The sequence below is a fragment of the Carcharhinus amblyrhynchos genome, chromosome 3, assembly GCF_965287045.1.
Source record: "Carcharhinus amblyrhynchos chromosome 3, sCarAmb.v2.hapA, whole genome shotgun sequence".
NCBI lineage: Eukaryota > Metazoa > Chordata > Chondrichthyes > Carcharhiniformes > Carcharhinidae > Carcharhinus > Carcharhinus amblyrhynchos.
Window position 1 is genome coordinate 136,377,897 of NC_137326.1, and position 72,089 is coordinate 136,449,985.

General features: G+C 47.6%; 2 protein-coding genes across 2 annotated transcripts; both read left to right on the forward strand.

Moving 5' to 3' along the window:
• The first annotated feature begins 3,837 nt into the window (after positions 1-3,837).
• Positions 3,838-33,874, forward strand: tnfsf10 (TNF superfamily member 10). The gene is made up of 5 exons (XM_080186084.1): positions 3,838-4,000; positions 28,924-29,100; positions 29,543-29,588; positions 31,776-31,895; positions 32,793-33,874. The coding sequence occupies exons 1-5, from the start codon at positions 3,875-3,877 to the stop codon at positions 33,233-33,235; spliced, it is 912 nt and encodes a 303-aa protein (XP_080042210.1). The 5' UTR covers positions 3,838-3,874; the 3' UTR covers positions 33,236-33,874.
• Positions 33,875-48,476: 14,602 nt separating this feature from the next.
• LOC145341165 (growth hormone secretagogue receptor type 1-like) lies at positions 48,477-68,150 on the forward strand. The gene is made up of 2 exons (XM_080186083.1): positions 48,477-49,257; positions 67,846-68,150. Exons 1-2 carry the CDS (start codon positions 48,477-48,479, stop codon positions 68,148-68,150), a joined length of 1,086 nt encoding a protein of 361 aa, XP_080042209.1.
• Positions 68,151-72,089: the final 3,939 nt, after the last annotated feature.

The window sequence follows — 72,089 nt, forward strand, 5'->3', positions numbered from 1 at the left end:
AGACTATTAATCGAGAAACTCAGCTAATGTTCTGGGGACCAGGGTTCGAATCCCACCACGGCAGATGGCGGAATTTGAATTCAATTAAAAATATATATGTAATTAAGAATTTACTGATGACCATGAAACCATTGTCGATTGTCAAAAAAATCCTTCTGGTTCACTAATGTCCTTTAGGGAAGGAAATCTGTCGTCCTACATGTGTCTCCAGAGCCACGGCAATGAGGTTGACTCTCACCTGCTCTTGGGCAACGAGGGATGGGCAATAAATGCTGGCCAGCCAGCGATGCCCATCTCCCACAAATGAATAAAAAATATAGAACATAGAACATTACAGCGCAGAACAAGCCCTTCGGCCCACGATGTTGCGCCGACCAGTTAAAAAAAAACAATGACCCACTAACCTAAACCAATCCCTTTTCGTCCATAAACCTGTCCACAGACCTCTTAAACGCCCCCAAACTAGGCGCATTTACAACTGCAGCAGGCAGGGCATTCCAATCCCTCACCACCCTCTGGGTAAAGAACCTACCCCTGACATCTGTCCTATAACTACCTCCCCTTAGTTTAAAGCCATGCCCCCTCGTGCTAGATTTTTCCATCAGAGGAAAAAGGCTATCACTATCCACCCTATCTAAACCTCTAATCATCTTATATGTTTCAATAAGATCCCCTCTTAGCCGCCTTCTTTCCAGCGAAAACAACCCCAAATCCCTCAGCCTCTCCTCATAGGATCTCCCCTCCATACCAGGCAACATCCTGGTAAACCTCCTCTGCACCCTCTCCAAAGCCTCCACATCCTTCCTGTAATGTGGGGACCAGAACTGCACACAATACTCCAAGTGCGGCCGCACCAGAGTTGTGAACAGTTGCAACATAACGCTACGACTCCTAAATTCAATCCCCCTACCAATAAACGCCAAGACACTGTATGCCTTCTTGATGCAAACTGCAATTTCTGCTGACAGTCTCTTTTTTTTAATGTTAACCTGTCTTTTCCAAAAGTCGTTGGGAATGTACTTGAGATTCCTTTGAATTGAAATTCTCTATCCTCATGACTGATTCCAAAGCATATCAGAGATAGGAGATGGAGCTTGGGAGAGAAGAGGGAGAGAGAGAGAGAGAGAGGGGCGAAGGGTCATCCAGACTTGAAATGTTGGCTCTATTCTCTCCCAACGGATGCTGTCAGACTTGCTGAGATTTTCCAGCATTTTCCGTTCTTGTCGTGTGGAAGAGTGATGGTGTTACAAATTCAGGCTTCTGGACTGCTGTTAGCTGCTTGGGCATAAAAATAAAAAGACATTCCCCATCAGGAATCCAAAACAGAAAAATGTTGGAAAATCTCAGCACGTCTGACAGCATCTGTGGGGAGAAAGAATAGAGCCAACGTTTCGAATCCAGGTGACCCTTCGTCAGAGCTCTTTTTACATCGGAGGGAGGGGACAGGAAATGGAAAGCAGTGAAGGTGGACAGGGTAAAAGAGAGAAATTCTGTGGGAGAGAAGAGCAGTGCTTTCTCAGGGAAGGCATTCCTGGAAGAGAAGTGACAGTGAGTTAAACACAAACATAAAAGCAAAACACTGCGGGAATATGAAAGTAAAACAGAAAATGCCAGAAAATCTCTGACAAAGGAAAATGATTGAGATCAGTATTCTCAGTCCCAGGACCTCACTGCAGGAGTCCCTCAGGGGAGTGTCTAAGCCCAGCCAACTCCAGCCTGCTTTAACAATGACCTTCCTTGGAGATGTTCACTGATGATTCCACAATGTTCGACACCAGTCGCGACTCCTCAAATACTGCAGCAGATCATGCCCAATGCAGCAAGACCTGGGCAATATCCAAGTTTAGGCTGACAAATGGCATTTGTGCCATGCAAGTGCCTGGCATCTCCAAAAGTGAGGCTCTAACCATCACCACTTGATGTTCAATGGCATTACCCTTGCTGAATTCCTCACTGTCAACATCCTGGGGTTACCGTTGACCAGGAACTGAACTGGTGACAGAAGCAGGTCAGAGGTTTGGAATTCTGTAGTGGTATAACTCACCTCCTGACCCTCTCAAAGCCTGTTCACCATCTACAAGGACACAAGTCAGGAGTGTAATGGAATATTCTCCACTTGCCTGGGTGGGTGCAGTTCCAACAACACTCAAGAAGCTCGACACCGTCCAGGACAAAGCAGTCACTTGATTGGTACCTGATAGAACCATAGAAAGGTTACGGTGAAGAAAGAGGCCATTCAGCCCATCACATCTGTGTCAGCTAATAAAGAGAAAAGAAACCAGTCATTCATTTTAATTTCACTTTCCAGCACCTGATCTGTAGTCTTGCAGGTTACAACACATCAGATATAGATTCAGGTATCTATAGCATGAGTTAACTGTTTTAGACTCAACCAAGAACCTAGGCCATGAATACCAGATATCCAGCACCCTCTGGGTGAAAACATTTTTCCTCATGTCACCCCAAATTTTATATCTTAAACCTATGTGGCACGGTGGCACAGTGGTTAGCACGGCTGCCTCATAGTACCAGGGGTCTGGGTTCAATTCCTAGCTTGGGTCACTGTCTGTGTAGAGTTTGCATGTTCTCCCCATGTCTGCGTGGGCTTCCTCCATGTGCTCTGGTGTCCTCCCACAGTCTGAAAGACATGCTGGTTAGGAGCATTGGCCATGCTGATTTTCTCCCTCAGTGTACCTGAACAGGCGCTGCAGTGCGGCGACCAGGAGATTTTCACAGTAACTTCATTGCAGTGTAAATGTAAGCCTACTTGTTACACTAATAAATAAGCTTTAACTTTAAAAAATTGACCCCTCAGCAAGAGGAAACAACTCTTTTCTGTCTAGGCCCATGACAGTTCTGTTCAGCTCAACCCTTAGCCTGCACTATGCTGAGGGAAACAATCCTAGCCCCGTCCAATCTCTCCTCCTAGCTGCAATTTTCAAACCCTGGCGACAACCACCAGCTATTAATCATCCACCCCCTTCACCACTGGCACACAGAGGCAGCAGCTTGCACCATCTACAAGATGCACTGTAGCAAAGCTCCTTGGACAGCACCTTCTAGACCCAGGGCCTGCACCTAGAAGGGCAAGAGCGACAGATACCTGGGAACGCCACCGCCCGGAGGTTCCCCTCCAAGCCACTCGCCACCCTGACTTGAGAGTGTGTCAGCCGTTCCTTCACTGTCACTGGGTCAAAATCCTGGAACTCGTGCCCCAACAGCGCAGCGGGTGTGCCTACTGCACACGGACTGCAACGGGTTCAGGAAGGCTGAGCTCACCGCAACCTTCTCAAGGGGCAATTAGGGATGAGCAGAGACACCCACATCTCATAAACAAACATAAAAAGGCAAAAGGCTGGAAGAAATGAGCCAGATAGAGAGGACTGGGGGAACAAAACAAAGAGGCGTTCGAACTGGAGGTGTTGGAGAGACTGAATAAAATAGCTGGGTCTTAAACTCCAATGCGGTAACTTTCCTGGTACTCTTGGGGTCCAGATGCCAGGGTGTTGAATTCATTTGTATGATTTCCTACATGTTGGGGTGGGGAATTGTGGAGATACGGGCGTTGGACTGGGGTAAGAAGTATCACAACAGCAGCTTAAAGTCCAACAGATTTATTTGATCCCAGAACACTGAGATAAACAACCGGCCAGCTCCAGCGAAACTGAAAAGGAGGCTTAACTTCTTCCTCGGGAATAGAAACTGACAGTTCAAATCAAAAGGGGACTTTTTTTGCAGTTCGCTGTAACTCCTCCTTTTCGGGCGTTGAACAAAACCGCCTGCCCCCTGAACTGAAGGGAAAAGAAACACATTTCCAGTTGCGGGAGTACACACACACACACACAAACACAGAGAGAGGGAGAGTGACCCAGGGATGGGGAGCAGCGCTAGCAACTGGGTGACAGCCCAGAGACTGGCTGTCATTCTGGCCTCCGTTCTCTTGCTGCAGTGTGTGGGCATGACCCTGACGTTCCTGTACTTCACCAGCGAGTTGAAACAGGTAGGAATCTAGGCTTGCTGTACATTCCTGCCCCTGGGGCAGGGGGGTAATACAGCCGGGGGGTGGGTGGGGGGAAGGGGGGAGCGAAGGTGGTGGCGATGGGGGAGAGTGCAACATTTAACCTGCATCTCATTAATTACCCGGACGCGGTGAAATTGCTGCGTGTCTGATGCAGTTTGCAAATGCAGAAAAGAAGGCTTTGCAAAAGCGTGTGGGTTGAGAACGGGATGGTCATCTCACTGTTGTTGAGAGGAAGGTAGGAAGGGCGCAGGTCATTGCACCGCTGGCAGTTTCAGCACTTCTGTTGTCCCGGGATTGAGGGGTTAATTGAAAAAAGAAAGACACGCACAAAGTTGTTGACTCTGCTTCTCAGCTCCCCCTGATGTCTAAAACAAAACACAAGCCTATCACCACAATCTGGAAATAACACTGGAGATTGAAAAGTGGCCAAGTATTTTTGAACCCAAACACAGGAAGGGGCTTTTTCCTTTCTTAAGAAAACCAATTTTGCTTCACTTGAGTAAGTTTTCTAAGAAAAGACAAAGCAGATTTATTCTCAGGAGTCTGAAGACAGTCTGCTCAGTACCCCTGGGGACACAGCACCTTGGTCTTTTGTTTTGGAAAGGACTGTGTGGGTTTTACCTGCAGTCACAGACTCCTGCCTCTCCCTGTTGGATTAAGTTTTGTTTGGAGTGCTTTAAGGAGCTTGACCTGTGCCAGGTCGTCGAGTGTTGTTTATCACTGTTAACATGCCTGTACTGTTACAGCAACCAGGGTGCAGACTTCAATAGCTGTTGATGCCAGATGGAGAACTGCCAGTCGCGCCTTTCAACTACCTTGGCCTGGTTCAGGAGCAAGGAAGCGTCTAAACCAGCCAATCTGCGCACAGTAAGATCCCAGAAGCCGCAATTGTAATAATGGCTAAATAATGCTCTGTTTTTGTGAGGTTGCGCGAAGGATCAACAGTGGCTATCATGGAACGTAGAACACTACAGCACAAACAGGCCCTTCGGCACACAAGTTGCGCCGATCATATCCATACCTACCAAGCCATAGAACTATCTGTAACTCTCAATCCCATTAAATCCCATGTACTCATCCAGAAGTCTCTTAAAAGACCCCAATGAGTTCGCCTCGACCACCACCGACGGCAGCCGATTCCACTCACTCACCACCCTCTGAGTGAAAAACTTACCCCTGACATCTCCTTTGTACCTGCTCCCCAGCACCTTAAACCTGTGTCCTCTCGTAGTGACCATTTCAGCCCTGGGAAATAGCCTCCAAGAATCCACCCTGTTTATTCCTCTCAACATTTTATAAACCTCTGTCAGGTCACCTCTCAACCTTCGTCTCTCCAGGGAGAAGGGACCGAGCTCCCTCAACCTATCTTCATAAGGCATGCCTCCCAATCCAGGCAACACCCTTGTAAATCTCCTCTGCACCCTCTCAATAGCTTCCACATCCTTCCTCTGTAGTGAGGCGACCAGCACTATCATCTCCGAGGGTATTCTGAAGACAAGCGTCAACAGCATAAAGAGGGTATGGCAATCCGAACGTCCCACCCACTGTCTGCCTCACCCTGTGACAGAGGCTGTAGGTCATACATTGGACTCCTCAGTCACCTGAGAACTCATTTTCAGTGTGGAAGAAAGTTACCCTCAATTCAGAGGGACTGCCTAAGGTAACGAGGGAATTGTTGGCCAGGACACTGGGGAAGAACTCCTGAGTTCTCTTCCAAACCATTGGCATCTTTCATGTCCTCCCACGCAGGCAGACAGGGGCCTCATCTCATCTGAAGTCTGGCATCTCTGACAGTGCGGTACCCTTTCAGTGTCAAGCCCTGGAATGGGACTTGAGCCCAGAATCTTGTCACTCCGAGGTGGGAGTGCTGCTTAATGTGTGACCTGGTCGCTTTCTGATTGCAAGGTCTTGCTGTCTGCATATTGGCTGCTGTAATTTTCTTGCAATATAACGGTGACTTACACTTCAAACATTGGCTGTGCAGGAATGTCATGAGGTTGCAGGTTAATTTCTTGTTCACCTTGTCACAATATAAGCACCAGGTTGAAGCAGACGTTGTAACCTCCTGGCTCCTTAACCTGTTTAATATTTGTTCTGTGCTGGTTTGATCTGATTAATGGGTCTGAGCATGGAAATAACAAAGGATGTATTATGCTGATCACTGCAGGGGGTCAGTTGAAGAATACCTCTCTATTTCCTTTACAATTCCCTCTCCAAGCCTCTCCACCTCAGTTTTCATTGCCTGCTACAATGGTATAAACAGCTGAAAAGTGAAGGAGGAAAAGCTTGAATTCTGGTCAATTTATTCTAATGACAACAAGGAAAAGTAGTGAATTATTTTGCATCCTGCTCCCATTTTATTTGACTGAAGGTCAGAGATGCTTCCCTGGACACTGAATTCAGCTGGGGGCTGTCCCAAGTTTGATTGGAATCCCTACAGTGCAGAAGGAGGCCATTCAGCCCATCAAGACTGCACCAAACACAATCCCACCCAAGCCCTATCCCCACAACCCCATGCATTTACCCTGCTAGTCCCCCTGACACTAAGGGGCAATTTAGCCTGGCCAGCCCACCTAACCTGCACATCTTTGGACTGTGGGAGGAAACTGGAGCACCCGGAGGAAACCCACGCAGACACGGGGAGAAAGTGCAAACTCCACACAGACAGTAATCTAAGTCGGGAATTGAACCCGGGTCCCTGGCGCTATAAGGCAGCAGTGCCATCATGCTGCCCCAGTTGTGATCCCCATCGCTTGGGGTAGAATTTTCTGGATAGTGTTGCTGTGGTCAAGTCCAGGAGAAATGAAAACCACAAGGGCTTTAAAAATGTGTATATTTTTATTTTCATTGTCTATAAACGTTTTTTAAAATGTCAGATTTGAGCAAAGGGTACTTTGACATAGACATCAATCGTTCCGTTGAATAACAAGGCCTGTCCACTGCCCAATTAAGAAGTCTCACAACATCCAGGTTAAAGCCCAACAGGTTTATTTGGAATCACGAGCTTTCGGAGCGCTGCCCCTTCATCGAGTTCCCAATTGGCCAGAATAGGTGGGGCGCTGCCATGATTGATATGTCAAGTGACCAATGGTAAGAGTCAAGGACGGGGTCGCCTGGTGAGAGTTCCAGGACTGCGCTCAACTAAAGTTGGCAACAGTAACTGAACTCGGAGAGGAATATTGGCAAGGATTCCCACTCTGGACTGTTGCTGGGCCCTCCTTATCCTCAGGGTGTCCGTGTGTGAATCAGATTAAGGACAGGATTGGTGTTCGGTCAGTTTACACCCCTGCTGTTGACGTGCTTTACACTCACTGCCATATTGGGCAGTTGGGTGAGTTAGTGGAAGCTGGTCTGGAAATGTATGGGAAAAGTGAAAAAGTGATAGTCTCGGTGAAGGGACCAGGGATGGGAATCTTGGCCGACCTTAGCTCTTAGACGCAGACTCATCGAGATGATTCATACAGCATCTATCTGTCTGCACCACTAAATGTGGGAGGAAAATGAGGAAGAAACAGAACTGATTTAAGGTAAGAGGCTGGAGATTTCGAGGAGATTTAAGGAGAATTGTTTTCACCCGGAGGGTGCTGGGAGTCTGGAACTCGCTGTCTGAAAGGGCGGTGGAGACAGGAACCCTTACAATAATGAAGAACTGTTTATATGAGCAATTGAAAGGTCACGGTATACAAGGCTACAGACCAAATACTGGAAAATGGGATTAAAATAGATCGGTGCTTGATGACCAGCACAGACACAATGGGCCGAAGACCCCCTTCTCGTGCTGTAAAACTCTGACCTCCACCTCCACACCAAGTCACATGCCAGACTGATTGCAATGGGGGGGGGTGCTATTTGCTTTTAATTCTATTCCTAAGCCCCTGCTTCTCTCTTTTAATCGCCTGTACAATGGTATAAACAGCAGAAAAGTGAGGGAAAAAGACTTGAATTCTGGCCAATTGACTCAGACCAGAAGAGAGAGCAGTGAAGTAGGCCCACCCCCATTTCAATTTGACTGAAGGTCAGGAACACTCCCCGACTGTTTACTCAATCAGGAAACGAGCCGTTCCAAGCAGGATGATGTGTATTTTGGGTGGGAGTTTGCAGATGCTGGCGTTCCCAGCTGTATCTGCTGCCCCTGTCCTTCCCAATGGTCGCAATAACCACATGTCTTTTACAGGTGGGCGGTGCGTGAGTTCGGGACGTCTCATCTACAGTGATCGCTTTTGTTCCCATTTCTTCCATATCTTAGAGTCATAGAGATAGACAGCACGGAAACAGGCCCTTCGGCCCAACACGTCCCTGCCGACCAGGTTTCCTAAACTGAACGAGCCCCATTTGCCTGCGTTTGGCCCAGATCCCTCGAACCATTTCCCATCCACGTACCTGTCCTAATGTATTTTAAATATTGTAATGGTTCCCGCCTCTACCACCTCCTCTGGCAGCTCATCCCATACACGCATCACCCTCTGTGTGGAAAAGTTGCCCCTCGGGTCCCTTTTAAATCTTTCCCCTCTCACCTTCAATCTGTGCCCTCTAGTTTTTGGACTCCCCTACCCTGGGGAAACGTCCTTGGCTGTTCACCTTATTTGGGACCCCTCGTGATTTTATAAACCCCTGTAAGGTCACCCCCTCATCCTCGTATGCTCCAGGAGTAAAAAGTTCCAGCCCACCCAGCCTCTCCTTATAACTTTTTCACATCTTCCTCTTATTTAGCTGTACACTTGACATCTGCAGGGAATGGTGGGTGGGTGGTGCTGAGTTGGGCATTCACGTTGGGAGAGAAAAGTAACGTTGGGATTGCTCAGAATGAGCGAAACCAGTTGCCAGGGTACTCAAAAGAAAGATTGGCTTCAGGAAGTAGAACACTGACTTCGTGTTGGCCTGTGCGTCTGTCCCAGGTCCCTGACTAGGAGTGCGAGCCCCTATTTAACGTTGGACAAATTATTGACCAATAACAACTTGCTGTTATATAGCGCCTTTTAACGTGGTAATGTGGGCTGAACTTAAAATAACCACCTTGCAGATACGGGGAGAACGTGCAAACTCCTAACAGGACGTGACCCGAGGCTGGAATCGAACCCGGGTCCCTGGCATTGTGAGGCAGCAGTGCTAACCACTGTGCCAGCCCAAAACAGACACTGCTGCCATGCTTTCATGGAACTTGGCAGCACCCCCCCCCCCCGTTGGGGTATTGAACCCTGGTCTCCTGCATGGTAGGCAGGATACTAACCACTATGCTGACGAGGCAAATTTATTGCAAGAGGAATGGAATATCAAAGTAGGGTTGTTTTGCTACAAGGTATAATTGCCTTAGATGCAATTCAGAGAGGGTTCACTGGACTCATTGCCAGGATGAGGGATTTATCTCATGAGGAAAAGTTGAACAGGGGTTGGGTGTCCACTCTTTGGAGTTTAGTGGAACGATAGGAGATCTTGCTAAGTGTACGGGATCCTGAGGGGACTTGATAGGTTGGACACCTAGAGCTTGGCTGGGATTCTCCGGTCCCATCCATTCCCGCCTCACTGCCACCTAGAACGGAGAATTTGGCATTCCGGCCAAAACTCCATTCACCGTCAGTGGTGCTGGAGAATCCCAGCCGCGAGCAAGGATGGACGGAGATTTCCGGTGAAAGTTTCCTCTTGTGGGGGAACGTAATTCGAAACTGGAAGACAGAAAAGGGAATAATTTTTTTTGCTCCCAGGTCACTGGTGCGTGGAATTCTTCTCCCCGGACAGTAGTGAATGTTGGGTAACTGAACTTATTTCAAGCAGAGTTAGAGAGATTTTTAAGATTAACGCAAAATACTGCGGATGCTGGAATCTGGAACAAAAACAGAAAAACGCTGGAAAATCTCAGCAGGTCTGACAGTGGCTGTGAAGAGAGAATACGGCCAACGGTTCGAGTCCGGGTGACCCTTCATCAGACCCTGCATAAGAGAGATTTTTGTTAGACAAGTTGAGGGAGTGGGGTGGGTGGGGGGCAGGGGCGGTCAAGGGTTTGTGGAGAAAAGTGGGACTGAGGAAATAGCCAGATTATTGAATGGTGGAACAGGTTTGCGAGTGGGCGAGGACCTGGCAGATGGAATACAATGTTGGCAAGTGGGAGGTTATCCCTTTGGTAGGAATAATAGTAGGACAGACTTCTACTTACAAGGCGAAAAGCTGCAGCAGGCGACGGTGCAGAGGGACCTGGGGGTCCTTGTGCACGAGTCGCAAAAACCCAGCTTGCAGGTGCAGCAGGTGATCAAGAAGGCGAATGGGATGCTGGCCTTCATAGCGAGGGAGATTGAATATAAAAGCAAGGAGGTCTTGCTGCAACTGTACAGGGCACTGGTGAGGCCGCAGCTGGAGTACTGTGTGCAGTTTTGGTCGCCGCACCTGCGCAAGGATATTTTGGCCTTGGAGGGAGTGCAGAGGAGGTTCACTAGGCTGATACCGGAGTTGAGGGGGTTGAGCTATGAGGAGAGGCTGAATAGACTGGGCTTGTACTCGTTGGAGTTTAGAAGGATGAGGGGGGATCTTATTGAGACGTATAAGATGATGAAAGGGATGGATAGGGTAGAGATGGAGAGGTTCTTCCCTCTCAGAAAGGACAGCAGGACTAGAGTGCACAGCCTCAAGATAAGAGGGGGGCAGTTTAGAATGGAGTTGAGGAGGAACTTCTTCACTCAAAGGGTGGTGAATCTCTGGAATTCTCTGCCCGTTGAAGTGGTGGAGGCTACCTCGCTAAATATATTTAAGACGCGGGTTGATGGGTTTTTGGTAGGCAAGGGGATTAGGGGTTATGGGGAGAAAGTGGGAAAGTGGAACTGAGCCACTTCAGATCAGCCATGATCTTATTGAATGGCGGGGCAGGCTCGAAGGGCTAGATGGCCGACTCCTGCTCCTATTTCTTATGTTCTTATATTCTACTCCTGATCCTTTGTTGCTGTGCACATTGTTCTATATGCTCAGGAAGACCACTAAAGCTCCACCCTCCATCCATGAACAGACTGCCTATTTGTTCATGTGGGAATGTTGACCCTAATATTTGAATGGATTGAAGCAAATTTGACTGTTGTGTAAACTCCCATTCGACAATCAGAATCCTGGAGTTTCTAAAGTAGTTTGCTCAGAATAGCTGAAAGCAGTTCACGCTACAACACGTTTGGAGTTCAGTCACTTTTATTTCTATAACCCCAGGGAAACGTGGCAGCCAATTTGTTCAAACAAGTTTGTGCAGACAGGCGGCATGGTGGTGCAGCGGTTAGCACATCTGTCTCACAGCTCCAAGAACCTGGGTTCAATCCAGGCTTGGGTCACTGCCTGTGTGGAGTTTGCACATTCTCCCCATGTCTGTGTGGGTTGCCTCCAGGTGCTCTGGTTTCCTCCCACAGTCTAAAGATGTGTGGGTTAGATTGATTGGCTAAATTGACTCTTAGTGTCCTGGGATGCGTAGGTTAGAGGGGTTGGGGGGGGGGTTAAACATGTGGGTTATGGGGATAGTACCTGGGTGGGATTGTGGTCAATGCAGACTCAATGGGTCGAATGGCCTCCTTCTGCACTGTGGGGATTCTATGATTCTATGAAGCTGCCCAAACCAGCAGCACAATAAATGACCAGATAATCTGGATGTTAGTGATGTTGCTGAGGGATTAAGGTTGACCAGGACAGTGGAGACTCTGTTGATGCTCAGATTGGGACCTTTCTCATGGGAGACTGGGCCTTGGTTTAATGTCTCACCTGAAAGAGAGGAGGAATGTCGACCTGAATTTTGTGTTCCAGTCTCTGGAGTGGGACTTGATTTTGTTTTGATTTGGTTTGATTTGATTTATTATTGTCACACTTATTGACATAGTGTGAAAAGTATGGTTTCTTACACGCTATACAGACAAAACATACCGTTCACAGAGAAGCAAATGAGAGAGTGCAGATGTAGTGTTACAACCATAGCTAGGGTGTAGCGAAAGATCAACTTAATGCGAGGTAGGTCCATTCAAATGTCTGACAGCAGCAGGGAAGAAGCTGTTCTTGAGTCAGTTGGTATGTGACCTCAGACTTTTGTATCTTTGTCCCGAAGGAAGAAGGTGGAAGAGAGAATGTCCGGGGTGCGTGGGGTCCTTAATTATGCTGGCTGCTTTGCCGAAGCAGCGGGAAGTGTAGACAGAGTCAATGGTTGGGAGGCTGGTTTGTGTGATGGATTGGGCTACATTCACGGCTTTTCGTACTTCCTTGTGGTCTTGGGCAGAGCAGGAGCCCAAACTAAGCTGTGACACAACCAGAAAGAATGATTTCTATGATGGATCTGTAAGAGTTGGTGAAAACTTGGTGTGAACCCATGAATTAGTAAGAGAGGTAAGAATGTGACCAGTTGAGGCTGGCAGAGAGGTTGGTTTTTATGCCGTCTTCCAGAGCTCTGCACCTGCCCCACGAAAGGTTTTCTCAACTGACTGCAGAGGGCAACAGTTTGAGACCCTTCACGCCCAACAGAGCTGAAGGGGCAGCAGAGGCCATTCCTGTCGCTCCTCTGCTTGTACTCTCAGCTAATGCCAGAGGAAGGCAAGCTACACCCCCTGGAACTGAGAGGATTGTCACTCCTACAAAGCCTCTCATTGTCAACCCTCCTCTCTGACGGCAGAGGGGATGGGAAACAGAACTGCCTCAGCCTGTCCCTGCCAACTTAGCCCGGAATTGTATTACTCAGAACAGCCCATCAGTACCACACCTACTCCCCAAGATCGGTGTGTCAGCCTCTCTGACAGCTTTCCTTCTGTCAAAGGGGATTTCAGAATCGCCTTGTCATTCAGAGAGCCATCCAACTCTTGCTCACTGTACAAATGACACACAACTCATTACACTCTCTATTGTACAGATAAACTTGAACTGACTCCCTCTGGAGACCGGAATCATTGGTGATGAATAGACTGAAGAAGTGGCTTATTGATTGAAGCTATTCTTTATTTTCAGCATCACAATAGGAAGAATTTTCCTGTCCGTATCACTTACGCGTTCTTACAGCTTATGGTTTCAACCCTGGAATCATAAATTAGAGCCAGTGACTTAGTGGCACAAAGGAAAAGCCTGTCCCAAAACTCGATATGTTTGTGGCTGATCACGACCTCAAGTTTGAGCAGCAGGTGGGAAATCGGGATTACACAGCAGAACCACAAGTATCTGCAAGATGCAATGGAGCAACTCACAAAGGCTCCTTCTACAGAACCTCCTCAACCTTATGGGCAGCACGGTGGCACAGTGGTTAGCACTGCTGCCTCACAGCACTAGGGACCCGGGTTCAATTCCCGGCTTGGGTGACTGTGTGGAGTTTGCACGTTCTCCCCGTGTCTGCGTGGGTTTCCTCCGGGTTGCTCCGATTTCTCCCGCAGTCCAAAGATGTACGGGTTAGGGTGGATTGGCCGTGCTAAAAATTGCCCCTTAGTGTTCAGAGGTGTGTAGGTTAGAGGTTTAGTGGGGTAAATTCATGGGGCTACGGGGATAAGATTAAAAAGGTGGGTGGCCCAAATGGCCTCCTTCTGCACTGTAGCGATTCTGTGATCTTTGATTAAACAATGCGTTTCTTACACAAAGAGTAGTGGAAACTGTTCAGGCTGAGCATCGACTGAAAATTTCAGAAGTGAAAGGTTTCTGTGGGAGAAGGGTATGAAGGAGGATAAATGGAGTTGAGATACAGATCAGCCATGATCTAATTGAATTGTGATGCAGGCTCAAGGGGCTAAATGGCCTCCTTCTAACCCCACCCCCCCACCTCTCCCAAATGAAGGATGCAGGATCTGAACCTTGACAGCAGCTCGACTTGAGGACAGCGGCGTGAGGCTGCCCTCACCCAGATGTTGATGCACAGCTGCAAAACTTGCACCGCTGCCACATGGGCTTTGATGACTCATGGCTTCAGAGAAGTGGAGTTGCAGACTGATCCTCATGGGAAAAGACAGATGTGTTATTGCGACATTGCTAGACAGTGCAGAGGGTGGGTGGGGGGGATGGCAGGTCCTGTGTGGGTGAGCGAGCTTGTCTGAACGGGAGGCAGCTGGGACAACTTGTCTCCTTTCGAGGGGGAGGGTTGGAACCGACCCACGCGCGTGGTTGAATTGCAGAAGCCTGGATTGAGTGTGCCGGGTTAGACTGCCTTCCATTCCCAGAGTGAGACAGTGACAGGACCTGGGCAGTGTCATGGTTAGGGTATGGTGAGATCAACCTGGATCGATATCCTTGAGCCTGACTTCAAATCCCAGCAGGAATACTGGAGGGGGTGCAGTTTTAGTTGAATTATTTCAGTAAATCTGGAATTAAATACCTGTATCAGTAGTGGTGACCAGGAACAATTATAAAAACCCATCCAAATCACTCTAGGGAAGGAAATCTGCCATTCACCTAGCCTGGCCTATATGTAACTCCAGGTGGCCTAGCAATCCGCTTACGCTGCCTCACCATCGTCGCTTCTGGGAATCAGGAAGCCCAAAAATCCAGTCTGACCCTCCCAGTGCAGTGCCGATGGAGTGCTGCACTGTTGGAGGCGCCACCTTTAAACAGTGGGCCCCTGCCTGGGTGTTTCTAAATGACCTTGTGGTGACCATTTGAATAAGAGCAAGGGAGTGACCTACTCACCCTTCCCACCCCCGCCCACGACCCACACCAATATTTTATCACTCAACCAACATCACAGATTACCTGCATACAAACATACCACTAAAGAGCAGGAGGCCTTACAGCCCGTCGAACCTGCTATTTCGTTTAATAAGATCATGGCTGATCTAATGGTAACTTCAAATGTACAGCTCGCCTTCCCCAATAACCTTTCACCGCTCCCCCCTTACCAAGAACCTGTTCACCTCTGCCTTAAAAATATTCAAAGGCTCTACTTCCACTGCCTCTTTGAGAACAGAGTCCCAAAGACCCCCTTAAGTGGAAAGGAATTGCCTCATCTCTGATTTAAATGGGTGACACCTTTTTAAACAGTGACCACCGAGTTCTAGATTCTCCCGCAAGAGGAAACATCCTCTCCACATCCACCCTGTCAACACCCCTCAGGATCTTATATGTTTCAATAAATCATCTCTTACTCATCTAAACTCCAGTGGATACAGACTTGGCCTGTCCAGCCTTTCCCCATAAGACAGCCCACCCATTCCCAGTAATTAATCTGGCAATCCTTCTCTGGACTACTTCCAACACATTTACGTCGTTCCTTAGATAAGGAGACCAATCCTGTACACAGTACTCCAGATGTGGTCTCACTGTGCCCTATATAACTGAAGCTTTTGTATTCAATTCCCCTCTCTATAAACAGTACCATTCTCTGAGCTTTCCTCATCACTCGCTGTACCTGCATACTAACCTTTTGTAATTCATGGATTTGGACATTCAGATCCCTCTGCATCTCAGAACTCTGCAACCTCTCTTTTATTCTTTCTGCCAGATTGGATATTTCATATTTTTACACATTATACTCCATTTGCCAGCTCTGTGCCCACTCACTTTACCTGTCTGTGCCTCTTTGTAGCCTCCTTATATCCTCTTTACAACTTACTTTCCCACCTATCTTTGTGTAATCAGCTAATTCGGCAACCATCCCTTCATCCAAGTAATTGCACAAAGTTGAAATCCCAGAATTGATCCCTGTGGCACGCCACACTTTACAACCTGTCAACCAGAAAAATACCTATTTATGCCTACTCTCTGCTTCCTGTTAGCCAACCAATCTTCTAACCATGCCAATGTGTTACCCCTACACCGTGAGCTTTTATTTTGTGCAATAGCCTTTGATGTGGCACTTTAATGCCTTCTGGGAATCTGAGTACATTACATCTACTGATTCCCCTTTATCCATAGCCTGATTACTTTGAGCTTATCCAAGAGCCCTGCTAGAACGTCTTTAACAATAGCTTCTAGTGTTTTCCTGGACGACAGATGCTGAGCACACTGGCCTGTAGTTCCCAGCTTTCAGTCTCCTTTCCGCTTATTGCTGTTGGGATCTTGCTGTGTCAAAATTCCTAAGCATTTCTTACTTTTACAACAGTATCATTTCTAAAATGCCGTCATTGGCAGCCAGGTGCTTTGGGATGTCGTGAGGTTGTGACAGGTGCTTTACGAATGCAAGTCTTCATTGCCTCTCCTCACATTCCCTCCACCCGCCCCCCCCCCCCCCCACCCACCCCCCACCTCCCCCTCCCCCGTAAGCACCCAGGCACATCTCAATATGGGAAAACAATATTGAAAAAACACCTTGGGGGAAAAAGAATGTGCTCCTGGTTTCAGATATACCTTTGAGAGTTGGGTTGTAGTTTGTGTGCCAAGGTGTTAAAGAAAAGCAGCCTTACAAATCTGGCCATTTGTTCCAACGATCATTGTTTGGAACGTTGTGAGAAAGCTCTGTCTGCTCACCGTTGTTTGAAGAGATGAGGTTGTCCTGCTAATTGAGTCTGACTGTTTGGATTGCCCAGAGAGTTGGAGGTCTTTGTGGAGCTGACACTTATTACCAAAGATGTAAGCCAGGCATAAAGGCTTTGTGTTCGTCCTCAGATCCCCTGAGCTGGTGAACTGTCAACGTGTTTATTGGGTTTTTAGGTGTGGAGGGATGGGCTCTGATGTCCGCGAGAGAGGCTGGGTGGACTGGGAACGGGATTGGGTTACATGGTCCCTCGAGCCTGCCCAGTCTTTCAACAAAGAACTTCCTCGTCAACTCCACATTCCAACCCTAGCCTCGTGAGCTGTGCCTTCGCTCTGTCACTCAGGATGGGGAGATGCCGGCGTTGGACGGGGGAGGGCACAGTAAGAAGTCTCACAACACCAGAATAAAGTCCAACAGGTTTATTTGGTATGGTGAGTTTTTACCTGACGAAGGGGCAGCATTCCAAAAACTCGTGATTCCAAATAACCCTGTTGGACTTTAACCTGGCGTTGTGAGGCTTCTTAGTTAGTCGCTCAGTGTAGCAGGAGCGGCGCTGATAGGAGGGTTAATGAACCAAAAATACTTGAAAAGAAAGCCTTGCATTTCTGTAGCGCCTTTCATGGTCTCAGACCTTCCCAAAGGGCATTACAGCCAATGAAGTGCTTTTTGAAATGTAGTTACTGCAGTAACGTCAGAAACAGAGCAGCCAATTTGTGCACAGTAAGCTCCCACAAGCTGCCATTGTGATAACGAGCAGATAATTAATTTTAGTGATGTTGATTGAGGGATAAATATTGGCCATGAGACCAGGGAGAGCACTCCCGTCTTTTTCAAAACAGTGCCATGGAATATTTTTATACTCACTCGAGAGGGTTAATAAGACCTCAGTTTAGAACAAAGAACAGTACAGCACAGGAAACAGGCCCTTCGGCCCTCTAAGCCTGCGCCGCTCATGAGCCCAACTAGACCATTCGCTTATATCCCTCTATTCCCAGTCTGTTCATGTGGCTACCTAGATAAGTCTTAAACAATCCCAGCGTGTCCGCCTCTACCACCTTGCTTGGCAGTACATTCCAAGCCCCCACCACCCTCTGTGTAAAATACGCCCCCCTGACATCTGTGTTGAACCTTGCCCCCCCTCACCTTGAACTTGTGACCCCTTGTGTTCGTCACCTCCGACCTGGGAAAAGGCTTCCCGCTGTTCACCCTATCCACACCCTTCATAACTTTATACGCCCTCATCCGAGAAACAGTGCCTCTGGCAGTATTGCCCTGTAGCGATAGCCGTGTTTCCTATGTTCAGGCTTTGGAGTGGGACCCAGAGTAACGTGAGTCAAAGGTGAGACTTATACTAACTGTGCCACCGTCAACAAACCCAGCAAGCTGGGCTTCGATGGGAAAGTTGATGGGTGGATGGGTTTTCTAACCTTTAACCTGTCTCTCCCCAAGAAAGTACTTGGCAGTTGATATTCAATCTATTTTGGCCGTGTTATGACCACACCTTCCTCAGCCATCAAGTCCTGGGGTGGAACTCGAACCTGGAGTTTCTAGTTCAGAGGCAGAGATGTTAACCCACTGCACCACAAGACCCCCCATAGCTGGAGCTTTGTTGCAGGGCTGATATTTTGAGGTTGGGTCTAAAGGGTCCAATAACCATGATTGTAGGGAGAGCACAGAAGCTGTCCTCAGGGTCCTGACCAAAACTAGTCCCTCAATCCACATCCGATCGTGGGATTTAGAATCACTGAACCTCTACACTGCAGAAGGAGGATATTTGGTCCATCGAGCCTACACTGACAACAATCCCACCCAGGCCCTCAGCCCGTAAGCCAACGTATTTATCCTGCTAACCCCTCTGACACAAAGGGACAATTTACCTTAGTCAGTCAACCTAACCCGCACATCTTAGGAGGAAACCAGAGCACCCGGAGGAAACCCACGCAGACACGGGAGAACGTACAAACTCCACATAGGCAAATCATCCAATCGAACCCGGGTCCCTGGCACTGGGAGGCAGCAGTCCTAACCACTCTGCCACCGCGCCGCCCCTTATGCTGCTGTTTGTGGAATCCTACTGTGCACTAAGAGGCTGCCACGTTACATCATTGGCTGTAAATTCGAGAGTTCCTTTGGTGAAAGGTGCTGTACAAAAACACAAGACTTTTTTTTTGTTTGCTTTATTCCAATCCAATCAAGTCAAATTAAAGCCAATTCAGAGTCCCAACGAGTTGGGACATTCCCGATCCAAGCTGACGAGACAGGGCTCTCACCTCCCGTCTCGGGCTTGACCTACATGGTCCAAGCTGACTGGAGTAGGTGTACCTCCTCCTCCAAGGCTTGATCTCATTTGCCAAAAGGCCGAGATGCCGCTTTACAAAATTGCTTCAAATGAAGCTGAAATGTAACCTAATAACTTCAACCAAGCACAGCATGTCGATACTACACTTGATCTTAGCCAAAAGGCTGAGTGTAAAAACAAGACTTTCTTTGCACGAGTGATGACCCATCATAGTATACCCCAGCTAACTGGCAGCAAGCTGGCACAGATGGTTAATGGGGAAGTATTCACATTATACCAATGATGATAAGCAGAAACAGGGTGACCTCGCTTAGCCAGTTTCCTGATTGGAATTACGACGCTGGATGCAGAGGAAGATGAAGCAGACATCCACAGGGGAAAATATCAGCTTGTTACAAGGTTCAGTGAGTTCAGTAACTAAGCCCGAGCTTGCAGTGGTTTATATTCACTGTCAACAATAGCTCAGCACCACAGAGCAAAGTCAAGTCCAGACAGATGAGTTCAGCTCTCACTCATCAGCAACAACCTCCACTGTCACTGCAGGCTCTGCAGAGACCCGTATGAGATCGGATTTGCATCCAAGAGGCATTGCCAACTTGGTGAAGAGCCATCTGTGGTTATTTTGACAAAAACAAACACTGATGGATGTTGCTGAGGTTCGAAGGAGGAGGGAGGCTCTTGAGAAAACAGAACTGCTCTTGATCGTAACCACAGGTCCCTGCTTGTCCCCCCTGGGGAAGCTTGGGGCTGATTAACAGGGGCATTCGAGGAAATCAAAGACTCTGGGCTGAATTTTCCTGGAATTGGCACAGGCTGTGATACCAGGCAGGGGTAGTCTCAGGCTTCGAAACAAGAATAGTGAGAGGTGGGTATCACAATGTATTGCTTGTGGGACGGTCTCCAATTCACCCGCCCCGCTGCCAGTTTAGCCTCCTGAGGATCAGGCCGCCATTTTTAATGGACGCCCCACCTCAAAAGGTTTCACCCTGGATCCTACCCCCTTTCAGCACTGTCGGGTCAGCGTCCCAGCCATCGACTCTGTCTACACTTCCCGCTGCCTTGGCAAAGCATAATTAAGGATCCAGTGCACCCCGGACATTCTCTCTTCCAACTTTTTCCAACAGGAACAAGATACTAAAGTCCGAGGTCACGTACCAAACGACTCAAGAGCAGCTTCTCTCTGCTGCTGTCAGATTTTTGAATGGACGAACCTCGCATTAAGTTGATCTTTCTCTACACCCTAGCTACAACTGTAACGCTACATTCTGCCCTCTCTTCTTTCCTTCTCTATGAATGGTATGCTTTGTCTGTATGGTGTGCAAGAAACAATGCTTTTCACTGTATACCAATACGTGTGACAATAATGAATCAGATCTACTCAAATCACAGCAAGACCCTTCCACCCCAGAATGCGGCACTCACCTGAGCTCCCCCAGGAGGCCTGCTCGCCAGGTCCCTGCCTTGGGAGACCAATCCGGTTCCACACCAGTCTTCCGTCATGCTGACGTGGATGATTTGTCCTGACAGGAACAGGGAGTGGGGGTAGATTCAGCCAGAGGCAATGATAATAAGGCAATTTATTCAAATAATGTTCCTGACATGGAACATTGGGAAATGTACCCTGTTACTGAGATGTCTGAGAGTCCAAAGATGTGTGGGTTAGGTTGATGGGATGTGCTAAATTAACTCTTCTTGTGCCAAAAGGTTCGAGGGATTAGCAGGGTAACTAAGCAGGGATAGGGCCTGTTTGGGATTGTTGCCAGTGCAGACTCGATGGGCTGAATGGCACTGTAGTGTTTCTACGATTCTATAATTCTGTGACAGGGGTTGAAGGGGACAATCACGTCACACGCTCACACTGATGTGAGACGGGATTTGGCTGTTGTCAGGTGACTTTTCCGTTCCCATCACTGAACTTACCCCAGGCGATCGGGAGCGGAACCTGCCGACCCAGGGGCCGGATCTTCCAGTTCCGCCAAAGGTGATCGCCATGGCTGGTTTCCCAGTCCCGTAGGCATCGGCAGGACCGGGAAATCATCCCAGTGGCCAATGGCGAGCCCCCTCTGCTGTCGGGGAACACAACCAGGGGGTGTGAGAGGAGATGGAGGAGCATCAAGAGTGAACCAGGTCCCTTGGGTGTTTAGTTAAAGACTAAATGAAGTCTTTATTTCATCGGAATGAAAGATGGGAATGAAGAGTGTTTGTGTGACAATCAGGAATCATCCAATTCAGTAACAAAGATATCAGGGACCAATGACGAGTGTGTGGGGGGGGGGGGGTGGGGGTGCAATTGGAGGCAGCGATCATGTGACAAGACCTTCTAGAATGTTCCCATTCAAAGTGGCAAGTCACATTGGGTCCATGGTCCTGTATTGATGAGAGTTATAATTGCCACATTCCTGAATTCAGAACCGTTGAATTCCTACAGGGCAGAAGGTGGCCATTTGGCCCATCAAGTCTGCACCAACTCCCCAGGCACACCCCCTCGGCTGAATTCCCCTAACCCCACCCATTTATCATGGCCAGTCCCACTAACTTACACAGCTTGGGACACTAAGGGTCAATTTACCATGGCCAATCCACCCAACCTGCAGAGTTTTGAAGTGTAGGAGGAAACTGGAGCACCCAGCTGATCTTGATCAATTGGGCCAGTGGGCTGACGAATGGCAGATGGAGTTTAATTTAGACAAATGCGAGGTGATGCATTTTGGAAGGTTGAACCAGGGCAGGACTTACTCAGTTAATGGTAGGGCGTTGGGGAGAGTTACAGAACAAAGAGATCCAGGGGTACAGGTTCATAACTCCTTGAAAGTGGAGTCACAGGTGGACAGAGTGGTGAAGAAGGCACTCGGCATGCTTGGTTTCATCGGTCAGAACATTAAATACAGGAGTTGGAATGTCTTGTTGAAGTTGTACAGGACATTGGTAAGGCCACACTTGGAATACTGTGTGCAATTTGGGTCATCCTATTATAAAAAGGATATTATTAAACTAGAAAGAGTGCAGAAAAAATTTACTAGGGTGCTACTGGGAATTGATGGATTGAGTTATAAAGAGAGGCTGGATAGACTGGGACTTTTTTCTCTGGAGCGTAGGAGGCTGAGGGGTGATCTTATAGAGGTCTATAAAATAATGAGGGACACAGATCAGCTAGATAATCAATATCTTTTCCCAAAGGTAGGGGAGTCTAAAACTATATGTTTAATGTGAGAGGGAAGAGATACAAAAGGGTCCAGAGCAGCAATTTTTTCATACAGAGGGTGGTGAGAGTCTGGAACAAGCTGCCAGAGGCAGTAGTAGAGACGGGTACAATTTTGTCTTTTAAAAAGCATTTAGATACTTACATGGGTACGATGGGTATAGACGGATAGGGGCCAAATGCGAACAATTGGGATTAGCTTAGGGGTTTTGAAAAAGAAAGGGCGGCATGGACAAGTTGGGCTGAAGGGCCTGTTTCCATGCTGTAAACCTCTCTGACTCTGTTACTTACCCGGAGGAAACCCACACAGACACGGGAAAGCATGCAGACTCCACACAGAGAGTGACCCAAGGCCGGAATTGAACCCTGATCCCTGGCACAGTGAGGCAGTAGTGCTAACCACTGTGCCACTTTGCTGCTGGAATTATTTTCCTTCCCACATATTTGGGTGAGTGCACGAAGTGTTAATGCGAACACAATACCAGCAGCTGTGGTGGTGTCAGATGGAATCGCATCAGGGCTTGTTATTGTTCAGTGTTTGACTGCTTGTTGCAGCTCTCCCATTGATGGCGGATTTCGACACGGGGTTTTATTCTAGAAACTACCAGCTGCTGTTGTGAATTTGCCATTGAGTTTTGATGACAAATTCAAAGCTTCCTTTCTTTGGTGCTTCCTCAGCCGGGGAAAGCCTATTTTACCCCTGTCACGTGGCCACAGGATTTGTCAATGTAGGATTGAAGGGCCAAATGGCCTCCTTCGGCACTGTAGGGGTTGTCTGATTCAATGCTTTGGTGAATGGGCCTTTGGTTATCCTGTGGCCTCGGGCTCTGTCATTGCCCACACAATCGGGATGAATTGGGGGTCAGGCTTTGTGACGTGGCTAACAATGGTGGCGAGGACCTCCTTGTCGCTGCCACCTTTACAGACGGCGAGGTGCACGGGAGGTGAGGAGGGGGTGGGGGGTGGGTCTTCCTCCATCTGCTCTGTCATTGAGGATGCTGTGGATCGCACTTTGTCTGCCTTGCCATCATGGTGCCCTCTGCCGGAATCAGGGAACTCCCGGTGTTATTCCTCAAGGAATCTCCGGAGCCCACAAGCCTCTCCACCGTGTCAAAGTGGCAATCGCAGAGAGACTGAACCGTGCGACCAGAGTGAAAGCTCAGTTGTATCCGTGCATCCTTTTCAGTGACCTCAAAGCATTATCTCTTCCCGCATCTCATTAGCGAGATATTTATAGCATTGTAAACACATGTTACAGTTCATATCTGCTGGGTTAAACATCCCCATTGATGTTTTGGATGATGGAATCACAGGTATGTTGGTGAACATCAATCGGTATTGGTGGCGTAACATTTCCCCGGCACCCACAGTAACGGCTCCAGATTTATCTCATACCTGTGGTGGAGGGGGTCGAGGTGACATAGGTCCGAGCCCAGGTGTGAGGACTCTATCCCCAATCTCTGTATGCTTGAGACACGCCAAGTCCTGTTTACCCTAGGCCTCTGGAGTCCAGTGATAAAGTTTTTAAAATTTATCTATTAGAACCACAAGTAGGCGCACATTAACACTGTCATGACGTTACGGTAAAAATCCCCTAGCCGCCACACTCCAGTGCCTGTTTGGGCACACACCACCGAGGGAGAATTTACCACGGCCAGTGTACCTGACCAGTATGTCTGTCGGACTTGCGGGAGGAAACCGGAGCACCCGAAGGAAACCCACGCAGACATGGGGAGAACGTGCAAACTCCGCACAGAAAGCGACCTGGGGCTGGAATGGAACTGTGCCCCTGGCACTATGAGGCCGCAGTGCTAACCACTGTGCCACCGCGCCACCCTACCACCGCCTGGGCTTGCCTTTATGCACTCTGACCTCCAACTCTTGTTTGATGTATTCCTGGAGGTTTAATCAAATGCCACCCCCTACCCCAACCACCAGACCGGGTTAAACTCCCTCTTGTTCCATCTCTGATAGATTTTTAACAAAAATGTTCAGAGAAAATGTGAAAAAAAAGACCTGAAAATGCAAAAACAAACTCCTGTGTGTTCTCTCCTGTATGTTACTTGCAATCTCCTCCAAGAGATCAGTTTATAATTCCTGGAAGAGTTGGCAAGCTGAGTTGGAGCTCATGGTTTCAATGGAGTCCTTTCACAAGTGCTGTGCATGCTGGGAAATCCCACCACCATTATATTCTCTCACCTACTCCTGTAATCCTGTCAGGAAAACAGCCAGGAAAATCAGAGGGTGGTTCTGATTTGTCATGAACTTGTTTCTTGTAATTGGCACAGATTAATTTTACCCCCAGAAGCCTTTCCATTCTGCAGCATCACACATCCAGCAGATATTGGTGGGAGTTCTCTGATTCCGATCTCCCCGCCAGCGAGAATGGAGAATTTAGCGCTCAGCCAAATCCCTGTTCACTGCAGTGGGACGGGAGAATTCCAGCCATGGGTGAGATCAAAGAATTCTGGCCAGAAGCTTTGCACTGCTGCCTTGAATCTTGAGAAACTGGGCCCTGTACTAGTGTGAGCTGCTAATGTTGTCAGGCGTGTGAGAGGATGGGGACACACACACAATGCAACTGCTGAGTGACGGAGTGTGGATGTACTGCTCGAAATCCAACACAGACATCTGTTCATTATCTCAATGCTGAATATGGGAGCTTGCTGTGCCTGGTGCATTTTCCCTACAGAACTGCAGTGACAAACAACAGCAATATGCAATTATATAGCACCTTTCATTCAGTAGTTCCCCCATAGGTGTTTCACAGGAGTGAATGCCGGGTAGAATCTATTAGAGCATGTGTGCAAAGACTTTGTCAAAGAGGTGTTATCAAGAAGGAACCAAAAGGAGGAGAGAGAGATGCCGGAATTCTCTCATCCCATCACCACTGAAGCCTCACTGACAGTCAGGCAGGAATTTCCGGCTTTTAGACTAACGTGGCCAGAGAATTCCACCCAGAGAGAGAGAGAGAGATAGGGGATGGGGAGGGGTAGGGTAGCTTGTAATTTTCTGGAAAGCACTTTGAGACATCTTGAAAGTGCTGAATAAATGCAAGTTCCTCTTTTATACATTCCCACTTCCTATCATCCATCGCGAAACTTGTTATGCAACCCAACCTCTGGTGCATTTCCCAGCATTGAGACCTGCTCAGCGAGTCAAACCTGAAACTCTACATTGCAGGTGTTCTCGGCTGGATATAGCAATAACATCAAAAAGCAGCCAAGAATTTGCATTTCTCTAGCACCTTTCACAACTCAGGAAATTCCTGACCCTTAATTCAACGCGCTGTTGAATTGTAATCACTATTGTAACAAATCCAAATCGTGGAATGGTTGCCAGCACAGAAGGAGGCCATTTGGCCCATTATTTCTGTGCTGGTTCTCTTCAGTTCACTCAATTGCACACCCAGAGTCACAGAACACTACAGTGCAGGAGAGGTGCTTCGGCCCATCGAGTCTGCACCAATGCATGAAATGCCCTGACCTGCCCCCCTAATCCCACTTGCCAGCACTTGGCCCATAGCCCTGAATGTTATGGTGTGCTAAGTAGTCATCCGGGTACTTTTTAAAGAATGTGAGGCAACCCACCTCCGCTACACTCCCAGGCAGCCCATTCCAGACCTCAGCACCCTCTGGGTAAAGAGGTTTTTCCTCACATCCCCACTAAACCTCCCACCACTCACTTTTAACTTGTGTCGTCTTGTAACTGACCCTTCAACTAAGGGGAGCAGCTGCCCCCTCTCCACCCTGTCCATTCCCCTTCCACCACAGAGAACAGTCTCTCTCGATCAATTCTCTCCAGATGTCTCAAGATTTTGAGCATAAATTATCAAGTCTCCTCTTGGCCTTTTCTAAGGGGAACAAGCCCAACTTAGCTATAAGGCCTTCACCCCTGGAACCATTCTCACAAATCCTTCCTGCACCCTCAGAATTGAACACAATACTACAGTGAAGGGGAGGCAGTGGCGTCTTGGTATTGTCACTGGACTAGTAAACCAGAGAGAAGACCTGAGATGTGGGTTCAAATCCCATCAGGGCAAGTAGTGAAATGTGAATTCAATAAAATCTACTGGTGACCTGGCAGCCATTGCTGTAATAACCCATAATGCCCTTACCAAGTCTGGTGACATGTGACTCCAGACCCATAGCAACTGAGATGGAGGACAGTTAGGGATGGGAAATAAATGCTGACACATCCTTAGAACATAGAACATAGAACATTACAGCGCAGAACAGGCCCTTCAGCCCACGATGTTGCGCCGACCAGTTACAAAAACTATGACCCACTAGCCTATACCAATCCCTTTTCGTCCATAAACCTATCCAGAGATCTCTTAAACGCCCCCAAACTAGACGCATTTACAACTGCAGCAGGCAGGGCATTCCAATCCCTCACCACCCGCTGGGTAAAGAACCTACCCCTGACATCCGTCCTGTAGCTACCCCCCCTTAATTTAAAGCCATGCCCCCTCGTGCTAGCTTTCTCCATCCGAGGAAAAAGGCTATCACTATCCACCCTATCTAAACCTCTAATCATCTTATATGTTTCAATAAGATCCCCTCTTAGCCGCCTTCTTTCCAACGAAAACAACCCTAAATCCCTCAGTCTCTCCTCATAGGACCTCCCCACCATACCAGGCAACATCCTAGTAAACCTCCTCTGCACCCTCTCCAACGCCTCCACATCCTTCTTGTAATGCGGGGACCAGAACTGCACACAGTACTCCAAGTGCGGCCGCACTAGAGTAGTGTACAGTTGCAACATTACACTGCGACTCCTAAATTCAATCCCCCTACCAATAAACGCCAAGACACCGTACGCCTTCTTAACAACCTTATCTACTTGATTCCCAACTTTCAGGGATCTATGTACACACACACCTAGATCCCTCTGTTCATCCACACTATTCAAAGTCCTCCCGTTAGCCCTATACTTGACACATCCTTGGAGTCAAAGTGGAGGCCAAATGAGTGTCTTATAAAGGTTCACTCACCATAATGTCACATTTTTGTACTCAGTGCCTCTACTTGTAAAACCCAGAGTTCTGTTTGCTTTTTAACCACTTTCTCAGCCTCTCCTCCCACCTTCAATAATTTATGAACACATACTCCCAGAACACTTCATCCCTGCTCCTCCTTTATAACTTTATCTTCTATTTCATTTTGCCTTTCCTCATCCTTATGACCAAAATGAATCAAATTCACACATCTCCCGATTGAATATTGTCAATGACACCAAAAATCCTCCCTCCTCCTCTTCCAAATAGCCTTTTAATTTTGAGTTTAGAAGGATGGGGGGAGAGCTAATTGAAACTTACAGAATACTGAGGGGCCTAGATAGAGTGGACGTGAATGTTTCCAATAGTGGGAGAGACTAGAACTCGAAGGCGCGACCTCTGAGTGAAGGGACGCTCCTTTAAAACAGAGATGAGGAGGAATTTCTTCAGCCAGAGAGTGGTGAATCTGTGGAACTCTTTGCCGCAGAAGACTGTGCAGGCCAGGACATTGAGTGTCTTTAAGACAGAGATAGATAGGTTCTTGATTATTAAGGGGGTCAGGAGTTATGGAGAAAAGGCAGGAGAATGGGGATGAGAAAAATATCAGCCATGATTGAATGATGGAGCAGACTCGATGGGCTGAGTGGCCTCCTCCTGCTCCTATCTTTCCATGTTTGAACCAACTTGACTTTCAGCAGATGTACCTGCTGGAAAGACTTCCAGAAAGAAATACCATTGGACTCCGCACAGCGATGCAGCAATATGAAGTTATTTGTGTTCTTTTTGAGTGTAAACGTGGGTTGCTTGGGGGAAGCTCATTCGAGAAAAACATCATCAAGGTCACATATACAGAAGAGAAATAGAGTCAAGTGACTCCTGGATGGAAACTCAGCTTTGGTTTTAAGTGGCTGTTGATCTAGAATCACAGAAGGTGATCTGAGATCAAGATAGGCCATTCAGCCCTCGAGCCAGTTCTGCTAACTACAACATGCTTGATCTGTATCTGAACCACATTCTTCTGCCTTGCCTCCATTTAGACAGGTTAGGTGAGTGGGCAAAATCTTGGCATTTGGAAGATAATGAAGGCCGATGTGAAGTTATGGACTTTGGTAGGAAGTATAAACGAGTTGAATGTCATTTGAATGGAGAAAGACTGCAGAAAGCTGCAGCTCAGAGGGATTTGGGGATCCTGGTACATCAATCACAGAAAGCTGGCATGCAAGTTCAGCATGGAATTGGGAAGGCAAGTGGAATGTTGGCCTTTATTTCGAAGGGGATGGAGTATAAAAATAGGGAAGTCTTGCTAAAACTATACAAGGTGCAACGTAGACCACACCTAGAATATTATGATCAGTTTTGATCCCCTTACTTCAGGAAAGATATAGTGGCATTGGAGGCAGTTCAGAGAAGGTTTGCTAGGCTGATCTTGGGTGTGGAGGGACTTTCTTATGAGGAGAGGTGGGGGTAGCATGAGCCTGTGCTCACTGGAGTTTAGAGGAATGAGAAGCTGTGTTATTGAGAAATATCGGATTCTCAGTGGCTTGAAGGGTAGATGCTGAGAGGTTGTTTCTTCTTGTGGGAGAGTTTGGGACTAGGGGGCATAATATCCAAGTAAGGGGGCTGGCCATTTAAGACAGAGATGAGGAATTTCTTTGCTCGGAGGGGAGTGAGTCTGTGGAATTCTCTACCGCAGAGGGCTGTAGAGGCTGGGTCATTAAGCATTTCAAAGCTGAGATAGACAGATTTTTAATCAGCAAGAGAATCAAGTGTAGTGGGAATAAGGTAAGAAAGTGGAGTTGATGATTATATCACATCAGCCATGATCTCATTGGATGGTGGAGCAGACTCGATGGCCGAATGGGCTATTTCTGCTCCTATGTCTTATGGTTTTATGGTCTTTTGTTTCCCTTGCCTGATGAAAATCCATCAGATCTTCTCAAACTGAGGACACTGGTGAATTGGGAAGAGGTAATGAGATACGCAGCACTGGACTTCACCACACATCTTTCATGCTACGTTCCAGATACAGGCGACCTACTCCCAGAGCAACATGGCATGCTTGATGGAGGACATTCTGGATCATCACCCTGGGCCCATGGGGGATGAGGAATTCTACGCCTATCCCACCAGGGAGAAAGCGGAAGGGAACGAGGAGCTGTGCTGGAAATTCCGAGAACAGGTCCAACAGCTGATAGAAAAGGTACGTCAGCAAAATTAACCTGTATTTGTGTAGCGCCTGTAAGGCAGGAAATCACCCTGAGGGGCTTCATTAGAATGTTATCAACTATGACTCAGTTGGCTGCACGGCGTGTTAATGATGCGGAGCGAAGCCAACAGCGCGGGTTTAATTCCCGTACCAGCTGAGGTTATTCAGGAAGGCCCGGCCTTCTTACCTCTCGCCTGAGGTGCGGTGACCCTCGGGTTAAATTGACACGAGCCACCCCTACGGTCAATTGGGAACGTGGCAACTTCATCTTTCTTCAAACAAAAACAGGGAATTCCTGCTGAGGATAGGTGACCGGAAACCTGGTCAGCGAGGTTGCGACTGAGAAGCGTTTTAAATTCGGAGAAAGAGGTAATGAGGTTTATTTGGAAATATATTTATTTTTAATGCTTACTTTTGTTATGAAATCCTTTTGCAGACTATATCCAGTCAATATGAACAGGCCATGTCTGTCATTGTAAAAGGTAATTACTTTTTGATTTTCTGGATTGATATCTTCTTAAGACAACTCTTAGGGTTTGGGAGATCTGCTTCAGTTTTGATGGGTGAATTTGAAAGTAAGTTTTATCTGGCCAGGTAGACAGGGGCTGCGGTTCCAGTCCGAGAGCCAGCAATGTCTCAGCAAGTAACATTCCTTCCTCTGAATTATAGAAGATCATGTCTTCAAGATTCAGTCCAGAAACTCGAGCACTAAATCTAGGTTGACAGTTTCAGTGGAGTACCGAGAGAGTGCTACACTGCCGGGTGTACCTGTCTTTCAGAAACTACAACACTAAGTCACTCCAATTGAATAGAGTTCCATCTTCCCGCTCAGGTGGACATAAGGAGATCTCATGACACTATTTGGAAGAAAACCAGGAGGTTCCCCCCAGGTGGCCTGCTCAAAATTTGTACCGTTAACCAACATCACAATTTGCACTTCTTTGCAATAAATTACATCCCCCATTTCCCAGTCTGACTCTCCCTGAAATCTGTTTGCTGTCCTCCCCAGTGTTTACTGCATTCCAGTTTTGCATCATCTGCAAGCTTCAAAACTGGGCGGAATTTTTCCAAAAGATTCAAAGTGTTGAATTTGCAGGAAAACGAGAGTAAATTCACGTTTTTTTTTTCAGTGGGCGTTCAGACTAGAGTCTCCCGCACTCTGTGCACCGCAGAGATCACCAGCATGAATAATGTTAGATCGCAGGGGTTGGGGTCCATTCCCACTTAGGAGACTGAAACCAGCGGGTCTCTGTGCGTGTGCAATGGCCCCGAACCGTCAGCCTCCCCTTTTGCTGGCCAGCTCCGTCACTGGCCAGCCTGGGACCCCTGCAGTGCTGACCACCCCTCCCAAACCCCCTACCCTGATAGATCCACCCCCCACGCCAAGCTTGCCCCCATCGCTGGTCTCCCTCCTGCCCCCATCGATCTCAGCGACAGAGTGGGGGTGGACCCTGCCCCCAGGAGGGCCCATCCCCTTTGTGCCATGCCCAGAGGTCACAGGCAGGCAAGGCCCAAGAGGCACCAACCCCACCACTGCCTGACCCCCTGGGTGCTCCCGATTGTCCCCCACCCACTTCACTGCAGTGGGATCGGGCTGCTAGTTCCCCGAAAGTGTAACCCCGGCTGGAGTGAAATGGGAGGGGTTGGGGGTGGAGAGGGGGGAGGGTGCGGAGGTGGAAGGGGGGGTGGGTGGCAGCCCTGCAGGCGTCCCGGGCTGGCTGGCTGAGAATTAATTCCTGGCCCGCTCGTAGCATTTAAGTAATACGCTCAATACTATTTGAATGCCAGCCCCGCCTCCCAGCCAGTTTCCGACGTGGCACAGGCGCAGTTCGCAGGAACCCTAAAAACTTAGCGCAGCGGGATGGGTGAATCACGGCTCTGTGCACCCCGAGTCCAGCTCTTCCGACCAAGCGTAACCCTCCCTCCTGTCTGGAAAACAACCACTGCGTCCTGCGCCCTGCCCCTCAGCCAGGTTTGTAAACACGTTCCCACAGCTCTGTTGACCGCACTTGCTTCAAATTTGCTGAGAAGCTCTTTATGCCATACCGAGCCCTTTGAAAGTTCAAGTACACCTTCAACACCACCAGCACCATGAGGTGGCGTTGAGATGGTACCTGTAGTTGGATGGCCAGCTGGCACTCTCTGGGCTGTGTTTTCTGGTCTCATAGAACATGGAACATGACAGTGGCCCTTGATGTTGCGCCGACCAGTGGAACCAATCTAATGACCCTCTCACCCAAACTATTCCAATGTTCTCCATATGCCTATCCGTTGACCATTTGAACGCCCTTAAAGTTGGCGAGTCCACAACTGCTGCAGGCAGGGCATTCCACGCCCTTACTACCCTCTGAGTAAAGAACCTACCTCTGACGTCCGTCCTATAATTACCACACCCCTTAATTTAAAGCTGTGTCTCGTCCAAAGTCAAAGTTTGTCCCCATTTACAACAGCTCCCCTGGTGGTGGGTTTGGGAACCCCGGCCTCTGTGAAAGATGCCCGTTCACCTCGCAAGGAGTCAACATCTTCAGCAGAGAAAGGTGGGCGTGGAAATGGGGGGAAAGCAAAGGTGAGGAGGGGAGAGAGCGAGATAGAGAAGATGGAGATAAATTGGACACTGCGTCTCTCCCTGAGGTAACCAACGGACTCTTTCTCTTTTCTGCTTTCTTTAGGTGAAGTCTCGCGTTTACTTCCATCTCTGACTCGGTCAGAATCAGGCGCCCAGCTATCTGTACAAAAAATTGCTGCCCATCTGACTGGGAACTACAACACTAAGTCCCTCCAATTGGCAGGTGAGACATCGGCACTCAGATTCTTTAACACTGATCTCCCACTGGAAGTTCAGCTTGCGCTCTTCTTCAATGTTAACTACTTTGATGAACATAAGAACAGGGAGCAGGAGGTGACCATTCAGCCCCTCGATCCAGCTCTGTTATTCCATTACGAGCATGGCTGATCTCATCTTGGCCTCAACTCCACTCTCCCATTCTCCATAACCCTTCAACCCATTACTAATTAAAAATCTGTCCACCTCTTCCTTAAATTTACTCAGTGTCCCACCTCTGCCAAGATCTGGGGCAGTGAATTCCACGGATTCACAACCCTTTGAGAAAAATAGTTTCTCCTCATCTCTATTTTAAATCTGCTACACCTTATCCTAAAACTATGACCTCTCTCTCTCTAGGTTGTCCCACAAGGAAATAGGGATTGACTCTCAGATGAGGTCATCTATGTCACTCACAAGGACAATAAATGCTAACCAATAGTGGAATTCCCCTAGTCACCACACTCCTGTGCCTGTTCGGGTACACTGAGGGAGAACTTAGCACAACCAATGCACCCTAACCAGCTCGTCTTTTGGACTGTGGGAGGGAACCGGAGCCCCCGGAGGAAACCCATGCAGACATGGGGAGAGCGTGCAGACTCTGCACAGACAGTGACCAACACCGGGAATCAAACCTAGCTCCCTGGCGCTGTGAGGCAGCAGTGCTCACCACTGCGTTCCAGACCCCCAGCTAATAGAAGCTGCCTCCCAGTGTCTAGCCCACAGCTCCCTTCAGAACTTTGTGGGTTTCAGTGAGATCGCCTCTCCTTCTAAACTCCCGAGGAGAGTATATGCTATGTTCACCATTGGTGGTAAATCTTCGGCCTGTTTGTGTCATTTAGCTTTTACCGTGTGAATGTTACAGGTCCAATATCGAAGAAACTTCAGGGGCAGAAAATCCAGACGTGGGAGCCCCAGCGAGGCCTGGCATTCCTGCACAGCGTGGAGTACAAGGATGGAGAGCTGATTATCCCAAAAACAGGACTGTATTACGTCTACGGCCAGACCTATTTCCGATACCGTGAAGCCTCAGACTCCGGTTCGACCAGCTCCCTGTCTGTTTCCAGAAACACTCAGATGGTGCAGTACATCTACAAGAACACCGCCTACCCCGAACCTATTCTCTTAATGAAAAACACCAGGACAACCTGCTGGGCCAAGAACAGGGAGTATGAACTGCACTCCATTTACCAGGGCGGTGTGTTTCAACTCAGCTACCATGACAGGATATTTGTGACTGTCAGCAATATGAGCTGGATTGATATGGCTGCGGGATCCAGTTTTTTTGGAGCGTTCTTGGTCAGTTAGACAGCAGGTTCGGGAGGAAGTATTATGAATCCCCCACTGTCCACTTGATGTACTTCCCTTGCGTCGTGACAGATCTTGAAGAAGATTGAGTGGCGATCAGCTTAACAAGTTGTCAGTCACAGATTCGAAGACGCAAATCATAGTTGTGTTCTCAAACAGTCCCTCAGTCTGTCGATCCAGCTGCAGATACGCATGGGGGACTGGACCATGGGGTCAGTACTCATGTCTCCCCTGGGACCTGGGCCCGTACCGACTCTTCCTGCTGGCTACAGAGGTACAGCAGCGAACGAGTGGTCAAGACCCAGAGTTCAAAGTGGACATTAGACCTTCAGTAGTGTCTTGGGTAAACACTACATTGGTCACCTCCAGCAGAACTCCAGAAAGAATGTGGGAAATGGTGCCAGGAAGTGCAAACAGTAAGGTTATGGGTCTGAACAGACCAGAGAGAGCTTTACTTTGCATCTAACCTGTGCGTGACCTCACCTGGAAGGAGTGCTGAGTGTTGTCACCAAATCTCCAAAGTTTTTCTGTTCCCCTTCACCCTGACAAAGGAGTTTTGAGGGGTAATTTCACGATCCCTTGCCAACGGCTGTGAGCTACAGATGGAGCCAAGGGCTCGTGAAATATATCCCCCCCCCCGCCCCCACCCCGGCCCCACCCACCCCACCCAACCTTCCCTTTGCTTATTGACACAAAGAAGCCAAAAGGATTTCTGACTTCTTACAGGCGAGCCAAAATTCGCCCAGAACCGCTGCTCCAAGTTGCCAGCGCCCCCCGAGGGGCAGCCAAAGCGGGAGCGGCCACGTTACAGCTGAAGTGGCCTCCGTTGCCTCAAACAGGAAGCCTGGTTCCACTACCCATGGTGTTCAGACAGTGAGCAGTGTGACTGATCAAATGTAACGGTTCGTTGGGTCAGTGTACACTACATCTAATAGGCGAGTGTGGAATGTGACAAAAGGAGCCATGTACGTTCCTCCGTGGAATAAATTTCACCCAGAATGGATTGCTGTATGTGTGTATATGTGTGTATATATGTGTGTATGTAGACAAAGCTTTATGAGTGTATATATGTACAGGAAATGTTATTTTTTTCACTTGGTAAATAAAGCTTTTCGGTCATCCCTAGCCATTCTTGGTGCTGCTGACCCAGTGATTCCAGGAAGGAAATTTGGGCCATGAGAGAGTGTATATCTGTGAGAGAGCCACTCAGTCTAATCGCAGGAGAGAGCTGTGCCAGAAGCTGTGACCTTCTCTTCCTCTCAGCCGATTCCCCTGTGGTTACACACAGAGTATTCCATTTCCCCAGGGACGCGATTTCCCTGGGGCGATCCATTCCCAATTGTCTTTCAAGCTTGTACCCCAGCTGAGAAGGTGGGACACATAGTCCCATACACAGTCCCACACACAGACAGACACAATACCACACACAGTCCCACAAGTAGATGCTCACACACACAGTTCCACACACACTCTCCCACAAACAGACACACACACACACACACATACACACACACACACAGCAGGGCGGTACGGTAGCACAGTGGTCAGCACAGCTGCTTCACAGCTCCAGGGACCTGGGTTCGATTCCCGGCTTGGGTCACTGTCTGTGTGGAGTTTGCACATTCTCCTCGTGTCTGCGTGGGTTTCCTCCGGGTGCTCCGGTTTCCTCCCACAGTCCAAAAGATGTGCGGGTTAGGTTGATTGGCCATGCTAAAATTGCCCCTTAGTGTCCTGGGATGTGGAGGTTAGAGGGATTAGTGGTTAAATGTATAGGGGTATGGGGGTATGGGGGTAGGGCCTGGGTGGGATTATGGTCAGTGCAGACTCGATGGGCCAAAGGGCCTGTTTCTGCACTGTAGGGTTCTATGTTCTATGCACAGACAGTGCCACACACACTGTCCCAAACATACAGTCCCACACATTGTGCCACACACACAGATACACAGACAGTGGGTGATAAAGGATCATGTGTGTGCTGTTCACCACAGGTATGTGGACCAGTCTAAGTTGCACTACAGGGGATGGTGGGAGGAAGTTTGACAGCTTTGTATCTGCTGGAGACAATAGGGTACAGCTTCACCCACACCCTGCATGGCAGTCAGTGCCCAGGAGGCTGTGACTGGTTGATTTTTTGACTGTTGTTGAGATTGAGGATAGGATTCACTCGACACTCGCTCCAAGGGTCAGACACAGAACTTCCTCACCGTGTCATTCCCTCCGCTTGTTGTGTTCTGTCCAACCCTTGCCGTGTGTCAGCTCCACGTCCGCTCCCTACAGTGGGACTGTCCTCACACCGAGAGAAAAATGGCACTCACTTCCCAGCACTCAACAGTGCACCGTGGCAAGTGGAGAGTGTTGCTGTGGGTGTGTCACACCCTCTTCTGTAAATATTAATGTTCCGTGTGCCACGCGCGAATGTGACAAATGTACGTGTGATTAAAATTGTTTTTATCTTTTACCTGTGGATCATGGAATCCTTACAGTGCACAAAGAGGCCATTCAGCCCATCGAGTCTGCATTGACCACTATCCCACCCAGGCCCTATTCCTATAACCCCCCCACATATTTACCCTATTAATCCCCCTGACACGAAGGGGCAATTTAGCTTGGCCAATCCAGCTAACCTGCACATCTTTGGAGTGTGGGAGGAAACCGGAGAACCCGGAGGAAACCCATGCAGAATGTGCAAACTCCACACAGACACTGACCCAAGGTCGGAATTGAACCTTGGGTCCCTGGCGCTGTGAGGCAGCGGCATTAACCACTGCGTCAGTCTTGATGGTTTGGAGTACAAGACAGATAATGCCAGAAGTCAATAGAATTGATTTGTAACCATCTTCAGCTGCTTCATCAATGACCTTCCCTCCATCATAAGGTCAGAAGTGGGGATGTTCGCCAAAGACTGCACAGTGTTCAGCACCATTCACCACTCCTCAGATACTGAAGCAGTCCATGTCCAAATGCAACAAGGCCTGGACAATATCCAGGCTTGAGCTGGTAATAGCAAGAAACATTACGACCACACAAGTGCCAGCCAATGACCAGATAGGATAGGATCCTGAGGGTTACCATTGACCAGAAACTGAAGTGGAGAGGCATGTAAGTACTGTACCAACCAGCAGGTCAGGTCCTGGGAGGGAGCAACTCACCTCCTGACTCCCCAAAGCTTGTCCACCATCTACATGGAGAACAGGTTAGGAGTGTGAAGGAATATTTGCAAGAGGCCTGATGGCATGCGAGACAAAGCAGTTTGCTTTATCAATATCATACCCACCACCTTAGACATTCACTTCCTTCACCGCTGACTCACAGTGGCAGTCGTAAGTGGCATCTATAAGATGCCCTGCAGCAACTCACCAACGCTCCTTAGGCAGCACCTTCCAAACCCAAGGCCCCAGCCCCCTAAAACAGCATAGGCAGTTGACGTCTGGGAACACCACCCTCTGCACATTCCCCTCACCATCCTGTGCTGAGCTGTTCCTTCATCATCGCTGAATCAAAGTCATGAATGATGAGCAAAAGTGGACATAAATCCAGGATGATGTGTGGCTCGGAAGAGAACTGGCAATGGGTGGTTTTCCCATGGTGCACCTTTACCACATTAGACTGCCCGGGTTCAAGAAGGCAGCTCACCACGATCTCCTCAAGGGCAAATAGGCCAATCATTGCTGGCGTTGATCTTGATGCCCGTTTCCAGAGAATGAATGAGAAAATGGTGGCTGTGGAAAGTAGCTGTGAACACAGAGAACTTGCAACTGCGAGCGCGTATCCCACTGCACCATCTGCCCTTCACCTTCTCGGTGGTAAAGGTCACAGTGTAGAGGTCACAGTTTTGACTTGGTCCGGGAAGTGCCGGAAGATTGGAAAACGGCTAATGTTACACCGTTGTTTAAGAAGGGTGCCAGGCAAAAGGCGGGGAATTATAGGCCGGTTAGTTTAACGTCTGTGGTAGGTAAAATGTTAGAATCCATCATTAAGGAGGAAATTGCGAGGCACCTTGAAGGGAATTGCTTGATAGGGCAGACGCAACACGGTTTCATTAAAGGGACGTCGTGTCTGACAAATTTACTGGAGTTCTATGAGGATGTGTCTAGGGCAGTGGATAGAGGAGAGCCGGTGGATGTGGTCTTTCTGGATTTTCAGAAGGCGTTTGACAAGGTACCTCACAAGAGGTTATTGCAGAAGGTCAGGGGACATGGAGTTGGGGGTAGGGTGTTAGCGTGGATAGAGGATTGGTTGTCAAATAGGAGGCAGAGAGTGGGGGTCAATGGGTGCTATTCGGATTGGCGGATGGTGACTAGTGGGGTGCCCCAGGGGTCAGTGCTGGGGCCTCAGCTATTTACCATTTATATAGATGATCTGGAGGAGGGAACCGAGTGCAGAATGTCGAAATTTGCTGATGACACCAAGATTGGGGGAAAGGCAAATTGTGCGGAGGGTGTGGAGAGTCTGCAGAAGGATCTAGATAGGCTGGGCGAATGGGCCAGGAAATGGCAAATGGAATATAATGTTGGCAAGTGTGAGGTGGTCCACTTTGGTAGGAAGAATGGTAGGAAGGACTATTACTTACGTGGCGAAAAACTGCAGCAGGCGACGGTGCAGAGGGACCTCGGGGTCCTTGTGCATGAGTCGCAAAAACCCAGCTTGCAGGTGCAGCAGGTGGTCAGGAAGGCGAATGGGATGCTGGCCTTCATAGCGAGGGGGATTGAATATAAAAGTAGGGAGGTCTTGCTGCAGCTGTATAGGGCATTGGTGAGGCCGCAGCTGGAGTACTATGTGCAGTTTTGGGCGCTGCACCTGCGCAAGGATATTTTGGCCCTGGAGGGAGTGCAGAGGAGGTTTACTAGGCTGATACCGGAGTTGAGGGGATTGAGCTATGAGGAGAGGCTGAATAAACTAGGCTTGTACTCATTAGAGTTTAGAAGAATGAGGGGAGATCTCATTGAGACGTATAAGATGATGAATGGGATGGATAGGATAGAGGTGGAGAGACTCTTCCTGCTCAAAAAAGACACTAGGACTAGGGGGCACAGCCTCAAGATAAAGAGGGGGCGGTTTAGAACGGAGTTGAGGAGGAACTTCTTCACTCAAAGGGTGGTGAATCTCTGGAATTCTCTGCCCGTTGAAGTGGTGGAGGCTGCCTCGCTAAATATTTTTAAGAAGCGGGTTGATGGGTTCTTGATAAGAGAGGGGATTAAGGGTTATGGGGAGAGGGCGGGAATGTGGAACTGAGCCACGACAGATCAGCCATGATCTTATTGAATGGCGGGGCAGGCTCGAAGGGCTATTTGGCCTACTCCTGCTCCTATTTCTTATGTTCTTATGTTCTCACCCCAATAGGCTCTCTGCCATGTGAATCTATTAGTCAATGGCAACGTGGAGCAGGAGGAGGCAGGCTCACTCCTCTCTGCACTTGATGTTCTCAGAGAGTCTCACACACACACAGACACACACACACTGACACACAGACACACACACACAGACACACACACACACTGACACACACACACACACACATACACACACAGACACAAGCACTGACACACACACACGCACTCAATGACACACATGCACACACACACACACACTGACACACACTGACAATGTCACATACACACACACACTGACACACAGACAGACAGACAGACAGACAATGTCTCACATACACTGACACATGCACACACTGACAGTGTCTCGCACACACACAAGCACATTGACAATATCACACACACACAGACAAATACACACAAACACACAGACTGACTGTCTCACAGACACACACGCACACACTAACAATATCACACAAACACACACACACACTGACAATGTCACACACACACATACACACACAGACTGGCAATGTCTCTCACACACACACAGACAATATCACACACACACACAAACACACACTGTCAGTGCCACACACACACGTGCACACACACGCACACACAGACTGACAATGTCAAAAACACACACACACAGACTGACAATGTCTCACACACACACACACACAGACAATATCACACACATGCACACACACAGACACTGACAATGTCACACACACACAAACACACACTGTCAGTGCCACTCACACATACACATGCACACACAGACTGACAATGTCAAACACAGACACACACACAGACTGACAATGTCACACACACACACACACACACACACACACATACTGTCATTGTACCCCCACACACACACATACACAGACTGACAAGTGTTACACAAACTGTCATATAACACAGGCTGACTGTGCCATACACAGCTTCACACAAACGGAATAACATTGTCGCGCAGTGATTAATAGTGTCATACACACACACACACACACACACACACACACGGACACAGTGAAACATTACACAGACTGACAGTGCACAACACAGTTTCACACAAACAGCAATTGATTGTGTAACACACACATTAACTGACATACAATAACACACACACACATAAGCTAACTCACACAATCTGACAGTTCCACACAAGTGCCAGTAAGTGGCAATGTAAAACAAGAAACATTCTGACGTTCTTGTGAAACAATCCTCGGAAGCCAAGTGAAACCGGGGAGACTGAAACTGACAGCAGAAAGGAATATTTCTGGAAATGGCAAGTGCACCCAAAAATCAGGAAAAATACACGAAATACTTCTGAACCACACTGATATTCTTTGCCAGGCTGGTCTTTGTTTGAGTAATGTAATAAGTTATTTATTATTCACAAGTAAGGCGTAAATTAACACTGCAATGAAGTTACTGTGAAATTCCCCTAGTCGCCACACTCGCCTGTTTGGGTCAATGCACCCTAACCAACACGTCTTTCAAAGTGAGACGAGACCGGAGCACTTGGAGGAAACCCACACAGACACAGGGAGAATGTGCAAACTCCACACAGACAGTGACCCAAGCTGGGAATTGAACCCGGGTCCCTGGTGCCGTGAGGCAGCAATGCTAACCACTGTGCCACCGTGCCACCCCATTTGATCTGATTTCTCTGTTCCAGCAGTAACTAACTCCTCACAAGGTTGAATACCCCATGTAATCGGGGGTTTGTTTCTAATGTGACAGAGGGACTGAAACCAGTGCGGGGGATGATGGGGTGCTAACATCTCAGGGGGTTGGTTTACAGAATGCCCACTTCTCTCGCCCCTTGCTGTGAACAGAAAGGGAATTGAACACAAACCAGTCACTGATTAAACATTATTGAATATCTGCTCCTTCCAAAACTAACCTCACCCTCTGCACCTCTCTCCAATCAGTGTGGCACGGCAGTGTTAGTCCAAAATCTGCCTTCTTTGTAAAGAAAATCTATGTTTCATACCATTAGCAAGAAAGACTTGAATTTTACAGCATCTTTCACAGCCTCGGGGCGTCCCCAAATGATTTACGCTCAATAAAATATTTTCTGAAGTGTATTCCTTGCTCTAATGTTGGGAACAATGCAGCTAATTTATGCACAGCAAGATCCCACAAACAGCAATGTGACCAACAGTTAGATAACTTGGTGGCACGGTGGGTTAGCTCTGTTGCCTCACGGTGCCAGGGATCCAGGTTCGATTCCCAGCTTTGGGTCACTTTCTCTCTGTTCCACTGTGTGGACTCTGCATGTTCTCTCCGTGTCTGTGTGGGTTTCCTTCGGATGCTCCAGTTTCCTCTCACACTCCAGAGATGTGTGGGTTGGCCAGACTAACTTAACCCTAGCTTTGGGGGGTTGGAAGGGTAATTGTGTGGGGCCCAGAGGGTGGGTGGGATTGTGGTCGGTGCAGACTTGATGGTCTGAATGGCCTCCTTCTGCACTCTACAGTCTGGCCTCCCAGGACAGGTTTTCATGGCCTCTCTATGTGCTTTGTTTTGCTAATTGCATTCCTGGGAAATGCCCTGGGATCTGTTACTGTGTTAAAGGTGTTCTCTAGATTCCAACTTTAGATTGTCCATTAAGACAAATTGCTGCATTTACATGCAAGTTGTTGTATATGACTGCCAAATTTTTGTTGTTTTTTTTCCAAATGAGGTTGGCTGAGGGGTAAATATCAGCCAGGATACTGGGGAAAACTTTCCTGCTCTCCTTCCATTAGGGGCTGTGAGGACCTACATGTTCACCCGAGAGGGAAGGTGGGCATTTGTTTAACATCTCACCCAATAGACATCGTTCACTCAGCACCACACTGCCAGCGTCCGCATAGACTTCAATTCTCTGGAGTGGGATTCAAACCCACAACCTCAAAACAAGGCACAGAGATACTTCCCACTGAGCCATGATGGGCAACCTCTCTCTCTTAGGGGAGGTGACAGCCGAGTGGCATTATCGCCAGTGGGAAACTCAACTAATGTTCTGGAGACCCAGGTTCGAATCCCACCACGGCAGCAGGTGGATTCAATATAAAAAATCTGGAATTAAAAATCTACTGATGACCATGAAACCATTGTCGATTGTCAGAAAAACCCATCTGGGTCATTAATGTCCTTCATAGAACATAGAACATTACAGCACAGAACAGGCCCTTCGGCCCACGATGTTGCGCCGACCAGTTTTTTTTAAAAAAAACACTGACCCACTAATCTAAACCAATCCCTTTTCGTCCATAAACCTACCCATGGATCTCTTAAACGCCCCCAAACTAGGCGCATTTACAACTGCAGCAGGCAGGGCATTCCAGTCCCTCACCACCCTCTGGGTAAAGAACCTACCCCGACATCCGTCCTATAACTACCCCCCCTTAATTTAAAGCCATGCCCCCTCGTGCTAGCTTTCTCCATCCGAGGAAAAAGGCTATCACTATCCACCCTGTCTAAACCTCTAATCATCTTATACGTTTCAGTAAGATCCCCTCTTAGCCTCCTTCTTTCCAGCAAAAACAACCCCAAATCCCTCAGCCTCTCCTCATAGGACCTCCCCTCCATACCAGGCAACATCCTGGTAAACCTCCTCTGCACCCTCTCCAAAGCCTCCACGTCCTTCCTGTAATGTAGGGACCAGAACTGCACACAGTACTCCAAGTGCGGCCGCACCAGAGTTGTGTACAGTTGCAACATGACGCTGCGACTCCTAAATTCAATCCCCCTACCAATAAACGCCAAGACACCGTATGCCTTCTTAACAACCTTATCTACTTGATTCCCAACTTTCAGGGATCTATGTACACATACACCTAGATCCCTCTGCTCCTCCACACTATTCAAAGTCCTCCCGTTAGCCCTATACTCAACATATCTGTTACTCCTACCGAAATGAATTACCTCACACTTCTCCGCATTAAACTCCATCCGCCACCTCGCGGCCCAGCTCTGCAACCTGTCTAAGTCACCCTGCAAACTATGACACCCTTCCTCACAATCTACCACACCTCCGACTTTGGTGTCATCAGCAAACTTACTAATCCACCCAACTATATCCTCATCCAGATCATTAATAAAAATTACAAACAGCAGTGGCCCCAAAACAGATCCCTGAGGCACACCACTCGTAACCGAACTCCATGACGAATATTTACCATCAACCACCACCCTCTGTCTCCTATCTGCTAGCCAATTCCTGATCCAAGTACCTAGATTACCCCCAATTCCATACATCTGCATTTTCTGCAGAAGCCTACCATGGTGAACCTTATCAAACGCCTTACTAAAATCCATATATACCACGTCAACTGCCTTACCCCTATCCACCTCTTTGGTCACTTTCTCAAAGAACTCAATAGGGTTAGTAAGGCACGACCTACCTGCTACAAAACCATGCTGACTGTCTCTAATCAATTCATTACTCTCCAAATAACTATAAATCCTATCCCTAATAATTCTTTCTAAAACCTTGCCCACAACAGAAGTAAGACTCATCGGTCTATAATTCCCGGGGAAGTCTCTGTTCCCCTTCTTAAACAATGGGACAACATTCGCTGTCCTCCAATCTTCCGGTACTATACCAGAGACCAACGATGACCTGAAGATCAGAGCCAGAGGCTCTGCAATCACTTCTCTTGCCTCCCAGAGAATCCTAGGGTTCAGGAAAGGAAAAATGCCATCTTACCCAGTCTGGCCTACATGTGACTCCAGGGCCACAGCAATGTGGTTGACTCTCAACTACTCTCCAAGGGCAATTAGGGATGGGCAATAAATGCTGGCCTAGACAGCGACACCTGTGTCCAATGCGTAAAAACTATTAACATGCACCAGGATAGGCCAACAGACAATGGTCTTGCTTCTGCGCAGTTAGAGAGTGAGTGAGCATGAGTGAATGGTTGAAATTTACCCTGTTCTGTTCCTGGGTTGAAGGCATGCTGGCTCACAGCAACTGAGATAACTTTACAGCAACTGGGGCTTCCTTAAAATTCATTTTACGAGATTCGGCATCTTGGGTTGGGTCAGCTTTTATTGCCCGTCCCTAAGTGCCCCTCCATTTTAGAGGCATTTGAGAGACAATCACATTGTTGTGGATCTGGAGTCACATGAAGATCAGGTCAGATAAGGACAGCAGATTTCCCTCCCCAAAGGACATTAGTGAACCAGATGGATAAAATAGGTGATTAATGAGCAGGATGATGTACAATCTGATGGATTTTCTTTCACTTGAGCAGAGTATAGAATGGCAGCTGATTCGTTCTCACCCTATTGACCCTGTTACCCACGGGTGCAGTATTGACCCCCAGGATTCACTTCCCTTTATGGGGTTCGAGTTCCGAATTCTCACTATCCTTTATGTAAAGATTTACTTTGCTGGCTGGAGATCCAACACAAAATCAACCTGAGGAAATCATTACCTCCACTCACAAATCAAGGAAGAGCCTGTGAAGATATTGACTGGAAATCGCACTCAGAAAAACCAAACATGTCACCCCAGCATCGTGACAAGCAGTGATTTCTTCTGCTTGAGATTTGAATGTTCTGTACAGCGTGGGGTTAGATACAGAGTAAAGCTCCCTCTACACTGTCCTGCCATCAAACACTCCCAGGACAGGTACAGCACGGGGTTAGATACAGAGTAAAGCTCCCTCTACACTGTCCCCCCATCAAACACTCCCAGGACAGGTACAGCACGGGGTTAGATACAGAGTAAAGCTCCCTCTACACTGTCCTCCCATCAAACACTCCCAGGACAGGTACAGCACAGGGTTAGATACAGAGTAAAGCTCCCTCTACACTGTCCCCCCATCAAACACTCCCAGGACAGGTACAACACAGGGTTAGATACAGAGTATAGCTCCCTCCACACTGTCCCCATCAAACACTCCCAGGACAGGTACAGCACGGGGTTAGATACAGAGTAAAGCTCCCTCTACACTGTCCCCCATCAAACTCTCCCAGGACAGGTACAGCACAGGGTTAGATACAGAGTAAAGCTCCCTCTACACTGTCCCCCATCAAACTCTCCCAGGACAGGTACAGCACAGGGTTAGATACAGAGTAAAGCTCCCTCTACACTGTCCCCGTCAAACACTCCCAGGACAGGTACAGAACGGGGTTAGATACAGAGTGAAGCTCCCTCTACACTGTCCCCGTCAAACACTCCCAGGACAGGTACAGCACGGGGTTAGATACAGAGTGAAGCTCCCTCTACACTGTCCCCATTAAACACTCCCAGGACAGGTACAGCACGGGGTTAGATACAGAGTAAAGCTCCCTCTACACTGTCCCTCCATCAAACACTCCCAGGACAGGTACAGCATGAGGTTCGATACAGAGTGAAGCTCCCTCTACACTGTCCCCCATCAGACACTCCCAGGACAGGTACAGCACATGGTTAGATACAGAGTGAAGCTCCCTCTACACTGTCCCCATCAAACACTCCCAGGACAGGTACAGCACGGGGTTAGATACAATGTAAAGCTCCCTCTACACTGTCCCCCATCAAACACTCCCAGGACAGGTACAGCACGGGGTTAGATACAGAGTAAAGTTCCCTCTACACTGTCCCATCAAACACTCCCAGGACAGGTACAGCACGGGGTTAGATACAATGTAAAGCTCCCTGTACACTGTCCCCATCAAACACTCCCAGGTCAGGTACAGCATGGGGTTAGATACAGAGTGTAGCTCCCTCTACACTGTCCCCATCCAACACTCCCAGGACAGGTACAGCACAGGGTTAGATACAGAGTAAAGGATTTTAACCCAGCGACTGTGAAGGAACGGTGATATATTTCCAAGTCAGGATGGTGAGTGGCTTGGAGGGGAACTTGCAGGTAATGGTGTTATGTATCTGCTGCCCTTGTCCTTCTAGGTGGAAGTGGTGGTGGGTTTGGAAGGTGCTGACTCAGGATCTTTGGTGAATTGCTGCAGTGTATCTTGTAGATGGTACACACTGCTGCTACTGAGCGTTGGTAGTGGAGGGAGTGGATGTTTGTGGATGTGATACTAATCAAGCAGGGCTGCTTAGTCCTGGATGGTGTTGAGCTTCTTGAGTATTTTTGGTGCTGCACCCATCCAGGCACGTAGGGAATATTCCATCACACTCTGGACTTGTGCCTTGTAGGTGGTGAATAGGGTTTGGGGAATCAGGAAATGTGTTACTCACTGCGGTATTCCTAGTCTCTGACCTGCTCTTGTAGCCGCTGTGTTTGTGTGGTGAGTCCAGTAGAATTTTTTTGTGATAATGACCATGTAACTAGTTCTAAGTCAAATCGATTGAGGGAGGATTATTTGCCAGCTCAATGGGGGGAGCTCGCCCCTGCCCTTGTTTGAAATAGTGACTGCGGGATCTGTTACCTCCACCTGATAGGATAGCTAGCTTTAACCTTGATTCAGTGGCCCCAACAGTGCAGCACACCCTCCGCACTGCCATTGGGACTGTCAGCCTTGTTATTTTGTCAAGCCTGCCTGGGCTCTTATCTAACTCCAAGCATTAACTCTGGACTTGGTTCTCCGACCTTGCTGGAATTCTCCTGTCCTGCTGGGGTGAATGGAGATGTGGCTGAGTGCTAAATTCTCCGTCCTTGCTGGCCACAGTGGCAGGGTGTGAATAGCCAGAGAATTTGCTTCCATTCCCACATGGGACTGTCAGACCTGCTGAGTGTTTCCAGCTCTTTCTGTCTTTGTTTTGGATTTCCAGAGTCCGCTGTGTTTTGCTTTTGTTGTTGAATTGGGAGGAGGGCACTCACTGGGATCAGGGGCAGCATCTGCAGGTAACATCTGCATTTCCCACCCACCTATAAAACCCAGTGGAATTCACCAGTCTATTCCCAGTCAGCTCTCCATTTGTAACTTTCTCTTCTTCAGTGGGAGTAGGTCCATGGAACAGCTTGTCTCTGTCCCCCAGGCCGTGCCTTACTCAAACCAGCTACCCAGAATTTATAACCAGATAGTGTATACACTACTCTTCACATACTGCACTTCCTCTCTCTCTCTCTCTCTCCAGTGTATAATTGTGAGTGAGTTAGCAGGGAAGCTAACAGTCAGGAACAGCTCAGCTCTCTGCGAGGTTGTAGCAGGTCTGCTCGCTGCTTTATGTTTACCGCTGAGGGGGGCTAGTTTGAGACTGTTTCATGTACCTTTCTCCTGCTAGCCTTGCGCATATGATAATTTCACAGTCTGGTGTTTCAATGGATTCATCTTTACGTTCCGAGTCAACACTGAAAAGTGGACCAACTATTGCAAACAGGCAGTTAAAATCTGGATAGAAGGTAAATAACTCTTTGGCAGCTCAGAACGTGGGCTTCATCTCAGATAATCAGAGGGATTTACTATTCCATTATCAATGCTGTTTTAACACTTTGTCAATGTTTCATTTTAACTCATCAATAATTTCTTCATTGGATGAATGACGTCACTGAGTATTTGTGCTTATTATAATAATGCTGTTTGATTATTCTTGTGAATTTTATTACCTGGTTAAAGCTTCAGTTTGTTTATGTCAGGTTTGTAATGAGTGTCCATCTCTTGTCTGTCTATCTGCCTCTGTCTGTGTCTGTCTCAATATCAGCCTCTTTTTCTGTCCACTATCTCAGCCTGTTTGTCCTCCTTTGTCTGTCTCCCAAGCTGTCTATCTGTCTCCCTGTCTCAGCCCCTCTGTCTGCCTATTTCTGTCTGTCTGTCTCCCTGTCTAAGTCTCTCTAAGTGCCTATTTCTGTCTATTTCTCCATCTCGGCCTCTCTATTTGCCTATTTCTGTCTGTTCCTCTGTCTCAGCCTCTCTGTTTGCCTGTGTCAGCCTAGCTATACTATTTGTTTTGTCCCTATCTTGAATTTGAATATCTTTCTGAGTCTCTCTATCTCCCGATCTTTCTCCTTGTATCTGAGAGCAAAACCAACGGGAGAGTAAAACTTACTTTTAATTTCAGGATCAGATTGTTTTGTAAAGAGGTTTTTGCTCTGGGGTCCAAAGGGATGTTCTCAGTCCAAAGCCCAAGCGGAACTTGAACTCCCAGATAGGGAGCGAATCTGAGACAGGGATCAAGTCTGAGATAGGGCTTGTGTATGGGAGAGGAATCAAGTCTGAGGAAGGGATCGAGTCTGAGACAGGGATCAAGTCTGAGACAGCGATTGCATCTGGGAGAGGGATTGAGTCTGGGAAAGGGAGCAAGTCTGGGAGAGGGATTGAGTCTAGGAGAGGGATTGAGTCTGGGAGAAGGAGTGAGTCTGGAAGAAGAAGTGAGTTTGGGAGAAGGAGTGAGCCTGGGAGAGGGAGTGAGTCTGGGAGAGGGAGCGAGTAGGGGTGGAGGCATTACTTAGATTCTAAAATACACTTCAAAAGGGGAAAATTGACAGAGGGAAAAATAATCCGGGATGGAGTTGTAAGTGCAGGGGTGTATATACGGGAGAGGGGAGGGTGGGCGAGAGGTGGGCGAAGGGAAGGAAAGATAAAGCCGTGAAGAAGTGAAGAGGGACACGGAGAGGTGGGGATGGATAGTTGAATAATAGAGACAGACAGTGATATGGAACTGCAGAGAGAGAGAGAGAGAAAAACAGAGGGAGGAATGGAAAGGGAATGAAAGTTATAGGATGACAGTGTGATGGACAATGCAATCTGATGCTGAGATCATATCCCAGGTTGAATTTGCACAGCACCGGCTGCTAAAGATAACCTTCTCCCTCTTGTCCTTTGTAGATGGAATGTGACCAGAAGGACATCCCAATCCAGGGTTTTGGGAGATTGCCCCACTTTCCCGGTGGAGAACCCTGCAGCGTCCCTGTTTCCCTCAGCGGCTGAGATGGTGTGAGGTTCGCCCAGCCGCCTCCCGGGAGCCTGACAGAGCAATCCCAATCTCTCACAACTCCCGCACACCAGCGTCCGAGTGACTCAGCATGTCCAACCATTCCAGCAACTGGACCTGTAGCCAGAACTGCAGCCTCTACCATGTTGACTATTTTAATGATTATTCTGAACATCCTGTTAACCTCTTCCCAATCCCCATCCTGACCGGTGTGACAGTGACCTGTGCCCTCCTGGCACTGATTGGTATCAGCGGCAATGCCATGACTATCTTGGTTGTGCTAAAGTTCAAAGACATGCGAACCACGACTAACTTCTACCTGTCCAGTATGGCCTTCTCCGATCTCTTCATTTTTGTCTGCATGCCTCTGGATTTGTACCGGATTTGGCAGTACAGGCCCTGGAACTTTGGTGGCCTGCTCTGTAAGCTGTTCCAATTTGTCAGCGAAAGTTGCACTTACTCCACCATCCTCAACATCACTGCCTTGAGTGTGGAGAGATACTTTGCCATTTGCTTCCCGCTCAAGGCGAAAGTGGTGGTCACTAAGAGCAGGGTCAAGGGGCTGATCTTCTTCCTGTGGTCAGTGGCGTTTGTCAGCGCCGGGCCCATCTTCGTCTTGGTGGGGGTCGAGCACATGAACGGGACCGACCCCCTACTGACCAACGAGTGCAAGGCCACCGAGTACGCGGTCAAGTCGGGCCTGCTGAACATCATGGTGTGGGTGTCCAGCATCTTCTTCTTCCTGCCCGTCTTCTGCCTGTCGATACTCTACAGCCTAATTGGGAGGAAGCTATGGCGACGGAAACAGGAGAGCATCAGACCCAGCATCAACAGCAGAGACAAGAACAACAAGCAGACGGTGAAAATGCTGGGTGAGTGGAGAGAGAGCAAAACTCTTCAGGTTCCCAATCTCAGGATCTCCCAAAACCCTTGCAGCCACTGGTGTACGTCATCACTGTTCTAATGTAGGAAAATGGCCACTAATTTGTGCACAGCAAGCTCCCACTAAAGCAATGTGATGTTGACCAGATCTGATTTTTTTTTGTAAGTGATGCTGGTTGAGGAAGAATTATCTTGTTCTTCTTTGCTCTAGTTCCTGAGACATCCCCCTGAGACGGTAAGCAGAAGGTTATTGTAATGTTTTGTAATGTACTCCCACAGCAGTGTCGCACTCCCTCAGTACTACACTGGGACATGATATCCCTCCAGGCCTGCTGGTGAAGGATAAAACTGGAACCAATTTTTACACATGTCAAAGCATTTATTTACAGAGACGCACATCACAAAACGCACACCTCCTAGCCAAAAACCACTGTCCTATCTGTAGTAGAACAAGTGAATCCCCAGTGAATGCCCACCAGATACAAAGCCCAATGTAGAAGTAATAGTGAGCGTTAGTCCAGATTTCTGTGCTTAATGTTCTGACTGTAGCTCGAACCCATCCTTGCTTGACTGCGAAATGAGAGCACTACCCTCCGAGACAAACCTGGCTCGAGGCAGAGAGACGACACACAGAAACTCATGGTTATTGATTTATTTTGACAATGGAAGACATTTTTAGATGATTGTCTGGATGATTGCAGCTCCAACTACACTCAAGAGGCTCCACACTATCCAACACAAAACAAATTAGCGTCTCATCCACCACTGTAAAGATTCACTCCCTCTACCACTGACAACAGTGATAGCCGTGTGGACCATCTACAGGATGCACTGCAGCAATTCACCATGGCTCCTTCAACAGCACCTTCCAAACCTACCACCTAGAAGGACAAGGGATTCATAGAACCCTACAGTGCAGAAGGAGGCCATTCATCCCATTGAGTCCACAATCCCACCCAGGCCCTATCCCCATAGCCCCATGCATTTACCCTCACTCATCCCCCTGACACTAAGGGACAATTTAGCATGGCCAATCCACCTAGCCCACACATCTTTGGAGTGTGGGAGGAAACCCAGAGCACCCGGAGGAAACCCGTGCAGACACGGGGAGAACATGCAGACTCCACACAGACAGTGACCCAAGCTGGGATTGAACTCGGGTCCCTGACTCTGTGAGGCAGCAGTGCTAACCATTGTGCCACCGTGCTGCCCTTATCAGGCGCATGCGAGCACCATCCCCCATGAAGTCCCCCTCCAAGTTACACATTATCCTGATTTGGAAGTTTATCACCGTTCCTTCACAACAGACAACATGCAATGGCTCCGGAAGGTTCATCACCATCTTCTCAAGGGCAATTAGGGTCGGGCAACAAACATTGGCCTTGCCAGTTGCATCCACCTCCCATGGAAGAAAAAGAAAATTGTCCATCAGTGCAGCATTTGCTCAGTACCTTAGTCAGACGATCAATCTAGCGGAGTACCAGCCTAGATTATAGGCTCAACTCTCTCCAGAGTTGAATCTAGGCTGGTACTCCGCTTAACTAGAGAGCTACGCACTGAGCCATGGCTGACACCATAAACAAATCGTTGGAGATCGGAAACAATATGCCTAATTCTATGCAATAGTGTTCGGAAATGTAAAATCGCCACAGCCCCAGGTCGCCACAGTCTGCTCTCACTTTTGAGGGAGAGAGCGAACTGGTGGTAATTTAGCCTGAGGGTCAACACATCTCAGGTGATGGGGCAAGGTCGAGAAGGTGGGACCCTTCATGAATAACCTCAGCCGGTACAGGAATTGAACCCGCGCTGTTGGCATCGCTCTGCATCACAAACCAGCCGTCCAGCCAACTGCGCTGAACCGACTCCCAATGTGGACGATGAATGGAAGAGTAGACTATTTATAATAAATTCTCCGTGACCCGAGAGTGAGTTAAACTGGCCTTCACTCTGAATAAAGCTGTCACTAAGAACCTTGAGAGGTTCTTCCTAACCTCGCCCAGATCATTCTCCAGGGGTTTCTCTGAAACCGGAGACCAGCTCCGAAGCTTTCCATCGGCACTCAAGGCAGAGGCAAATTAACAATTGTATCCAAGATTAGGCTTGATTCGCAATCAGACAGCACATACTGAACAACCCTGAGTGATCTCAGAATTACATTAACATCCAATTAAAATAAAATCAAACACTGCTGGACATGTGATATAAAAACAGGAAATGCTGGAAAGATCCAAAAGCTATGGCAGAATCCATGTAGAGAGAGAGAAACAGACGTGTCAGAACGGTAACTCTGTCTGTCTCTCCACAGGTACTGTCAAACCTCAGTTTAAGATTATTAGTCAGGTTTGCAATGTACCTCACTTACACCTGTCAGAAGCTGCAAACATCCATCTGCAGGGCCCTGCAAACTGAAAGAACAAGTCCTAAAATTGCACCTCTCTCAATTAAACAAAGGTTTAGGGGCAACCGTTTCCTGATATATTCCCCATGACAACACCTCAATTAATAACAGTCCACATGCTAAACAATCAGCACCTCTATTTTCATAGCTCATACATTGCTGTTGCCTTTGAAATTTGGTATTCTTGTCCCTGCCCTGATGAGTGCAAAATAAAAAGCTTCAACAGTATGTCCCTTTTTTCAGCAATACTCAAGATGAAGAGTTGTTCTGTGTAATTTAGACTAAGGGAGCACTGCACTGTCAGAGGGTCAGTACTGAGGGAGTGCTACACTGTCAGAGGGTCAGTGCTGAGGGAGTGCCACACTGTCAGAGGGTCAGTGCTGATGGAGTGCTGCACTGTCAGAGGGTCAGTACTGATGGAGTGCCGCACTGTCAGAGGGTCAGTACTGATGGAGTGCCACACTGTCAGAGGGTCAGTGCTGACAGAGTGCCGCACTGTCAGAGGGTCAGTACTGAGGGAGTGCCGCACTGTCAGAGGGTCAGTGCTGAGGGAGTGCCACACTGTCAGAGGGTCAGTACTGAGGGAGTGCCGCACTGTCAGAGGGTCAGTACTAACATAAAAGATCCCGTGGCATTATCTATGGAATTATAAGGTAGTTACCCTTGGTGCCTGTCAATATTTATAATCTCAACCACTATCATTGAAATAGCTCTGTGGAATCTTTCTGTGCACAAATTAGCTGTTGTCTTTTCTACATTACAACAGTGACTACATTTGAAAAATCCATTGTGATCTGTAAGACACTCTGAGTCATGCTGCGGTTACTAAAGATGCTACAGAAATGCAATTCCTCTCGGGCTTTGAACAATGGGTTGTTGCAGTAAATGTTCATGCTGCTCTTGTGGGCCAAATACAAATTAATGGTCTGTGTTCTGATGCTGCGATGATGCTGGAACCGTCAGCGTTTCAGCCATTGCTCTGTGAAACTGTCAGTAACTCCTGCACAGCTCATTGGGGAAAAGCAGGAGCAATCCAGGATGCGTCAGTAATGTCCTTGCAGAGAGAAATGTTAGAAGTTGCTTGATTTGATGTGAACACCTTTTCAAATCTCTCCCATTACTACAAAAAATAGAGATTGTTCATGCCGATAGCTCACCTTCTATCTCACCACATGTACATGAAATCTTTACTTTACTCTCTGTGAAATTAAGAAAAGATAAATAGATCGATAGATAGATAGAGATAGATATATAGACAGAAGATAGATAGATGGATAGAGATATAGATAGATAGATAGATAGATAGATAGATAGATAGATAGATAGATAGACAGTTGGAGAGATAGGACATAGGACACAGAACATAGAACATTCCAGTGCAGTACAGGCCCTTCGGCCCTCGATGTTGCGTCGACCAGTGGAACCAATCTAATGACCCTCTAACCTAAACTATTCCAATGTTATCCATATGCCTATCCACTGACCATTTGAACGCCCTTAAAGTTGGCGAGTCCACAACTGCTGCAGGCAGGACATTTCACGCCGTTACTACCCTCTGAGTAAAGAACCTACCTCTGACATCCGTCCTATAATTATCCCCCCTCAATTTAAAGCTATGTCCCCTTGTGTTAGCCATCACCATCCGAGGTAAAAGGCTCTCACTGTCCACTTTATCTAATCCTCTGATCATCTTGTATGCCTCAATTAGGTCACCTCTTAATCTTATTCTCTTTAACGAAAACAACCTCAAGTCCCTCAGCCTTTCCTCATAAGACCTTCCCACCATACCAGCCAACATCCTGGTAAACCTCCTCTGCACCCTTTCCAATGCCTCCACATCTTTCTTATAATGTGGCGTCCAGAACTGTACGCAATACTCCAAGTGCGGCCTCACCAGAGTTTTGTACAGCTGGATAGAGATAGAGAGATAGATGGATAGATAAATAGATAGGTAGATAGATAGATAGATAGAGGGAGGGATTCCCTCTCAAGAATGATCCCTGGAATGAAGAGCTTGTTGTACGAGGAACAGCTGAGGACTCTGGTTCTGTTCTCATTGGAATTTAGAAGGATGAGGGTGGATCTTATTGAAACTTACAGGATACTGCGAGGCCGGGATAAAGTGGGTGTGGAGAGGGTGTTTCCCCTACTAGGAAAAACTAGAACAAGAAGGCGCAACCTCAGGCTGAAGGGATATACTTTAAAACAGAGACAAGAAGGAATTTCTTCAGCCAGAGAGTGGTGAATCTGTGGAACTCTTTCCCACAGAAGACTGTGGAGGCCAGGTCATTGGGTGCCTTTAAGACAGAGATAGATAGGTTCTTGATTAATAAGGGGATCAGGGGTTATGGGGAAAAGACAGGAGAATGGGGATGAGAAAAATACTAGCCATGATTGAATGGCAGAGCAGACTTGATGGGCTGAGTGTTCCTATATCTTATGGATGGATGGATGGATAAATAGATAGATAAAAAGAAAAAAGAAAGATAATTAGTTAACTAAACAATCATTGTGGCAACAGTGTGGAATTGCGTTGATAATACAAGTGATCAGAATGCATCAGCCTTGTTCACAATCATTAAAAATTATGTGTGAAATATTAAAAGGATTTCACAATTATAATCATTTCAGTTGACAATTAATTCCAGGTTAGAATGAAAGGTCTGCTGCACTCTGTAATGTGTGTTTCAGTTTATTGGTCATATTGATCAGAGAGAGTTGATTAAATTCTCAATCATTTACAAGCTTATAAGTTTTATGATGTAGGGGATTGGGCTACCTTGTAGTCTGTTTATTTCAATATCTGATCTGTGGAATGGTGTCTTTTCCCCAAAATTCTTCAATTAATGTGACTGTGACAAGACACAGTGGCAGTGGAGGTGGGATTCAGCTATTTTTATGTCTAAGATCCTGAATGGTATTGGCAATGTAGATGTGGAAAGGATGTTTCCTCATGTGGGTGAAACCAGAACTAGGGGGCACTGCTTTAAAATTAGTGTCACCCCTTTTGGATGGAGGCGAGGAGAATATCTTTCTCTTCAGAGGGTTGTGTGAATTTGGAACTCTCTGCCTCATAAGGAGGGAGAGGGTAGGGTCCATTGAATATTTTTAAGGTAGAGGCAGAGAGATTCTTGTAAGGCAAGGGAGTGTGGAAATCGAAACTCGAACAGATAGGCCATGTGTCAGAAACCTTGTCCGAAGTTGGGGTTCCTCAGTATCGCTGCAATGAATAGAGTTTTGGCTGAGCGCCAAATTCTCCAGTCCTGCTGGCAGCGAAGCTGGAATAGGTAGATCTCAAGAGGTGGGGAGGGGAAATTAAAGACCAGAAAATAAAGCAACAAAGTACTCTGAGAATCTTGCCCGTCATCTTATTGAATGGCGGGGCAGACTCGAGGGGTCAAATGGCCTATTATGCTCCTTTTTATACATTTGTCATTTTCTAGTGAAGGCAGATGATTAATCAGTGCCTTATACTTTCTGGTTTACTGTCTGTGGGAATTCTTTAATGCGATTGGCCAATTAGCTTTCTTTATGATATGACTGTTGCTGGATACCAGGGATCACCAGCTGCCATTATTGGAACTAAATAAATGTCAGGAAAAGTGAAATCCATGCCACAGAAATTTAAGTGGCCAGTTAGCCTCAAGGTCATCAGCCAAGTTCCTCATTGAATTGCTGATCGAGGAATCCAGGCCAATAATGTTTGTCCATTCACTCTGGCAACAGGACTTCCTGTAAATCCAATCCTTTAAATGTCCATCAACTTTCCCTGACCTTCTCAGCCCTTCCACCCTCGACTTATGCAAGAGCCATTAGACAGTGTGCAAAGTAGAGAGATACCAGCTTATTACCATCAGGAAAGATTGAACAGATGAGAAGAGAGCTGGGGGGGGTGCGGGGGGGTGCCTGAGAGAACTCTTTAAAATTATGAAAGTTTTTGATGGTCGAGATGTAGTGAGGATGTTTCCACCTGTGAGCAGTCCAGGACAGGGAGGCCATGAGTAGAAGGTTTTTGTGAATCCAGAACTCAAGAGAAACTTTGTTACCCAGAGAATGGGGAGAATGTGGAACCCATTATCACAGGGAGTGGTCAAAGTGATTAGTGCAGATACCTGTCACGGGAAACGGAACAGAAGGAATGCTGAAAGGGTGATCTGAAGCAAAGTGAGGGAAGGCACGTGTGAGTCACAAACAGCAGCACAGAGTAGATGGGCTGAACGGCCTGTGTATGTAAAACCTTCTACCTTAAAACTCCGGGATATCATAATGAGACATCTCTTTATCTTAATGAGCTGGTTTGTGACTGTTCAAATGATGTAGAAATACATTTTAAACAGGCGGATTCACCAGAGGAAATTATTCTCCAAAATTCATTTGGCCATCTGTTCGGAAGCCTGTTCTTGTAAACTTTAAAACCCCTTTTCTTCAGGGATCATCAGTTAATGATGTCAGTATTCAGTAATTTCAGATACTCAGTCAGAATTCAAACACTCCCAGGACAGGTGCAGCACGGGGTTAGATACAGAGTAAAGCTCCCTTTATACTGTCCCCCATCAAACACTCCCAGGACAGGTACAGCACGGGGTTAGATACAGAGTAAAGCTCCCTCTACACTGTCCCCCATCAAACACTCCCAGGACAGGTACAGCATGGGGTTAAATACAGAGTAAAGCTCCCTCTACACTGTCCCCATCAAACACTCCCAGGACAGATGCAGCATGGGATTAGATACAGAGTAAAGGTCCCTCTACACTGTTCAGGAAATGTAATTAAATATCCAATTGATTTGATTTGATTTAATTTATTATTGTCACATGTATTGGTACACAGTGAGTAGTATTCTTTCTTGTGCGCTCTACCGTTCATCGAGAAGGAAAGGAGAAAGTGAAAAATGAAGTGTTACAGTCATTGTCAGGTTGTAGAGAAAGATCAACTTAATGCAAGATAGATCCGTTCAAAAGTCAGTTGGTACATGACTTCAGACTTTTGTATCTTCTTCCCGACGGAAGAAGATGGAAGCGAGTATGTCCGAAGTGCACGGGGTCCTTAGTAATGCTGGCTGCTTTTCCGAGGCAGCAGGAAGTGTAGACAGAGTCAATAGATGGGAGGCTGGTTTGAGTGATCGACTGGACTTCATTCATGACCGTTTGTAGTTTCTTACAGTCTTGAGCAGAGCAGGAGCCATACCAAGCTGTGTACCACCAAAAACAATGCTATATATGGTGCATCTGCAAAAGATGCTGAGAGTCGTAGCTGCCATGCCAAATTTCCTTACTCTTCTGGAAAAGTAGAAGCGTTGGTGGGCTTTCTTAACTGTAGTGTTGGCATGGGGGGACCAGGGCAATTTGGACACATAAAAACATGAAGTTTTCAACAACTGCTACTTTACTCCCATTGATGTAGACAGGGGCAAGTTCTCCACTACACATCCTGAAGTCAATGACAATCTCCTTCATCTTGTTGACATTGAGGGACAGATTATTGTCAGCGCGCCAGTTTCACCAGATACTCTACCTCATTCCTGTACTCTGTCTCATCGTTGTTTGAGATCTGACCCACTACGCTGGTGTCATCAGCAAACTTGAAAATCAAGTTGGAGCGGAATTTGGCCGCACAGTCAGCATAGCAAGGGGCTGAGGACACAGCCCTGTAGGGCATTGCAGAGGAGGTGTTGTTGCCTACCCTCAATGACTGTGGTCTGTGGGTTAGGAAGTTCAGGAGCTGTGGATCTGTTGCGGCGCTCGGTGACCCGGGGAATCCAACAACAGCACTTTGCGAATTTGAATTCAACTTGAAACGTTTGGAGAATAAAAAGCTGGAATCAGTAAAAGTGACCATGAAACTGCTGCCTTATCATCAAATCACAATTTATTCACTAATATTCTTTGGAACTGGGACTCGGATTGGTTTGGGGCTTTAGTGGAGATGTGCAAGATAGATTTTTTACACAGAGGGTGGTGGGGGTCTGGAATGCACTGCTAAGTGAGATGGTTGAGGCAGACAAATTAGCCACATTTAAAACTTACCTGGATAGGCACATGAATAGGTGAGGTATAGAAGGGTATAGGTTGTTTGTCTAGACAGGACAACATGATGTGGATGTGGAAGCTATTGAGAGGGTGCAGAGGAGATTTACAAGGATGTTGCCTGGATTGGGAGGCATGCCTTACTTACGTGGCGAAAAACTGCAGCAGGCGATGGTGCAGAGGGACCTCGGGGTCCTTGTGCATGAGTCGCAAAAACCCAGCTTGCAGGTGCAGCAGGTGGTCAGGAAGGCAAATGGGATGCTGGCCTTCATAGCGAGGGGGATTGAATATAAAAGTAGGGAGGTCTTGCTGCAGCTGTATAGGGCATTGGTGAGGCCGCAGCTGGAGTACTGTGTGCAGTTTTGGGCGCCGCACCTGCGCAAGGATATTTTGGCCCTGGAGGGAGTGCAGAGGAGGTTTACTAGGCTGATACCGGAGTTGAGGGGATTGAGCTATGAGGAGAGGCTGAATAAACTAGGCTTGTACTCGTTAGAGTTTAGAAGAATGAGGGGAGATCTCATTGAGACGTATAAGATGATGAATGGGATGGATAGGATAGAGGTGGAGAGACTCTTCCCGCTCAAAAAAGACAGTAGGACTAGGGGGCACAGCCTCAAGATAAAGGGGAGGCGGTTTAGAACGGAGTTGAGGAGGAACTTCTTCACTCAAAGGGTGGTGAATCTCTGGAATTCTCTGCCCGTTGAAGTGGTGGAGGCTGCCTCGCTAAATATTTTTAAGAAGCGGGTTGATGGGTTCTTGATAAGAGAGGGGATTAAGGGTTATGGGGAGAGGGCGGGAAAGTGGAACTGAGCCACGACAGATCAGCCATGATCTTATTGAATGGCGGGGCAGGCTCGAAGGGCTAGATGGCCTACTCCTGCTCCTATTTCTTATGTTCTTATGTTCTTATGAAGATCGGTTGAGGGAGCTCGGTCTCTTCTCCCTGGAGAGAAGAAGATTGAGAGGCGACCTGATAGAGGTTTATAAGATGTTGAGAGGTATAGATAGGGTGGATTCTCGGAGGCTATTTCCCAGGGCTGAAATGGTCGTTACGAGAGGACACAGATTTAAGGTGCTGGGGAGCAAGTACAGAGGAGATGTTAGGGGTAAGTTTTTCACTCAGAGGGTGGTGAGTGAGTGGAATCGGCTGCCGTCAGTGGCGGTAGAGGCGAACTCGCTGGGGTCTTTTAAGAGACTTATGGATGACTACATGGGATTTAATGGGATTGAGGGTTATAGATAGGCCTGGTAGGTAGGGATATGATCGGCGCAACTTGTGGGCCGAGGGGCCTGTTTGTGCTGTAGTGTTCTATGATCTATGTCCTATGAGGGGCTTGGTGGGCCAAAAGGCCTGTCCCTGTTCTGTACTGTTCTTTGTTCTTTGTTTTGTTGTAGATCATGACTGTCCTAATATGGACTGGGGGGGGTGGTATTCATACAGCAGGCTGTGAGGGGGAGGAGTTTTTGAAGTGTATTGTGGAGGATTTTCTCTGTCAGTCTGTTTCTGGCCCAGTGAGGGAGGAAGCCTTGCTGCATCGAGTTTCAGGTATTGAGTCAAATGAAACCAGTGTCAGTGGAGGTGGGGAAGGTCAGGTTGGGTTCATTTGTAATCGTTATTCAATGACTACCCTCCACTCACAGACTGCAGTCTGGGGCAGGGCGAGGGACCACACTGCTTTGTTCAATGCACTCAGAACTGAATATTCGCAGGCGATTAACAATTGCAGAGAGAATTGGAGAAGAGTCGATATTTGTGTCACAACCTAAAGGAGGGAAGAAATTGCCAAGCAAAGGGAACAGAAAAGTGTTAGCAATTATTGAAGATGGAATCTTTTATCACTGCAGCACCGCCACTCCCACTCACCACTCTCCATACCCAACTCCCCACCCCCCCTCCCCCACTCCAACAGCCCCCTCTCCGCCCCACCCCCACTCTCCCCAAAAAAGGTGCAATTCAGATCTTCTGAAAATGACTTGGAGTCAGAAAAGAAAAAGCAAGAAGGAATGAAGTCTCGCAAAATAATGAAGTGCATTACCTATTGACCTTGATGGTTAAGTTAATAGACTCTGCATGCACAGACCGAGAAAGACAAACTGAAGTAAAAGGCATGTTGACCTTTTAATTAAGTCTTTCTCCTTTGTATTTGCAGTCAAAGTATCCAGGATCTAGTCTAATCCAATGATTCAGCTGTCAGTGCACTCTTCAAAAATTTGTAGGGAGAGAGACATAGAGAGAGAGGTTAATGGAGGAATAGTTATTGAAGAGGAAAAACCTTAATGAGGTTTAATAAAGTGCGTGGGATTGCGGGAAGTGTATTGAGATGGATAGGAAACTGATTGGTAGAGAGGAAACAAAGATTAGGAATGAATGGGTGCTTTTGAAATTGGCAGGCAGTAAGTAGTCGGGTGCCACAGGGATCGGTGCTGGGACCCCAGCTATTCACAATATATATTAATGATTTGGACAAGGGAACAAAAGGTAACATCTCAAAGTTTGTAGATGATACTAAGTTGGGTGGGAGGGTGAACTGTGACGAGGATACAGAGATCCTTCAGAATGATTTGGACAGGTTGGGTGAGTGGGCAAATCAAGGGCAGATGCAGCATAATTTGGATAAATGTGAGGTTATTCACTTTGGAAGCAAAAACAAGGCAGCAGATTACTACCTGAATGGCTGTAAATTGGGAGAGGGGAGTGTGCAGAGGGATCTGGGTGTCCTTGTGCACCAGTCACTGAAGGTAAGCATGCGGGTGCAGCAGGTGGTAAAGAAGGCAAATGGCATGTTGGCCTTCATTGTGAGAGGTTTTGAGTACAGGAGCAGGGATGTGTTGTTGCAATTATACAGGGGCCTTGGTGAGGCCACACCTAGAGTATTGTGTGCGGTTTTGGTCTCCTTTTCTGAGGAAGGATGTTCTCGCTCTCGAGGGAGTGAAGGTTTACCAGGCTGATTCCGGGGACTGGTGTACGAGGAGAGATTGACTAGGTTAGGATTGTTTTCACTGGAGTTCTGATGAATGAAGGAGGAACTCATGGAGACTTATAAAATTCTAACAGGTATAGACACGGTAGATGCAGGGAGGATGTCCCTGATGGTGGGGGGAGTCCAGAACCAGGGGTCACAGCCTGTGGATTTGGGGTAGAACCATTTAGGACGGAGATGAGGGGACATTTGTTCACCCAAAGAGTGGTGAGCCTGTGGAATTCATTCCCACAGGAAGTAGTTGATGTCAAAATATTGGATGCATTCAAGAGGATATAGCACTTGGGGTGAATGGGATCAAAGTTTATGGGGAGAAAAGAGGGTTAGACTATTGAGTTGGATGATCGGTCATGATCATGATAAATGGTAGAGCAGGTTTGAAGGGCCAAATGGCCTCCTCTTGCTCCTGTCTTCTATGTTGTAATGACTCATAAAAATAATCAGGTGAGATTCCCCAGCCTTCCAGCCACGTAGTTCCTGCTGGCGAGAGGTGGCGCGTTGTTTGCTAGCCACGAGATTCTCTGGTTCGGCCGCAGTGAATGGAGATTCCGATTGACATTACCCCATGCTGGCAGGATACCCATGGGTGGGGTTTGCTGCCGGCGAGACTGGAGAATCCCGCCGGTATGAACGGCTGGAGAATTCCGGCCATTGTCTTTTCCAACGAGCTCTTCTTCAAGGTGTTCTCATTTCTGTTCTCCAATTGGATTTAACTCAACCAATTGTGTAGCTATCTGTGAAAAAAAAAGGGTGACATGGACAGTTTGGGCTGAAGGGCCTGTTTCCATGCTGTAAACCTCTGTGACTCCATGCTTGCGGTCAACCCCCACCCAGCCAACATCCAGCACAAGCAATGAGGGGCTGAGTGGTCCGTGTATTTCTGAATAAAGAGAAGGGAAAATCTCCTCTGGTACACAATTCGAAATAACATTGACCCTTAGCCTTGCTCGGGGAAATGGGCCACTTTCACAAAAGATAGGTGGATTGGACGTGGCAAATTGCCCCTTAGTGTCAGGGGGAGCAACAGGGTAAATACATGGGGTCACGGGGATAGGGCCTGGGTGGAATTGTGCTTGGTACAGACTTGATGGGCCAAATGGCCTCCTTCTTCACTGTAGGAATTCTATGAAAGATGAAGACACCACAGAACAATAAATTTTAAAAGCAGAGTCTGCTCTCTTTTCTCTGTCATGGGTAAACTCCTTCACAAAGTCTTACATTCCTGCTTTCTCCAAATTAATCTCAAACTCCTGCTTTACTTCCAGACTTTTTATATTCTTCTTCAACCCAGTGTCAATTTGACAGTGAGCTCACGCTCAGCTTTCTCTTCACACAGGTTCTCTGTCCTTTCTTACTCAAGTCTTATTTTGGGAGCTGGCCTTGACCAATGGGAGATCAGCAACAATAACTTGTATTTATAATCACGTCTTTAACATAATAAACTGTCCCGAGAAAATTTACACGGAAAAATTCTCTCACCGAGTCAGGTTGAGAGGGATCAGGAAGAAGGAGGGAGAAGCTGAGGGGTTCGGTGCGGGAATTCTGGAGCCTGAGGCCCAGGGTGGAATTTGGAATGCACTGCCTGAAACGGGGACAGGTTCAAAGTCAGGTTCAAAAGGGAGTTGGATAACCACTTAGAAATTGGCAGGGTTATGGACAAAGGCAGGACTAACTGGGATAGCTCTTCCAAATTGCCAACGTTGATATGGTGAGTCAAATGGCTGATATCCCATTTACAACCTCCACCATCCCTGGGTATGGCCTACCCCACTGGCAGGAAGATCGCAGCAGAGTTGGCGGCACAGTGGTATACAGTCAGGAGCAGTGATGGACAGCCTACAGGTGGAAGATACATGCAGCCCATCAGAGTTCTGAGTGGGCCCGAGAGACATTTTGTTGACCATTGTCAATGGAATCATAGAAATCAAAGAATCCCTACAGCGCAGAAGGAGGCCATTTGGCCCATCGAGTCTGCACCAACCACAATCCCACCCAGGCCCTATTCCTGTAAACCCATACATTTACCCTGCTAATCCCCCTGACACTAAGGGGCAATTTAGCACGGCCAATCCACCTAACCCACACATCCTTGGACAAGTGCAGGGTTGCCGCATTCCGTCTGCTGAGTTTTTTTTCTTACCCGGTCACACCTAAAGCACGGGCGAGTGAAGTGAGGTGCGTGCTGATGGCTCACGACATTGAGTGTGAGAGCCGTGCGCTCCCTCTGTGTCCAATCAAAACGTAAATATTTGTTTTGCTTTTGAAACTGATAGACCCATTAGCCGATAAATGATGAAGCATTTTCTCAGCATTTTGCCTCATCTCAGCACTGATGGGGCGCGGGTGACGTTGGGTGGACCAGCATTTATTGTCTATCCCTAATTGCCCTTGGGGGCACTTTAGAAACATTAACAATGGCTTCTTGGTGGAACTCTTCACATTTTTTTATTGAATTCAAATCTCACCATCCGCTTTGGTGGGATTCAACCCCAGGCCTCCAGATTATTGGCTTGGGTGATAACACTGCCACATCGCTACCTTCCCTGATCATGTTTCCACCCTTGTGAAAGTGTCTAATGGGCAGCACGGTGACACAGTGGTTAGCACTGCTGTCTCACAGCGCCAGGGACCAAGGTTCAATTCTGGCCTCCAGTCACTATCTGCGTAGAGTTTGCACATTCTCCCCCCCGTGTCTGCGTGGGTTTCCTCCGGGTGATCTGGTTTCCTCCCACGCTCCAAAGATGTGTGGGTTGGGTTGAATGGCCATGCTAAATTGACCCTAGTGTCAGGGGAATGAACAGGGTAAATGTGTGGGGTTACGGGAATAGGGCCTGGATGGGGATGTGGCTGGTTCAGACTCGAGGGGCTGAATGGCCTCATTCTGAACTGTAGGGATTCTATGACTGGTCCTGTGTCCTATGGTCTTACGCCACAGAAGGCTGTGGAGACCAGATCATTGACTCTCTTTAAGACAGAGGTCCTTGATTAATAAGGGGATCAGGGGTTATGGTGAAAATGGGGATGAGAAAAATATTAGCCACAGACTTGATGGGCCGAGTGGCCTAATTCTGCTACTATGTCTTGTGGTCTTATAGATTATTCGGTGGTTGTGAAAAGCACTTTATATAAATGTAAATCATTCATCTTTCCTCCTCTCAGTGGAACCATTATAATCTGTAGAATTTCTGCAACTGCATATTCTATGATTCTATGACTTGCAACATTCCCCATCGACGGAATTCTGGACCAAGGCAGGAATTCTCCAGTCTCGCCTACCCTGCCACCACCACCAGCAAGAATGGGGAATTTGACACTCAGCCAAATCTCTGGTCATGGAAGTGGGACGGGATGGTTCCAGCTTGCGGGCGAGGTTGGAGAATTGTTCGGGGAAGGGTTCGGGAAGCAGGAAAAGGAAACTAGACAAGATCCGTGGTCACTGTGTCATTCCCCAACCAGCAGGAACTCCATCCATTCCCGCTCTCGCTATTTCAGCTAGTGAACTGAGCAGTCGGTGCAGATGTTGGAGATATTTAAAATAGATCTGTCTATACCGGGTGGGAGATATTTAATCAGGATTAGCTCTGTCATATAGAACAGCTTGTAAAGGGTCCAGTCAATTTAATTAAGCCCGAGTTTGTGCAGAACTGAAAAGCTATTTATCACCATCTGTGCTCTGGCAGGGCACAATGACTAAACTTCCAGGGTCTGAGTTGTGGAGTGATTTTTAATTAACCTAATTTTCTCTTGCAAATGAAATAAAATGGTCATAATTCACAAATAGGGAATGGCTGAAAGGTTAGCTTCAAACTTTCACAAACATTACACTGGAAGATTGGTGGCAGTAAGAAGCATTCTGTGCTGATCTTCCATTCGCAATGTAAGAGGACCAGATACTGCAGCCAGCTGACACACTCACATCAACACTCGCTCACTCACACACAGACTCAAACTCACACTCACACACTCAAACTCACACTCACACACGCAACACTCACACTCACAAACAACACACATACACACTCACATGTACTCACACACACGTACACACTTACACTCACACACACAGCACACACATTCACATGTACTCACACTCTCACACACACTCACATTCACACACACACGCACACCCATTGTCACATACTCACGTACACACACTCACTCACACACATGCACATACTCACACTCTCACACACACACATAAACACACACACATTCACACTCTCACACCCTCACACTCAAACACACACACACACACTCACGCTCACACACACACAAACACTCAGCCACACGCACAAAGCCACAGTCACGCACACATATACATGCACACTCAAACACTCGCACACACAGTCACATTCACACACACATTCACACGCACATGCATACTCACACACACTCGCATTCACACCCTCACACCCCAACTCTCACACACAAAGCCACATTCACACCCACACACACACATGCACACTCAAACATACATACACACTGACACTCACACACACTCACATTCAACACACTCACAAACTCACTGTCACACAAACATACACGCACTCATACTCACACACACACACACACACACACACACGCGCTCACACACACACACTCATACTCAGACACATACTTACACACACACACACACACACATTCCCAAAGAGTTTCCAGTGGCAGTCATTGGATAGAGCCAAAGAGCAGAAATTTTTAGCCCCTCCAGGTTTTTACCCCTCCTATCTGCGTAACCTCTGTAACTAACTCTCGTGATTTAATCACTCCACCACTGGTGGCTGTGCTTTCAGCCGTATCAACCTTCGACACTGGAATTTCAAACTCTGAATCACTACCTCTCTCACTGTTAACAAATTCTCTAAAACTTTCCCCTTTGACTGAGCTTTTCATCCTTGTGTCTCCATCTGTGGCTCAATGTCAAATAATGTCTAATAGTATCCTGGAGCCCTGAAGGAGATGGGGAAATGTCGTTCCCTCCGACACTGGTGTGGAGACACTGGGAATGTCTAACAGACACACTGGAGTCTTGGTGTCTTTTCCCATTATTCATGACTATTAATGGTAAACCATTAGGATTGTCTCAACAATCTTGGATCTACATGTAAATAAATGCTGCCCAAATGTTCACTTTGTGCTAAAAGGGCTGTATTTTTTTTCAACATCTCAATCCATTAGGTATTTTGTAACTAACCTCAAACATTCTCTTCTGGAAGCTTCTGTGCTCACTCTTTTGCAACCAATCCTGGAACCTTCCCAACTCCGGGGGGGGTGGAAGGAGGCTGTCAGGAAGGATAAGTTGCTTGTCTAGCGAGATGGATGGAGAGATTCCAGGCCACCCTGGGGTCACGAGTGGAGGTAAAAAAAATCACAAATAAAAGGCCCACTGCCGGCTTGCAATCCAGCCTGATTTCTCCCACCATCACGATGGAGTCTAAATAGAACGACAGCAATGTGCAGGTCCCTGAAATGATGGTTCACTTCATCCCAGTTGATGATGGTCTTAAAATGAGAGCAGTTAGGCCTTTCAGGAGTGCTGTCAATGGACTTTTCATCGAGTCATAGAATCCCTACAGTGCAGTAGAGGCCATTTGGCCCATTGAGTCTGCACCAACTCTCCGACAGTGTATCTTACCCAAGCCCTCTCCCTGTTCCTATCCCCACAATCCCACACATTTCCCAAGCTAACCTACACATCTTTCAACACCAATTTAGCATGGCCATTCCACCTAACCTACACATCCTTAAAGCGCAGGAGGAAACCAGAGCATCTGGAGGAAACCCACACGGGCATGAGAAAGACGTGCAAAGTTCACACAGTGAATCACTCAAGGCTGGAATCGAACTGGGGTCCCTGGCGCTGTGAGGCAGCAGTGCTAACCACTGTGCCACTTGGGTATAAGTATTGATGCAAATATGGCCGGCTGGAACAGGCTGGAGGGACTGAATGGCTTCCTCCTCTCCCTATGGTCTCTGGGTTACTATTGCAACAACTTGCATTTACCTGGTTGAACAGAATGTTTCAAGATGCTTTTCAGACGTGTAATCAATTCAGAAAATAACCAACTCCACTTCAGATGAAGTTATGTCAGGAGAGAGGTCAGAGGGCGGCTAACAAGCTGGCTATTTTTAGGTAGATCTTGAAGGAAAAGAGGGAGTTGGAAGGAACTGTAGAGATCAGGGGTCAGGTGGCTGAAGGTACTGCCATCAATGGTGGGAGGGTCCGGTATATCCTACCCAAGTGTGAGGGACCGTAAAATCCCGGTCCTGGAGTCACATGTAGACCAGATCAGAGAAGGACGATAGGTTTCCTTCCTTAAAGGACATTGGTGAACCAGATGGACTTCTACAACTGATGATGGTTTCATGGTCACTGTTACTGAGACTAACTTTATGTTCCAGATTTAGCCATTGACATTTAATTCCACCGGCTGCAGTGCAGGGATTTGAACCTGTAACCTCAGAACAAATAGCACTCGGTCTTTGGATTACTTGCCTATGACGCCAACGTTTCCTCAAAATGTGCAAGAGGCCAAAATTGGAGGAGGGCAGAGACCTTGGAGGTTGGTGGGAATCTTGGAGATGACGGAGATAGGGAGGTCATACAGTTCAGTGTCCAAGAACAGCCATGACGTAACACATAGCTTCATCCAACTGCATTCATGGCCTGAGATTAACTTTAAGTTTTAAGTTTGTTTATTAGTGTCACAAGTAGGCTTACTGCAACAAAATTACTGTGAAAATCCCCTAGTTGCCACACTCCTGTGTCTGAGGGAGAATTTAGCATGACCAATGCACCCTAACCAGCACGTCTCCGACTGTGGGAGGGAACCGGAGCACCCAGACGAAACCCACACAGACGGTGATCCAAGCCAGGAATCGAACCCATATCTCTGGTGCTGTGAGGCAGCAGTGCTAACCGCTGTGCGGAGGTGGTGGAGTGGTTTACGGTGAGGTACTTCTGAATGACAATGTGGGAAATATGGTGGCCAGTTCGAACACAGCAAGGCCCCTAAAGCTGTGATGAAACCAGAATCACTTGTTCACCATAACTGACCGTGTTTCTTTTCCAGTTAGTCTCCTGGTGGACACCTGGCAGAGCGCAATGTTGCTGGGAACCGTGCACAGTTTGAGGGTGTTTTTCCTGACTGATCTCTGTCCCTCCTTCTCTTGCAGCTGTTGTGGTGTTCGCCTTCGTGCTGTGCTGGCTGCCTTTTCACGTCGGCCGTTACCTCTTCATCAAGTCCTCGGAAGTGGGCTCCTTTGAGATGCTCCAGATTAGCCAGTACTGCAACCTGGTCTCTTTTGTTCTCTTCTACCTTAGCGCTGCCATCAACCCCATCCTTTACAACATCATGTCCAAGAAATACCGGGTAGCCGCCCTCAAACTCTTCCACATCAAGAAGGCACCGAGGAGAACCCCGTCGACCTTTAAGGACGAGAGCTGCCCCCAGTGGACAGAGACCACCATCAGCACTTGACCACCGGACAGCAGCCAAGAGTTACCGTGGTGACGTTTGTTCGTGGCCATACGCAGACCGGTGGCAGCCATGGCGGACTGGACAAAGAGTGTATTAGCCCCACGTTGAGTGAGCCAGAAGGGGTGCTGCCCCCATGACGGGGAGGGTGAAGCAGCCACAGTTTTGGCGACAGCGATAAAACAAATGCCGACGTGATTGCGAAGAATTTGGTTGGAGTCCCTTTAACCTTGCCTGTCTACACCGCACATCAAGATCATCCACAAAGAGCAGGCTGCCTTTCTGATGCCAGAGTATAAATATTTCAGCTGTTACCCTGAAACCAGTAAATTGATGTTGGTACCCAGTCAGCTGGTTAATTGAAGACAGAGCCTGGTGATGAAGAGGGTGCTGTGTTCGGCTCGTCAGTACGTTGTAAATTATCTTCGATTTCATGCCCTGTATTGTGTCATGAAAGAATTCTCAAAGACAATTCTTTCTTTTGTTCTTAAAAAAAAACAACAAACTCAAGCCAACAACACCTTCCAACAGGAAAACATTGAAACTGTGCAACAGTGAACGATCTATGTGTATTTAAACTGCCCGTCTGCCATCCCCATAGCCACAGGATACAATAACAATGGGTTTATTGACTACTGATATCCATCTATGTCTATCAATGAAGCTACACCAGATCCACATGGGTGAGGAACATGTTCTGCGGTGGAGAGGGTAGTTGTGGGGTGACGGGGAGGGCGGGAGGCGTTGTTAAATGTGGCCAGACATTCAAAACTCCATTGACATCAGCATAGAGTCACAGAGGTTTACAGCATGGAAACAGGCCCTTCGGCCCAACTTGTCCAGGCTCATAACTTGTCCAGTTTTTACTACTAAGCTGGTCCCACTTGCCCGCATTTGGCCCATATCCCTCTATACCTATCTGACCCATGTAACTGTCTAAATGCTTTTTAAAAAGACAAAATTGTACCTGCCTCTACTCCTATCTCTGGCAGCTCATTCCAGACACTCACCACTCTCTGTATGAAAAAGTTGCCCCTCTGGACACTTTTGTATCTCTCCCCTCTCACCTTAAACCTTTGCCCTCTAGTTTCAGACTCCCTATTTTTGTGAAAGGATGTTGACTAGCTAGCTGATCTGTGCCCCTCATTATTTTGTAGATCTCTATAAGGTCACCCCTCAGCCTCCTATGCTCCAGAGAAAAAAGTCCTAGTCCATCTAGCCTCTTAATAACTCAATCCATCAAATCCCAGTAGCATCCTAGTAAATCTTTTCTGCACTCTTTCTAGTTTACTATTGACCTTTCTGTAATAGGGTGACCAGAACTGTACACAGTATTCCAAGTGTGGCCTTACCAATGTCTTGTACATCTTCAACAAGATGCCCCAACTCCTGTATTCAATGTTCTGATCAATGAAACCAAGCATGCCGAATGCCTTCTTCACCACTCTGTCCACCTGTCACTCCACTTTCAAGGAGCTATGAAGATGTACCCCTAGATCTCTTTGTTTTGTAACTCTCTCCAATGCCCTACCATTAGCTGAATGGTAGGGCATTGGAGAGAACCCTGGTTCAATCTACCAAAATGCATCACCTTGCATTCGTCAGCCCACTGGCTCAATTGACCGAGATCCCATTGCAATTCGCGATAACCTTCTTCACTGTCCACTATGCCACCAATCTTGGCGTCATCTGCAAACTTACTAACTATGCCCCCTATATTCTCATCCAAATCATTAATATAAATGACAAATAACTGTGGACCCAGCACTGATCCCTGAGGCACACTGCTGGTCACAGGCCTCCAGTTTGGAAAAAACCCTCACCAACCACCCTCTGTCTTCTGTCATCAAGCCAATTTTGTATCCAATTGACTATCTCACCCTGGATTCTGTGAGATTTAGCCTGATGCAACAACCTACCGTACAGTACCTTGTCAAAGGCCTTGCTAAAGTCCATGCAGGCAATGTCAACTGCACTGCCCTCATCTACCTTCTTGGTTACCCCTTCAAAAAACTCAATCAAATTCTGAGACATGATTTTCCACTCACAAAGCCATGCTGACTGTTCCTAATCAGTCCTTGCCTCTCTAAATGTCTCTAGGTCCTATCTCTCAGAATATCTTCTAACAACTTGCCCACTACAGATGTGAGGCTCACTGGCCTGCAGTTCCCAGGCTTTTCCCTTCAGTCCTTTTGAAACAAAGGCACAGCATTTTCCACCCTCCAATCTTCAGGCACCTCACCTGTGGCTGTCGAATGATTCAAATATCTCTGCTAGGGGACCGGTAATTTCCTCCCTAGCCTCCCACAATGTCCTGGGATACACTTCCATCAGATCCCAGGGATTTATCTACCTTGATGTGCTTTAAGACTTCTCTGTAACCTCCTTCTCTGTAACATGTCCTCAAGTTCCCTAACATTCATGCCTTTTTCAACAGTAAATACTGAGGAGAAGCATTAATTTAGGGTCTCACCCATCTCTTGTAGATCCACACATAAGATTATAGAACCCTTCAGTGCAGAAAGAGGCCCTTTGGCCCATCGAGCCTGCACCGACCACAATCCCACCCAGGCCCTACCCCCATATCCCTACACATTTATCCACTAATCCCTCTAACCTATGCATCTCAGGACACTAAGGGGCAATTTTAACATAGCCAATCAACCTAACCCGCACATCTTTGGACTGTGGGAGGAAATCCACGCAGACACAAGGAGAACGTGCAAACTTCACACAGACAGTGACCCGAGCCAGGAATCGAACCCAGGTCCCTGGAGCTGTGAAGCAGCAGTGCTAACCACTGTGCTACCGTGCCACCCAGTGTTGAGGACTGTGTTGATCCTTAAGAGGCCTCTCTCCCGAATTATACTTTTGCCCAATATGTATTTGTAGAAGCTCTTTGCATTCTCCTTTGCCCTACCTGCCAAAGCAATCTCATATCCCCTTTTTGCCCTCCTGATTTCTCTCTTAACTCTATTACTACAATCTCTACTCTCTTCAAAGGATCCACAAGATCCCAGCTGCGTATGCATGTCATGTACCTCCTTCTTCTTTATGATCAGGGTCTCATTTTCCAGGACACCTTTTTCTACCAGCTTTTTCCTTCACTCTAAAAGGACAGTCTTACCCTGAACCCTGGAATGAAAGATCCAGTTGGCAGGAAGGATGTAAAATTCTGCCCAAATCCCAGCATCAATTCCCCAACACCAAATCCCCAACACCAAATAATCCCCTCACCAAATCCCAGAGTGCCAGATTCACCAATTACTCATGCAATTATAACAATCTGTCACTAAATCTCTCTTTACCCCTTTCACCAATTCAAAGGCAAAACCAAAATACCACAAAGGCTGGCACTGTGAGATAAACATGGAAATTCTCAGCTGGTCAGGCAGTATCTGTGGAGAGAGGCACAGAGATCATGATTCAGGTGAGAACATTTTGTCAGAACTCCATTAATGAGCTTGGACATTGAGGTGTATTTGATGGTGCACCGTAATCCCTGCCCTCACACCAATACCAACTCAAATGCCAGTTGGTGGGGGGGGGGAGCGAGGGTCGGGGGTGGGGGAACGCCCCACAGTTTCGAAGAGATATGAATACAGCAATAAGAGGAGACCAGGCAGTCCCTCAAGCCTGCCCCACGACTCAAATCAGACCAGGGCTAATCATCATGCTAATTACATTACACACTCTGCTTCAGGAACCCGTTTTACAAAAATCAACTGATCAAAGTTTTGATATCTTTAACTGACCCCCACCCTAAATAGCTTCCTGGGAGAATGAATTCCAGAATTTCACTCCATTTTTTTGTGACGAATTCCTTCTTGATATCACAATTGACGAACTTGGGCTCTTAATGCTAAGTTGCCTAAGTTTGGTTTGGGCAAACCCTCCCCCCAACTCCCCCTCGACTCCCCTCCACTCAAACCAGGTGAATTA

Bases quoted from the DNA above. Each gene is read 5' to 3' on its own strand.
- tnfsf10 (XM_080186084.1), top strand. From the start codon at position 3,875: ATGGGGAGCAGCGCTAGCAACTGGGTGACAGCCCAGAGACTGGCTGTC. The intron at 4,001-28,923 runs GTAGGAATCTAG...GCTACGTTCCAG, and splicing joins TCACCAGCGAGTTGAAACAG to ATACAGGCGACCTACTCCCA. The intron at 31,896-32,792 runs GTGAGACATCGG...TGAATGTTACAG, and splicing joins TAAGTCCCTCCAATTGGCAG to GTCCAATATCGAAGAAACTT.
- LOC145341165 (XM_080186083.1), top strand. From the start codon at position 48,477: ATGTCCAACCATTCCAGCAACTGGACCTGTAGCCAGAACTGCAGCCTC. The intron at 49,258-67,845 runs GTGAGTGGAGAG...CTTCTCTTGCAG, and splicing joins GCAGACGGTGAAAATGCTGG to CTGTTGTGGTGTTCGCCTTC.